The 60,948-nt window shown below is 32.9% G+C and overlaps 3 protein-coding genes and 1 pseudogene across 4 annotated transcripts; 2 read left to right on the forward strand and 2 right to left on the reverse strand.

The window, feature by feature from the left end:
* The first annotated feature begins 1,984 nt into the window (after positions 1-1,984).
* On the forward strand, positions 1,985-7,667 carry LOC107911417 (glutamine-dependent NAD(+) synthetase). Of its 2 annotated transcripts, XM_016839254.2 has the most exons (14): positions 1,985-2,118; positions 2,235-2,442; positions 2,804-3,109; positions 3,338-3,561; positions 3,748-3,851; positions 4,198-4,332; positions 4,429-4,597; positions 4,781-4,916; positions 5,436-5,574; positions 5,850-6,026; positions 6,200-6,367; positions 6,494-6,589; positions 7,001-7,129; positions 7,209-7,667. In XM_016839254.2, the coding sequence occupies exons 2-14, from the start codon at positions 2,249-2,251 to the stop codon at positions 7,422-7,424; spliced, it is 2,193 nt and encodes a 730-aa protein (XP_016694743.2). In that variant the 5' UTR covers positions 1,985-2,118; positions 2,235-2,248; the 3' UTR covers positions 7,425-7,667. The 2 variants fall into 2 exon arrangements, with proteins under 2 accessions (XP_016694743.2, XP_016694736.2); XM_016839247.2 differs by having other exon boundaries at positions 2,053-2,442.
* A 2,323-nt stretch (positions 7,668-9,990) lies between these two features.
* LOC107911406 (luminal-binding protein 5) lies at positions 9,991-13,537 on the reverse strand. The gene is made up of 8 exons (XM_016839238.2): positions 13,355-13,537; positions 12,473-12,740; positions 12,170-12,384; positions 11,833-12,075; positions 11,271-11,750; positions 11,026-11,180; positions 10,837-10,919; positions 9,991-10,757 (listed from the first exon to the last, which is right to left on the reverse strand). Exons 1-8 carry the CDS (start codon positions 13,410-13,412, stop codon positions 10,259-10,261), a joined length of 2,001 nt encoding a protein of 666 aa, XP_016694727.1. The 5' UTR covers positions 13,413-13,537; the 3' UTR covers positions 9,991-10,258.
* A 1,540-nt stretch (positions 13,538-15,077) lies between these two features.
* On the reverse strand, positions 15,078-18,091 carry LOC107911387 (renalase-like; annotated as a pseudogene).
* Positions 18,092-41,396: 23,305 nt separating this feature from the next.
* On the forward strand, positions 41,397-43,669 carry LOC107911375 (bidirectional sugar transporter SWEET7). The gene is made up of 5 exons (XM_016839220.2): positions 41,397-41,531; positions 41,641-41,677; positions 42,313-42,694; positions 43,043-43,162; positions 43,240-43,669. The coding sequence occupies exons 1-5, from the start codon at positions 41,483-41,485 to the stop codon at positions 43,426-43,428; spliced, it is 777 nt and encodes a 258-aa protein (XP_016694709.2). The 5' UTR covers positions 41,397-41,482; the 3' UTR covers positions 43,429-43,669.
* Positions 43,670-60,948: the final 17,279 nt, after the last annotated feature.

Genomic DNA, 60,948 nt, shown 5'->3' on the forward strand with positions numbered 1-60,948 from the left:
TGTACGATTGTTGAAATCGTAAAAAATAAAATCTATTTGAAAAATAATAATTAGTAGAAGTGATAGGTAGGATGGAATTCATAAAAAAAAACTGATAATAATTTTGTTTCTTTAATAAACAAGTAAAATAAATTTTAAAAAAAATTTAAAAAACTAAAATTAAAATTAAAATAAAATAAGAAAATCAATATGATAAACTTTAGCTAGAGATAAAGTTTCGATCCGTTTGATTTAAGGTTCTAATCATTTATGCAAAAACAATTTTTAATATTTTTTAATAAATTAGTTATAGTTTCCGACGATCGCCTAATAACTTAATCTCTTCCTATCTTCTCGATGATCAGGACAATTTTCGTTAATTACTTTTCATATTGACAAATAACCCTATAACAGTCGCTTAGGAGTTTAATCTATCAATAGCATTAAGAAAGAAAGTGACCCAATTTTAACCAATAAACACACAATCATGATTTGTTTAAGTTAGATCACATGCCCACACTACATAAATAATCATGCACGGGGTCAAAACTAGGGGGGCCCTCCCCTAAAATGGAAAATTTTCTATTTAGACCCTTTAAGTTTTCTAATAAATGTAAAATTACACTTTGGCCCCCTAAAAATGATAAAATTTTGATTTAATCCTTTAAAACTATAAAGATGCTATTAAAATGGTGAAATTGCATTTTTATTATCATAAAACTTATAATTTAATTTCGGCTCCTCTAAAAAAAATTCCTAATTTCACCCTTGATCATGCATTCGTCACAAATATTAAAAATCAGTCAATCAACTAGTTATCTAATTGACAAAGCAATCATTTTAAGCTATGAAATATCGGCCTAATATTTAACAAATCTGAACAATTTCGATTAATCTAGAAAACATGCAAATACTAAAGAGTAAAGAAAAGATTAGGAATCATTAGATCTCACAAACTTTAGAGATTCAAAATTTGGTTAACCTTCGACTAGAAAAGAAAGGTTAGAAACCCATAAAGAAATAGTAATGTTTATTTATAGAGCAAAAAATATATAACAGAGAAAACACAAAAGTTCCATTGAATACATAAAGTAGAAATATTTTAGGCTTTTTTAATGATTTTCGCGTTAAACTTTCAAGTCATTTTTTAGTGCCTTTCTAACGTTATTGGGCTTGAGTCTTGAGATAGCTTTAGCTAAATCTTTTAATTATCTTTGAATATGTATATTATGGGGTCCAAAATGAGGCCTGTAACTCAAGTTGTAGCCAAAATACTAATACTATTCTATGTTAAAAGTCCAAACCACAAAACCATGCCCAAAATAAAATTTAAGCTACTTTTTTTTCGGGTCTCTAAACTAATAATAAATCAAATATAGATAATATAATTAGTAACATAATTAAAAATAAAAAATATCATAAATAATTTAGAAATTACGCATGTTACTAATTTTTTAAACTAAAAATAATTGTCTTGAAATAATAAGATAAAACTATTATCTAGTGACTTTATAAACTTTTCTATAACTCAAATAATTTTATAATAAAAAATGAATTAGCGTTAAATTCAAAGCTGAAAAAATGTTTTTGAAGTGATTGAGCAAAATAATATATGTGTATAATATTTGTAAAAAATGTTTTTGAAGATTAAAAATAGTTAGAAATTCAAATCTAAAGTTGAATTGTTGAAATACTAAATTTCAATTCATTTAAAATCTTGAATTTTAAGTATTTTAAATTTTAAATAAATATATTTGAAAATATAAATCTAAATTTATGTTCCCAAATCCTGCAATAGGGAATTGGAAAGAAAAATAAGAATTTCTTTGAAAAAAAAAAGAAATTAAGAAAAATAAATAAATAAAATGCAGCAAAAAAAAAAGAGCGGGGATCCCATTGACACGCGTCAAACGACGTGTTTTCATAGACAGTTAGACACTTTGTCATTGTACGTGTCAAACTAAAAAAAGTCAAAACCAAAACAGCAGTTAAACCCGTCCAAGGATCCTGGAGCCTTGAACCCGTTAACCCGAATTCAAAGTCTCTGTCTTTCTTTCTTAAAAGTCCTGTATAAAACCGAATCTGAAGCGCCAAATACAAGGCCGCTAATTCTCTGTCCCATATCGAAACACCCACCTCGTATTTCCCGTCCGCCGCCCTTTCTTCTTCTTCTTCTTCTTCTTCTTCTTCTTCTTCTTTGCAAGTGATTTTGAGTGAACTGATTTTAATTTTTGGGTGTTTTAATTGTTTTGAAGAGATTCCCTCAAAGATGAGACTGTTGAAAGTCGCCACCTGTAATTTGAACCAATGGGCGATGGATTTTGATTGCAATTTGAAGCACATTAAGGATTCCATAACAAGGGCAAAAGAAGTTGGTGCTGTCATCAGGCTCGGACCCGAGCTTGAAATCACTGGCTATGGCTGTGAAGATCATTTCTTGGAACTCGATACAGTCAATCACGCGTAAGTTCCCTTTTTTTTATTCCCCTCTCCCCCCCCCCAAAAAAAAAAAGAGAGAGAGAGCGATTCTTGGAGCTTTGCTTTGCTTTGTGAGGTTATTAAAATTTGGGTTATCAGTCGTTTGTTGGTTATTAGAATTGAATTGTAGTGATTACTGGTTATTTCTTTATGGAATGCAGCGTATGGTTTTTGCTTCTTTTTTTTTTTTTGCTAAATTTACAGTATAAACTGAAACATTTGGTATTTTTATTTAGGAAAGTGCCTCTTTTTTTTTCTTTTTTTTTCTGGATAATGCTTGGTTGTTTGAATGACACAACTAGTATTTTGCTTCTCTGAAATGACAGTTGGGATTATTTGTTTGCAGGTGGGAGTGTTTGAAAGAAATACTTCTTGGTGATTGGACGGACGGCATATTGTGCAGCATAGGAATGCCTATCATTAGAGGATCAGAGCGTTATAATTGTCAAGTTTTGTGTTTTAACCGGAAAATTGTCATGATAAGACCAAAGATGTGGCTTGCAAATGATGGCAATTACAGGGAGCTTCGCTGGTTTACCACATGGAAGCAAAAGGACCAGCTTGTAGAATTTCAGCTCCCACCTGAAATTTCTGAGGCCTTATCACAGACCTCAGTGCCTTTTGGTTACGGATACATTCAGTTTTTAGACACGTAAGCTTAACACTGCTGGTCCTGCTATTATCAGTTCCCATTAAGTTTTATGCCTTAGCTCATAATGATTTCATAACCGGATATCGATCATCATAAGATCATGTCTTCTCTATGTAATGATGCAAATGTAACTTAACATGCAAATAGGTTACATCGCTCGTCATATGAAAGTTTGTCATGGGTTCTTGATGAAACACTAATATTTGAACCTATTTGATCCCTTGTTAGAGCTGTTGCGGCAGAAATTTGTGAAGAGCTTTTTACTCCTAATCCTCCCCATACCGAGCTTGCATTAAATGGGGTTGAAGTTTTCCTGAATGCCAGTGGGAGTCACCATCAATTGAGAAAGCTAGACCTTCGACTTCGTGCTTTTATAGGTGCTACTCATACTCGTGGAGGGGTTTACATGTACAGTAACCACCAGGGCTGTGATGGTGCACGGCTGTATTATGGTAAATAACATGCTTTATTTCCCACTTTATTTCATGGTAACTTTACTCTAGGTTCCAGCATAAATTTAACTAGCGATATGATTTAAGTAGTAATCTTGCTTTGGTTCTTCTGCACCAGTAGAAAATGTGTTGTCTTTCGTGCAAAAATATTGTTTGGTTTATTGAGCACTAATTTATTTATTTCAGATGGGTGTTCCTGTGTTGTTGTGAACGGAGAGGTTGTTGCTCAAGGCTCACAGTTCTCCTTGAAGGATGTTGAGGTTGTGGTTGCTCAAGTAGATTTAGATGCGGTATGTTATAACTTTGCACTCCAATATATTTTTGTTGGGTATTAAAAAAGTATTCTTACTTGAAGCTTGAATGCTATGAATGTATTACCTTTTGTTAAGGTTTTTTTGCATAAAAGAGAAGGGAAAAATGATGATCTCCTATAATGAGAATCTCTGCCACAAGAAGTCCAATAAATAAATAATATGAAGGCGATTATTGAAGACAAACTACTATTAATGCCTAATGGTCACAACAAGAAGATTCTATTTATACAAGTTGGTGGCAAGTTAGGGTTTGCCGCATTTTCCAATTCTTATGCATATGAAAAATTATACTGAAATTTTTGCATTTCTTTGTTAACTACAGGTTGCTAGTTTAAGAGGATCCATAAGTAGTTTTCAAGAACAAGCAAGTTGCAAAACCAAAGTCTCATCTGTAGCTGTACCTTACAATATTTGCAAACCTTTTAACCTGAAAATGTTACTTTCTAGTCCACAGAAGGTTCGTTCTTGCTCAGAAAACATTATTTTGAAAATAAAAAGCTTCTCTGTATTAGTGATTGTTTATTACCTAATTGCATTATGTTATGAATTGAAGATCATGTACCATTCTCCTGAGGAAGAAATAGCATTTGGTCCTGGCTGTTGGCTATGGGACTATTTAAGAAGAAGTGGAGCTTCTGGTTTTTTGCTTCCTCTTTCTGGTGGCGCAGACAGTTCCTCTGTAGCTGCTATAGTTGGATGCATGTGCCAACTTGTTGTCAAAGGTTAATTTATGATTTCATTGTATCCTGCTGCCAAGTAGCACTGCTTCTTTTCTGCTTTTTTATTGGAGTTTTGAACTTCAATTCGTCAAGAATCTTTTCCTGTCACTGAAACCCTTACTGACGAGTCTTCTGCATCATATTTTCTGTTAATAATTAATTTTGCGCATACATACTGTGTTTCAGAAATTGCAAACAGAGATGAACAAGTTAAAGCTGATGCAATACGGATCGGGAATTACGCTGATGGAAAGTTTCCAACTGACAGCAAGGAATTTGCTAAACGTATATTCTATACGGTCTACATGGGTTCTGAAAACAGGTCAGGTCACAGCATACATCCATTGCTCTTCTTTCTTCAAGCTGGTTGTGAGTCTTGACTTTCTTGAGCTGACTACTGAGAATACATATGGTACTAAGTATTAACACTACAGAGGGAGAACAGCATTACACTGTACAATAAAATTTCTTAATCCAGTATGAATCATTGCTATTAACTTCTATAGTTCTAGTAAGTCCCCTTTATGGTTGCTCTTGAAGAATTTTTTGCGCCGCTATCCCAATGTTCTTTCTTTAGATCAATTTATTGATTTTACTAGAAAGTTAAGGAGAACCCTTCCATCTACATGTTTGCTGTCAAGAAAAGTGTCTTAAAAAGGTTTCTCAAATTCTTTAGAGAATTGGATATATATTAGTTGGTAGTAAATATCACCTAAAGACCATTCTTTTTGGTTCAGGTTGATCTTTCTGTTTGAGGAAAATATTTTCTGTTTCAGATTGATTGTAGCTGTACATTCTAGAAATCTTACATTATAATTTTAAGAACGTCCTTTTGTTGCAGTTCCGAAGCCACAAAAACACGGGCTAAGGTATTAGCAGATGAGATTGGTTCATGGCATCTTGATGTTTGCATAGATGGTGTTGTTTCATCTCTGCTATCCTTGTTTCAGACTGTTACTGGAAAAAGACCACGTTATAAGGTTAGCTTTGCGATGACAAGTTATTTTCTAATTTCCTCCGGAGGGTCAACAGTCCCAGCAGATACCATAGCAGTTCAATGGCATCTTAGGGCAAAATGCTAATATATGCTGTCCATGAGTACCAAAATTAACGATAAGAGTATAAAGATTATTGCCATCATCAGCTCTTGGAAATGTCTTTTATTTCTCTTCTTGAAATATATTGTCAGAGAAAACTATTTAGTCAATCATTTTATATAGATGTGTGACTGAAATGATCATTTTCTGTTTTGCAGGTTGATGGGGGATCCAATGTTGAGAACTTGGGATTACAGAACATTCAAGCTCGAATTAGAATGGTGCTAGCTTTTATGTTAGCATCATTATTGCCCTGGGTTCACAACAAAAAAGGGTTTTATCTTGTTTTAGGTAGCTCCAATGTAGATGAAGCCTTACGGGGTTACCTTACTAAGGTCTATACTTTACCTCTTTCTTTTCTTTCTCCTCATAATTAGGTATATATAATTAATGTTTTATTCATATGATTCTATCCGACAGTTAGCTCAGCTAACAACTCTCTGCACTTGCAGGATATGCAACAACAAAAAAAAATCTGACTGGAATTTATTTTTAATATCTTTTACAGTACGACTGCAGTGCAGCAGATATAAACCCAATTGGTAGTATTAGCAAACAGGACCTTCGGACATTTTTGTGGTGGGCTGCCAATCATCTTGGTTACTCATCCTTGGCAGAAATCGAAGCTGCTCCACCCACCGCTGAACTGGAGCCCATTCGTTCCAACTACAGCCAGGTATTGTTCCCCTGGGCTTTCATAATTTTATTAAATTTCTTAAAAGCTTTTCTTTTCCGTTCGGTTTTTTATCATAAAATTTAATTAAAATACGGGCAATTTAATTCTACATTCTGCATGAAACAGCTGGATGAAGTGGACATGGGAATGACATATGAGGAGCTATCAGTCTATGGGAGGCTGCGGAAAATTTTCCGGTGTGGTCCAGTATCAATGTTCAAGGTTTGATCATTGAACTCCTAACGCTTATTTACTAGACTCTATCTACTAGATAGCATTCATTCAATGTTCTCTGGTCTGTAGATATCTTGATGGCCATGTATAATCCCTATGGGAGGGGACGTTTTCTCTTCAGATCTTATATTTGTGGACTCAACTTCCACTTGAATACTTTTATATCTCTAGAATATTATTTCAAATAATTGTGTTTACTTGAAAATGGCTAAATACCATAGTCCATGTATTTTCCGTGAGCTTGAAATTTCTAATTCCAGCTTGTGGAGTTAACTGCATGAAGAAAATCTAAAATCCGAGTGTTGGCATGGTTCGAAGAAACTACAAGTTGAAACATTCATAAATCAGTTGCTTTGTTGCAGATACTCAGTTTTTCGGGTACTGTCTTATTTGTTGCAGAACCTTTGCTATAAATGGGGTGCAACATTAACTCCATCAGAGGTGGCTGATAAAGTAAAACATTTCTTCAAATACTATTCCATCAACCGACACAAAATGACTGTATTGACACCTTCATATCATGCCGAGGTATGTAAACATTAAAAGGCGTCAATAATCTATGGTCCCGATTAAAAGCCTGGTAATCTTGGTGCATTCCGTGTTGCAGAGTTATTCGCCAGAGGATAATAGGTTCGATCTGCGTCAGTTCCTTTACAATGCAAGATGGCCATATCAGTTTCGGAAGATGGATGAACTGGTGCAAGAGATGAATGGTGACAGAGTTGCTTTTAAGGAAACAGGTGAGGATGGTGGTACAGCAGCAGGTGGTGGTGGGATGGGAGTTGTAGCAGCTGCCTCAGGCAACCCCAAAGCTGGATTTTAATCAAAACTATCGGGGAGTTGAGTAGGAATAACGATTGCTTCCAACTTTTATTTATGGTGTAGTAGCACAAATTTGTTTTCAGTTGTCCAGTTATTGGCGCAGTGAGCCCACCCCCAGCCCCAATCTGTATATCTTTTTTTTTAACTTAATTTAATAGATGTCGTGTACAATAATAATAAATTACTCGATAGAAAGTGGAAATTGAAGTGTTCAAAACACATAATAAGAAAGTTGATTTTCTTCCTTTGTTTTTAATTTATTACATATTATATTTTAGAGATATTCCTAAATTTTAATTATGGTTTCTTTATCAATAATTAAATGTTAATCTCTCCACATCAATTTTTAAAAAATAATAGTTAATCGTTGTTAATTTTCTCTATTTTTATTAAATTAAACTTTAATCGCAGAATATTTTTTAATTTTTAAAGTATTTACATAAACTTTTGATCATATGTATAACACCATAATCATTATAATTAATTGGCTAAGTTGCTGCAGTTCATGTATTCTAGCGACGACAAACTTGGATATGTATGAGATTAGCCAATGACACAATCTAATTTCTATCCTTTTATGTGTTTTAGATGTATGAAACCTTGTTACTTTTGTTTTACTTTTATTATATTACTTTTACATTTTTTATTTTTTAAACATTTTAAAAAAATGTTTTTAGTATTTATTATTTAAATTAAATTTTAATTTCTTTTAAGGAGTTGGATTTTTAATTTGTTTAAATGCAACTTTGTTTTCATTGGTTTTAGAATGTTGATTTTTTATTTGATACAAGTTTTTTAGAATACATTTAGATATATTCTAAAGTTTAACCAATTCTATTTTAAACTTAATTATAGTTTCTTTATCAATAATTGTTAAATTTAATTCAATATTACCCTATTTTGGATATTAACTTTAAAATTTAACAGTTACCAAATTAAAGTCATATTAAGTTTAACCATTATTAGTACATGCATAGAAATTAAATCCAACTTTAATATCAATTTTAAAATGTTTTTTTTTTATTTTTAGAATTAAATTTTAACATTCATTTGTTCTTCCATCCTTATTGAATCTTTTAAGATATATTGTATTAGAAGAATTTTTATAATTTTATATATCACTATCCCTTTGAATTAAACTCCCACAAATGTCAAGATTGATTTATATTGTTTCAAAATGTCAATTTAGGATACTTGACATATTTATTTTAATGCAATTAACACTTGCATTTATATTTTTAAATAAAAAATATTAATTAAATTTCTACAAAAATAATTTTAAAAAATTAAATTCTAAGAGTACGGACACTATTTATTTTTAACGGAATTATCAATTGCATTTATGCTTTTAAATAAAAAAAATGAGGTGGCCAAGAAGCGAGGACCTGATAGCTGTTAGCACACATTAAAGCATACCCAACCCGACCTTCTACTCCTCTTGCGAGACAGCACTCGTTGGGCATTAGTGTTTCTTTTTTTAACCACACGAGGGAAACACTAGAAAAAGTCCTCAACAGATGTTCACCCAAACCAAGGCGGGTTTAGGGTTGGAATGTATCGAGGCTACAACGGTCTCTTTCCACCCTTACGTTCTACAGCTTCCCTCCATTGTTTAAAACAAATTTGCATTTTATTTTCCTTCTCCATGTGGGATTCATATTTCCACTACCTTGTTCATGCGGCAAACAACCAATACTTGGTAACTCGTACACTGATATGATTAGAGCTTCTTTTATAGCGGTGAAAGGAATGTTTTCATGGGTCCAGCAATATTGGTGATGGTAATCAGGTCAGAAGTGTAGGATGGAGTATGAGAATGTTAATGAAGGAGATAGAGATGGTGAGGTGGAAAGAAAGAGGGGTTACGGCGACTCAAGCTCAGTTTCTTGAGAAGTCTTTGGGTTGAAAACAAACTTGAATCGGAGAGGAAGTCACAACTAACAAAAGAGCTTGGCCAACAACAGCCCTTGGTATTAAAAATAAGCGTGCTCCATTTAAGAACAAACAACTGGAAAAGGACTACGATTCTTTGAAAGCTAGCTCTGATGAACTCAAGGATGACTGACTGACTGACACAATATCCTTGAGAACCATAATTTGAAAAAGGAGGTAAACCTTTTCAAGCATTTGCTCCTAAATTCACTCCCGTGATGCTTCAGTTTTATGCAGCAGCCAAGCTGATTCTTAATGAAGATGATTAGGCCACCATTTCACCTAATTAAGGTCACAGGAAAACAATCCTTTCTTTCCCCCCTCTAAGGAAGCGCATTTCAATTCATTTAGTAACCCGAATCAAAAGTTTAATTAAAATAAAATAAATATTTTACTATTATTAATTCCTCTTTTGCTTTAGCTTCTCCAATGCAGCGGGGTTGCTCTTCAATCTCAATCAAGGCGATAATGCCTCAACCCCTTTGCGATATCTGGCAGCAAATCCAGAAGAGTAGCAAATGGCAGGCGAAGGAAAACAAACAAATTCCCCAAATATCATTTTCTTATGATAATTTTTAATCAACTTTTCTGATTTTCGGTCCTTCACAAGTTCGCAATTATTCGATGACACAAAATTTTAGAAAGAATGAGTTGTTTAACATAACATAAGCAAAAATATAAAGTAATGCAAACAAAACATCCCTTCAACTGTATCTTCTATCTTCACCAAAAATAAAATAAAATAAAGGGAAAAAAAACAAAAAAAAACAAGCAAAGAAGGGGGGGCAGGGGGGCAATATACCATGAGAAAAATTTACAAAATCCTCGTCTTAACTACCCTACGCTCTCCTCATCCTCACTCTTGCTTGTTCATCACCAACCCTCGATATTGCTAAGAGATTTTTAAAGTTCATCATGCGAATCCTCCTCTTCGGTTGATCCTCCAGCCCCTGGGGCTCCGCCAGATCTTTGGTAAACAGCCGTGATAATGGGGTTGCAGACAGCCTCAACCTCCTTGAGCTTCTCCTCGTAGTCTTCCTTCTCAGCATTCTGGTTGTCATCAAGCCACTCAAGGGCCTCCTTCACGGCTGCTTCAATTTTCTCCTTCTCATCGGATTCAAGCTTGTCAGCGAGCTTATCCTTGTCGCTAATCTGGCTTTTCAAGTTGTAGACGTAAGTCTCAATGCTGTTGCGAGCATCGATTCTTTCCTTCACCTTCTTATCCTCCTCTGCAAATTCTTCTGCCTCGCGAACCATTCTGTCTATCTCCTCCTGGCTCAGACGACCCTTATCATTGGTGATAGTGATCTTCTCTGTTTTATGTGTGCCCTTATCTTCTGCCTTCACGTTTAAAATCCCATTTGCATCAACTTCAAACGTAACTTCAATTTGAGGGGTTCCCCTGTGCAGTTGAGTTGTCACAACATTAAGTCGATACATTCAATATACAAGTGCAGAATTGACAAAGGGAGAGTGCAAACCTTGGAGCTGGAGGAATTCCAGTAAGATCAAAATTCCCAAGCAACCTACAATCCTTTGTGAGACTCCTTTCGCCTTCAAACACCTGACATCAGTCCAAAACAAATCCAAATAAGGTTCAAAGACTTCCAGTTCTTAGCATTGCCAGAAACATCCAATTCTCAAGTATTTTTAATAGTATTTGTAAATACCTGAATGGAGACGGTGGTCTGCTGGTCCTGATAAGTGGTGAAAACTTGAGACTTCTTGGTTGGGATAACAGTGTTTCTGGGAATCAACTTTGTCATGACCCCACCGACAGTTTCAATACCGAGACTAAGTGGAGCCACATCAAGGAGAAGAATGTCTGTGCATAAAACATTATACACAAATATCAGCCATAGTTTATTCCATTATAACACTTTCATGAGCTATAAGCACGGGAGATGAAATGTACCTTTGGTTTCATCACCACCCTCTCCACTCAAGATTCCTCCTTGCACTGCAGCACCATAAGCAACTGCTTCATCTGGGTTAACACCCTTGTTGGGCTCCTTTCCGTCAAAGTAGTCCTTAAGGAGTTGTTGAACCTTTGGAATTCTAGTGCTTCCACCGACAAGAACAATCTCATCAATTTGGCGCTTCTCCAAACCAGCATCTTCCATTGCCTTCTTTACAGGTCCCATTGTCTTTCGGAACAGATCATTGTTCAACTCCTCAAAACGGGCCCTGGTCAGTGGCTCAGAGAAATCAACACCTTCAAAAAGTGATTCAATCTCCACACGGACCTGGTGCTGGCTGCTAAGAGCTCTTTTGGCACGCTCAGCTTCCCTCCTAAGCTTCCCAAGTGCCCTGTTGTCCTTGCTGATATCCTTTCCATGCTTTTTCTTGATCAGTTTAATAAAGTACTCCATAACCCTCTGATCAAAATCCTCACCTGCAAGAAAAATGACCGTAAACAAAGATCCAGTGTTGAAAAAAAATTTATAATCCTATAAGAAAACAATAAAGATGCTTACCTCCCAAATGAGTGTCTCCATTTGTGGAAAGAACCTCAAATACACCATTATCAATAGTCAAGATACTGACATCAAATGTCCCACCACCAAGGTCAAAAACAAGAATGTTTTTCTCTCCACCCTTTTTGTCCAAACCATAGGCAATGGCAGCTGCAGTTGGTTCATTGATTATTCTTGCCACATTAAGCCCAGCAATAACCCCAGCATCCTTGGTGGCCTGCCTCTGGGCATCATTGAAGTAAGCTGCAAATAAAACAGAGATAATTTGAGCATAATCAAGGGTCCAACAGAAGTAACCATTTTGAGCTGAGAACATTGTTTCTTATGGTGCACTCACCAGGAACAGTGACCACTGCATCCTTGATTTTCTTCCCAAGGAAAGCTTCGGCTGTGTCCTTCATCTTACCCAGAATCATAGCACTAATCTCTTCAGGACTGAAAACCTTGGTCTCTCCATCCTTAATCTTTACTTGAATATAAGGTTTTCCATCCTTGTTGACAATCTTGTAGGGAACAAGTTTCATGTCCCTCTGGACCTCCTTATCTTGAAACCTGCAAAGAACAAAGCCCCCGCAGTAAGCATTATTTACCAACCAATCCCTACAATGTAAACCAAGAAACATGGGAGAATGAGATTTACTTTCTTCCAATAAGTCTTTTGACATCAAAGATGGTCCTCTCTGCGTTAACAGCTGCCTGATTCTTAGCAGCTTCACCTATCAGCCTCTCACTGTCTGTGAAACCCACCCATGATGGTGTGATACGGTTTCCTTGGTCATTGGCTATAATTTCCACGTGACCATTCTTGTATACACCAACACAAGAATACGTTGTACCAAGATCAATTCCAATTACGGTCCCCAATTTCGCGGCTTCCTCCTTTGCAATCGAGAGTGCAAAAAGACATCCTGTTTGAAAAGTTTACACGATGCTAACCATTATACAGTCCTTTTCCAATATCACTCTATGGTCATTTTTAAACTCAATCATTATGTTAGCCAAAGTTAAATCATTATGTTAGCCAAAGTTATTTAAAGTCACTATCCATTGAATTAGACATCAAATATCAGATTTGGTAAAGCGGCCACGTGGAAAGATCAAGATAGAACAGAATCCTAACGAAGTTCTAGAATATTTACGCTCATAACATTGCAACTTCCATATTAGAAATGCTTCACCACAAATGGAAAATTAAAATAAAATACGTGAAAACACATGATTTTGTTCGAATCAAACTAATTTCCGAGACATTCATTTCATAATCCAGAAATTTCTAGTTCTGAAATCAAAGGAGCAAAAACAAATGATATGAGATCGCCGAAACTCTCATTTGATGATGTAATGCATTACAATAATTCGTAGAACCTAAATCAGATCTAAGCATGCGCCGATTTGCGGGGAAAAACATTATCAAACAAAACTAGATCTAACACGTTTCGTCTCAAACAGTTAAAGAATCAAAGAACACGGAATCACATGAAATAAGCGGAATTAACAAATGAGGAACAGGCACGATACTCACCGGACAAGACTATCGCTAGAACCACCAAAGAGCCGCGCGCTCTGAATGAGCCAGCCATCACTCCACCTCAACACTTATCTGTGGAGAAGCCTCTTTGAGATTTTTTTTTTCCTCCCCTCTGAAAGTGGAATGGTTGTAGTGTTTAAAATGAAATGAGCATTTTTGAAAGAAAGAGTCGCGGGTCGAGCATTTTATATTTGTTGTGTCCCACGTTTGACGGAAGTTTCCCAGGTGAGTAGCAGGAGAGAACATGTCATAGTGTTGACGTGGGCCAATCAAGTTTGAAGGAAGGGAAGATTGACCCAATGAAATTAGATATTGGGTTGGGAAGATCCTGGCCGTTTATTTCCCAAATGTCCTCGTGTCCGCTTCCTTCTCGCTTGCTTTCTTCTATTCAAGCTATTAATAAAATAGGATGACAATTGACCAGTATTCCGGTAATTGATTCAAAACGCCCCAACATTCTACCGTTTTGGGCATTTCAAAATGCGAAGTAGAAACATTCATATTATATTTATTTATTAAAAATTTGTTGTAAAATTTACAACCAACCAAAAATATTATGTTTGAAAAAGTAAAAATACTATAATATAATAATATATATTTTAACTTTTAGAATCTTGATAGTTTTTTTTATGATCAATTTGTATCGAGTTTAATTTAATTTAATTTTTTTTAAAATGAAATTAATATAATATAATAATCGAAGAATATGAAGTTATTTAAAATTCCTTAAATTACTACTACTAAAATCAAAAGAATCATATTCTAAGCGATTGGTTTTTTTTATAATTATTATCATAATAAGTATATAATATTCAAACATTATAACGTGTACAACTCTCTTTTTTTCATTTTTGTACTAAGCAATAGCATCTAATGAGACCCATAAAAATATTAATACATTAAGAGTGCGTTTGGTTCGCTGTATTGGATTAGAGATGTATTGGATTAGAAGTGTATTGGATTAGAGGTGTATTGGATTAGAGGTGTAATAGCAAATCAACTGTTTGGTTGAATGTAATGGAATAGATGCGTAATAGTAATCTTGTGTTTGGTTGAATGAAATAGAGGTGTAATAGCATAGTGGAAAAAACTAAAATGACTAGAATACCCTTAGCATAAATTTATTTTGGTAAATGATTATTGTTATTGTTATTTAAATTTTAATAAGATTATTATTATCAATAATAAATATTTTAATCATATTTAAACATAATTATTATTAAACATATTTTAATTAAAATATATAATTTAATAAAATTCTTAATAAAAACATAATTTGATTTTGGAAATAAACAAAATACTCAATTTAATTTTATTATATTTTTTAAAATTTACTCACATTATAACATTAAGAACAACAAATGAGAGCGTATCCAGTAATTTTGGCAACAATCTCTTTAATTTTCGTAATGCTAAAATATTACCTTATTTTTTTTAAATTAAATCGATGAAAAGAAATTCATAGGTGCATTTTCATATAAATAATTGAATTATTCAAAATTACATGCATTTAGAGATAAATATTTTACCCAGCACTACGCTTGTTCGACTCGTAAAAGGCAAAAATTAGGATTCAAAATTAAATTATAATTTTTATGATAATAAAAATTACTTAGGACATCATGTTCTCAAAAACTCAAACCTTTATCAACATAGAATTGAATCAAATATCGTTTTCATCTTCCCAAGTTTCTATACATAAACTATGAACACGGAATTAAACAATACAAAAATGGTATTCTTCTTCCATTGACATTTGATATCAGCTTCAGAAAAGGCAAAAGACAAGAATAAAGAGATAAAACAAAAGATTAAATCAATCCTATATCCTTGACTGACATAATTTACCTTAAAAACTCTATACTTTAACCAATCCCACCTATATGATTTTTCTGTTTTCCTATACATAACTTAAAGCTTACTTGGAACCAAGTCATTGTATTGTATTTCATGTAATTTTTTGAAGCAGATCCTCATCTCCTCCATCTGCATTGAAGGAATAGATGTCGACCGGGGCCACCGTGCAACCCATGGCATTCTGCTTGGTTCTTTTATTACAAAAGGAGCCTCGGTGTTTGTCTAGATAGATTACAATCACGGTGATTGGAGCTTGGCGAACCTTGATATTCGATTTATAGCTGACGGATTGCATCAGAGCCATTGGTAAGGAATGTCAGCCGCCAAGAGCAAGAACATGTAGTTCAGTTCACTTGGTTCATATGGTCGTCCAGAAGGTCTAGATTCGAATCTCACTATTTGCAAAATCTTCCTAGGGCAAGAGAAAATCATACTGTGGGACTGTTGCAGGAATCTTTGAAGGTTGAAGATTGAGATTTTAAGTGGCAAGTTGAAATGCTGACATTTCATTGTGTTGTTTTAAGGATGACTCAACCCCTGCAAGTGCAAATTGTCCAATATCATGTCCTTCAATTGCCTCAAATTCCTTCTCTAAGCCAACAGCAAACTCTTCAGGACATGCTCCATCACTTTGTAAATAGTCTGCAATCTACATCATTAAATCCACAACATTTCTTCATTAATCTCTATGTCAAAAGCAAAGGATTCATGAAGGAAACCAAACAGCAAGGAAAATAAATAAATATATATATAGACATACAAATAGATGTTACATTTATATATATGCACTTTTAAGCAAGATCTCGAGTACTGTCCTATAACCTAAATGGTTGGCTTATTTAGCTTTTAAGCCATCCTTTGTATGCATACACTTTTTGTATTCCTACAAAAACAGCTTGTTTCTAACCTCCAAGCATACCTTGATTTGCCCCCAAACAAATACCGAAATATGTCATAACGTGAAATTGTTACCTATTATCTAGAACTTTATCTGCATGGTCAGCCCTATCTAGATCTTGACTGTAACAACAATAGTAAAATGACATTCACAGCTCATTCAGTGCATGCATAAAATTAAATCCTAACCCTATTACCATAAAATCATAAAATAACACTCCTAAGCAAATTTGAATTGAAAAAAATGGGACAGAAGAAAAAAACATAAGTATTGAGGCACAAAATTACCATTATGAGCAATAACAATTGCATCAAATTCCCCACGAGGTTTTCCATTCTCGCTCAAGTGCCACATCCCGTTAAATGGCTCGAGCTTACTTATCCAACAAGGTCTCACTACATTGACCATAGAAGTCTGCACCAAGCATCTAACTTACTCAGATATAACCACTGTTAAAATGTCAACCCAATTAAGCACTTGAGACAATAGGGTCCAATAATGAAAGGCACCACTCTAGACAATTAGTAATTTATTTGTTTCACAAAGTATAACCTTTCCATTCGACTAATAATAAAGCTTTAAAAAGATCAGAATAAGCAGCAAGAACGAAAATGAAGGTGATCACCTCAGAAAGCAAAGAGTCGGCTAAAGGGCGCATCCCATTGACACCTATAAACCTTGGTGGTGATGAAGGAAGAGGAACAAACCGGCCACCTAATTCAAGCTGACCAACTAAACCTTGCCATTCTCGAACCAAGCCTTTCTCCAACCAATAATCAACTAGCTTGGAAAACCGAGAATCACTGACAGTAAAAAACTGAGCAGCATGGTCAAATATAAGTTGTTGAGGATCAATGACTCTAGTTCCCATTCTTCCTCCCAAACCATGCATTCCCTTTTACGGCAAAAGACAACAAGAAACCACATCACTTGCAATTATCCAAACTACATTATGCAATGTTAATGCAAATGGTTGAACTTCTAAACTTGTCCTCCCATAACTAAACTATTGAGCATTAAAAAGAAGAACGGTACCGGAAAATCACATGAAAGGGTTGAATTATATTAGCTTAGGCATGCCAAATTCACAATTTAATTTCATTGAAGACTGGAGTTTCTCTTAACAGAAGAAGAATATTTGAGTGCAATGAATACACAAACAAAAAGAGGCCTTCTCTTCTTCTGTCATATGACAAGAAATTTAGAGACAACTATTCATCACAGAGATTAATTGCGCAACTCCAAAGTTAAATTTATGCATGAGTTCTAAAACATACTAACAAAATGAATTTCTTTCTATAAATTAAATGCATTGTTTTTATTCAAAAAAAATCCAATTGTCATATACTCATGTAGGGAAAAGAAAAACATTATTACAAGAAAAGAAACATTTTTTAATTCATTGATCAAAACACCCTAAAGAACAACAATAACCCAAATTAAAGCAGCACGAAAGGTAACCAAAGGAACCAACCGTGTCAAAAACAGTGGACTTAACACCTCTTTTCTCCAAGCTCAAAGCACAAAGAAGACCAGCCATTCCTCCACCAATAATCCCCACGTGAGGGTCAGCTGAAACACCAGCAGTGAACTTGACCTGCTCCTGAGTGAAGGTTATCTTGAGAATTGACCTCCTAGAAGTCCCATATGGTGTTCTTTTCCTATTCCTTGAAGTGGGTCTTTGTGGGTTTTTGGAGGGTTTTTGGGTTCTTGTGAACTGCAAATTATAGTTAGAGGTTTTGGGGGTTTAAAGGATTTCTGGGTTTTGAGAGGAAACAGAAATGAAGAAGAAAAACTGGGCAGAGCCGAAGGTGCCATTGTTTCTTTTTCTTTTTGGAGGGAGCGACAACTAGCAACAATCTGGGCAAAGAAATAAGGAAGGAAATCGGATGAAGGAACAGAAGAGAAACAAGGGGATGGGGGGAGGGCAAATCAGGGAGCTGATGCTCAATCAGTAGCTAATCTGGGCAAAGAGGGGGGAATAGAAATCGGTGGTTTTCACCGATTAAGAAGGTAATGGATTAGATGCGTATTACCAATACATCAAACCAAACGACGTCTTAGAGAGGTATTAGGTGGGGCCCACCGATTAGGGGTGTATTGGCTAAGCCAATACACCCAACCAAACAAGCTGTAAATGTTCATGTGCCTTATTAATATGGCGCCACTTGTTAAATATTGAAGCCCGCCACCTAAGTTTATTTCAGTTTTTTTTCTCTAAAACATTACTTTAATATATATATATACATGCACTATTTTTTTATCCCGTAACTTTATGTATCAATTTTAACATTTTATCTTTAATTTTTAAAAGATTGTTGAAAAAAAAGTGCATGTTTATTTTAAAAATGATTATAAATAAATTTTAATACTTATTATAATCCATTTAATGAGTAGGGGCGAAGTTAGAAAATTTTTTTAGGGGAGAAATTAAATTGTAATTTTTACGATAGTAAAAATATAATTTTACTATTTTAATATTCTATATCTTTATAATTATTAAAGGATTAAATTAAAATTTTATCATTTTTAGGGGGTAAAGTGTAATTTTACCTTTGCTATTTTAAAATTTTAAAAATTTCAAAGGGCATAAATGAAAAATTTTCTATTTTAAGGGGTGCCGGGGCCCTGCCAGCCCTTGGTTTCGCCCCCGTAATGAGTTAAAATGGAATTATTTGTTCCTTATATGTAGAGATGAGTGTTCAATCAAATCGAATCAAATATATTTATTCGAGTTAAATTACAAAAATATTTTAGGTCTTTGTAATCATTGTTACCCACTGTAATCAAATTTGTTATTAACTTTCATCCCCTTATAATTTATTTATTAATCTTTTATATACGGGTTAACTTCTTTGCTTGCTTAATTGCTTCAGTTATCTTCTGATCCTTGTCACTATGTATTTTGAAATTAAAAATATATATATTAAATGTAAAAAATGTAATTTTTTAATAAAAATTATCTTAAAGATAAAATGTGAAATTGATAGATATAAAATTTTAACATGAATATTTTATGCCATCATCAATAATTCAATTTTAGCAAAAATTTATAAAGATTCAATATTATAAAACAATTCAACAATATAAATAGTACAAAATGTGAAATTTAATTTAATAATATAAATAATAAATATAAAGAAAATTATTATTTAGGTTTATAATTTTTTTTGGATTATTTTAAATTTTTATTTGGGGTAAAGGGTGAGAAGTAAAAATTTAAGGCGAAAATAAAAAGTTTTGAAGGTTGAGTAAATTTTTTGGGGGGATTAAATGGGAAGAGTAAAATTTTGGGAGGGAAATATTCAAAAAAGAATGGAGGGGGGCTGGAATGGGTTTGGGGTAGAAGGGGGGTAGGATGGGAGCAAAAGTTATGGGGGGAAAGTGGGAGGGAGTAAAAATTTTGGGAGGAAAGTGAAGAAGTTTAGGAGTTTGGGGTAATAATGTAAATTATTATAGTTTAATATTCGGTTTATTCGAATTCGAAAATCATACTTGATTTAAACTCGAAATTCAAAAAAAAATTCGAGGTGGCTCGAATAACTCAATTAATTCAAATAAATCAATTCGTTTAACTCGAAATTCGAAATTTTTTAGATTTTTCGAGTCAAATCGAGTTTTACTCACGCCTACTTATATGAACAAATTAAGGTTGACAAAAGTTAAGGGTTAAGAAGACAAATTTTACACTAAATTGGAAAAAAAAACTAATTAGGGTTAAATTATAAGCTTGTAAAAATTTGGTGGATTACCTATGAAAATATCCCAAAAATATTAAAAATTTAACGTTAAATTTTAAACAAATAAGAGTTAAATTAAAACAATTTTAGAACTTAATCTTACCATAAAATACTCTCGTACCATCTGTAGAGCCCAATTTTAACTCGGGCCCAACAAAGAAAATCAGAAATAATAAACCAAAGTTCATTTACAAAATATATTAGACCCAAAAAAATTACAAGCCCAGTGGCCCACGACATAATCTAATCCAGAAACCCTAGGGTTTCCAACTCCCTCTTCAGCCACCACCGCCATCACCCACGCCAGCACCTCCGTACCCCCGCCACGTCAATCTCCTTACACGGTTGGCCTTGCATCAAAACCGTACCTGCAGACGAACAACAAAGAAAATAGGAAAAAAAATAAAAGAGAAAAGCTTGTAATTTCGGCTATAAAAAGCCACAAAAACCGAATGTAATTTTTTACACACACACGAAATCAATCCAGAGCAATCAAAAACAAAAGAAAAAGAAAATTTAAAAGGTGGCCTTTTATTTTTATTTTTTTTTCACTTCGTTTTACTTATTTATTTTTTAAAAAAGAATAAACGAAAACAGTAAAAGGGGGCGAGATCTTACCTTTTTTTTTATTTTGTACCGTCATGGAGGGAGTTGAGGCAGCCATCTCCAATGAAAGATGGCATTTTTGAGTCGGGAAAGTCGAAAAGCCAAAAAAAAAGCCTTTTTCGATTTTTCGACCACCGTAGACGGCAGCACCGTCACCGGCGGCCGCCACGGTGGTTCGGCGACCAGACATTGATCGGAGTTTAAAAAGGGGGAGAGAGTTTGAGAGAAAGCTTTTGATTTTTTTTCAATGAAGGAAGAATGAAGTTTTAGCAAAAAAAAATAACATTTATAGCTTACCCGAAACGGCGCTGTTTTGGGCCAAAGAATAAACACAAAAACGATGCCATTTTACTAATGGCAAGTCCGACCCGACCCGACCCGACCCGATTTGTGGAGGATCCGAGTGTTTTTAAGGCCAAATGGGCTATTTGCGCTGCGAGTCCTTCCGCATTTTCTGTTTTCCTAAATCCAGTTTTTTATTTATTTTAATTCATGCCTTTGAATTTTATTTTAGTTTCAATATGGTCCATTTGAATGGCGCCGTTTTGGAGGAGAGGGAAAAATCTCCCATTTGGTCCCTCCCTATTATTCGCGCGTCTCAATTCGGACCTTTACCTCATTCTATTTTTGATTTCTCCCCAAAGATTTTGTTTCATTTTCAATTTAGTCCTTGTTGCATTTATTTTATTATAATTTAATCCCAAAACTTATTTTTTATTTTCAATCCGATCCTGAGTCTATGTGATTTCGAAATTTTCATTATTTTAAACTATTTCACACATTGTTTTTAATTTATTTATTTAGTTTCAATTTTTAATTAAATGTTAATGATGTTTATTTATTTACTTACTATTTATTTTATTTTATTTTTACATTCGATCTTTTTATTCTCTTTCATGCCTTTTTATTTATTTATTCATTATTCCAAAATTTAGATGTTATTACTATTATTACTTTTGTGATCTTTTTATATTACCATTATTGTTGTAGTTGTTATTATTCATGTTGTTAGTTATTTTATTTAGTTAGTTTGATTGTTCATATTAGCATTAAAAGTTAGCATGTCATGTGGTAATTGTGAATTGTTTTATTAGTGTATTTATATTCCTGCCATTTATTAGCGCGACAATTTTATTCACAAATCATTGTTTTAAAGAAAAATACGAAAAATACATTTCATTTAATTAATACACTTGTTATTATTCAAAAGTTCTCAAAATAAGGCAATGTTCTGTATTTAGAAATTCGAGAAAGTCGTGCCCTAACTTACTGGGTTTCGATCTTTCTCATTGGGTCTAAATAACCGAATATCCTTCTAAAATTAAAATATATAAGATTTAAAATAAAAAATAAAAGGCAAACTTATTCTTGATGGTTCAAAATGTCATGTCCTAACTTACGGATGTGACATTTTGTCATCTCGAGACGAGAGAGTCTTTAATATTGGTTTCGATTTATTCAATTAAATTTCTTTTTAAAAGAAAAATAACATTAATAAAAAAAAGGGATCGCATTTTAAATTCTTTTCGAATTTTCAATTTTCGACATTAAGACATTAATTAATCAATTAGGTACCAATTTTGGGCGTTACGAGGGTGCTAATCCTTCCTCGTACGTAACCGACTCCCGAACCCGCTTTTCTGAATTTCGTAGATCAAAATTGTTATTTTAATAAATTAAATCATTACGAGGTGATGCGATCACACATCAATAAAAAGGATCGGTGGCGACTCTCTTTTTTAAAAAAAAATGGTTTCGACACCATCCTTTGTATTATATATATGGAAGATGGTGAAATGCAAAATATGATTAATGAAAGAAAGAAAACATAGTGATGCATTAATGTTGTAAAGGTGAGATAAAATGTAAGAGGAATTAGTTTAGAGTGGTAAGGAAGAGAGATGAAATAGATTATTAGGCAGTTGAAAATTTAAAATTCTAATTCAACCCACCGGGGATTATTGCATCACTAAGGTGTTTTTATATAATTAACTTGAAATAAAATAATTAAGGATAAACAATTGTGCTTACACGCAATTAATAGTAGTATAGCATATTTTTCAAAATATTTAAAAGGTACAGTCTTGCATTCTTTTGGGATTCAAAGAAGCAAATCATTGTGCAACTACTTAAACTCATTCATAACTTCGTTTCTCTTTTTGTAAATAATCAAAATTTTCGATTTTTCCACACTCCAGCAATCTTGAAATTCTCAACAATTTCTAATAATAATGGTATTTTTATGCAATGACGATGTTTTAGCTCTTCAAGTCTTTAAATAAATTTCATAATTTTTTTTTAAGAGAAACTTCTTTGAAAATAAAGAATATGGGTAAGTAATAGATTTAGATGTTAAAGTCAATCTTCTAAAACATAATCATTACTAAACCATGTTATCAAACAAAAACATATTGTAGACACCCGTTTTTTATCCGAGTTCGATTGGGCCCATTTAAATTTTTGTTCTTTCTTGGGTCGTTCGAAGCCCACTCGATTTTGGATTTGTGACCCTTCTTTTCTTTTCTTTTTTTCTTCTTCTTTTCTTTTTGGGCCTGTCAAAGGCCCAAATTATTATTATTATTTCATTATTTTTGGTCTTAAGAAAAAAAGGTAAAAAAAAAAACACAACTATTACAAGTATTGTAATACCCCGAAAATTATTGCAGTAAGAAAGTAAGATATTATCCTTGATATAGTAAAATAAGGAAATAAAGTGACAAAAAGGAAAATTTTGAGTTATGTTAACATTGGGAAGTATATTATGACATATTAATGCAAGAAATGATTAAATCGCAAAAGTGAGAAAAGTTTTGTTGCCCAAGAGTAAATACTCAAAGTTTGAGGGGTTAAAGTGTCAATATGAAAAAGTTGAAGGACCAATAGTGCTAATATTTTAAGGGTGGAATAATCTAGAAATTAAGGAAAATGGATGAATTAGGACTAAATTAAATAAGTAAAGAATTATGATGGACTAAATCACAATTTTATCAAACTAAGTGATGACTCAAGGATGAAATTTTAAAAGATCATAAATGGCAAAATGGTCAATTAGAAGAGAGAGAAATCTAGAATATAATGATGATGTTAGAGATATTTTAGATTAATTAAGTAAACATTAGTTTATTAATAATTTAATTTAATTTTTAAATGATATTTATTATTATAAATTAAAGAAAGACAAGTGTATGGTGATAATAGTATACAAATGTAATAATATATATGTATACATTTGTAATACAAATATTTATTTAAGTAATAGATATTTGCTAAAAATGAATTATAATGTATAATACATTTGTAATACAAATATTTATTTAAGTAATAGATATTTGCTAAAAATGAATTATAATGTATAATTATAAATAGGTAAATAAGATAAAAGGAAATGAGAAAGGAAAGAAAAAAAGGAACAGAGAGCAAACGAAAATAGGAAGGAAAGAAAAGGGAAAGAAGGATAAAGGGAAAATTAGAGATTTCAAGCTTAAAGTTTAATTGGTAAGTTAAATTAAGTCATTTTCTTGTAATTTTTGAGTTTTTAGAATCCTAGAGATAAATACTACTTGATTTATATTGAAAATTTGGAAGTTAGTAGATTATTAGATGTAATATTTCAATATATTTTTTTAAGTTTGATATTATTGAAAAAATATGGAAATGATGTTATAGTAGAGTTTTCTTATATAAGGTTTTATGTTCTTGATATATTAGTGAAGAGAAATATTATAGAAAAAGGGAATTAGGGAGTTATAAACTTGGTAATCAACATCTTGCACTAAAATAGTTTTTGGACAGCAGCAGTAGGCTAACTTTGAAAAATCACCATAAATTGTGAAAATCGAATTAGAGGATGAACAAAATATGGAATTAAAGTTATTGAGTCTAGTTTCTCATAGAAGAAATGGTGTAAGCAATGGAATTTTAAATTATGAGACATAATAAATTTGGTGAGACAAGGTCAGAATGATTTCGTTTTTCCCTGTTTTAAATTTGGAAAATCATTAAAAATTGTATAAAAATAATTATGGGTTATAATTTATATTTTTAAAATTATTAATGAGTCTATTTTCAATAAAAACAAACAAGAACATCATCTGAATCCCGTATGAGGAGATAATTAATTTTCAGTGAAGAAGGGTCAAAACTATCAGACAGCAGAACAGGGATGACTTTAAAGAATAAACTGTACTTATTGGCTAAACCATAAATTTTAAAAATTTTATGGTAAGAAAATATGTGAGTCTAGTTTCAGAGAAAATTATCAGATCTTAATTCGGAGTTCCGTAGCTCAAGATATAAATAATTTATTGACTATAACTCACTTAGACAGCTTTGATACGAACATAAGTAAATAGTAGAATTATAGATAATATTACATATAAGCATGTTATATGCCGTAAGGATGTGGAATGAAGAGGAGGAGGAGGAAAATATACGAATATTTTGCTAGCATGGGTTTGCATTAAAAATCGTTAATTTGCATGATCTGGACTCAGGGACTAAATTGAAAAAAAGTAAAATTTTAGGGGTAATTTTGTAAAAATGTCAAAAATGACCAAATTGCATGAAATGAATTGTTTTATTATTTAAATTAATAAATTGAATAAAATATTAATTTAGATCAAGATCGGGTAAAAAATCAAGGGAAATGGAAAATCACCAAAATGCCTCTATATCTTGGTTAAAATTCTTTATCCTCCTACTAAATTTAATTAAATACTTATATTAAAATTTTTAAAACTAGGGATGAGTGTTCGATCGATTCGAGTGAAAAAAGTTCGAGTTAATCGAGTTGAGAGTTATATTTTATCATCCTAACTTGATTTGATTTTTTTCAAATCGAGTCAAGTGAAATAAAATTCGAGTCAAGTCGAATTGAATTGAGTGGAATTGTTCGAGTTAAATTTAAAAAACTAAATATGTCAAATTAAAATATTGTTACAATATAGCTAATTTAATGTTAGAGCACATAAATTTGAAACCATATATATTTGAAAAAGTACAATAATAAAAAAATAAGATATTTTAGTATGATACACTTGAATCACTAGTTAACTTATTTATTCCCAAAATTAATATTTTAGAAAATTTTTAAATTTTTTAATGTATTTTTTGTTGAGAGAGTGACCAACTTGCTCATTTTCAAAATTGATAGGGACCAAAATTGTAACGGCCTATTTTTAGTGAAATTGGAACAGTAGTTTTGGGACTACAAATTCGAGGTCATAAAATTTATTTTAATATTATTTTATGGTCTACAACATGATAGTATTATTTCATAAAAATTGCGTTAAGAAATTTTATCGTTTGTATGCTCAATTTTTGAAAAAAGGACTAAATCGCATAAAGTGAAAAAATTCTGTTCTATTAGCTAAAAGTGTTAAATAGCTATAGAACTTTAAAGTGGAGGTCCTTATATGGTAATTAGACCATTAAATGAGTTAGTGGATGTGCATGGCTTGGTAATTGAGTATTTTTTATTGTTGGGTAAAAATGGTAATTAGGTAATTAAAAGTAAAGTAAATAAAACAAAACAAATGGCCATCTTCCTCATGCAATTTCCACCGAAAATTTCAGCAACTTAGAGCCATTGGAGAGCTTAAAATTTCAGCAACATAAACCCCTTGTATGTAAGTGAATTTGATGTTTGTTTTTGTTGATTTTTATGTTTTTGGAATCGTTGTTGCTTAACCTAGCTAATTATGGGATTAATTTGCAAAATGGTTGAAAGTCTAGGATTTTTCCATGAGATAATTCTTGTTTTTCTTGAAGTTTAATGGAAGAAAATGAATCCTTATTAATTAAACAACTTTTTTTTAAGTGAGTTTTAATGAAATTACCAATTAGGGGTTAATTTGAAAAATGTGTGTTAAATGTGTGAATTTATGTGTATGGGCTGCTATGAGCACATAGGATATTCAACTAGGCTTGGGTGTAGTGAAATTTCATGAATTTCATTTTACGAGCCTAGGGACTAAATTGTAAAGAAGTCAAATGTTTAGGGGCAAAATGATAATTTTGTCATAACATGAAATTTGGATTGAATTGATTAGAAATATGATTAAATGAGTTAAATTTGATTATATAGATCAAGAAAAGCAACATTCGGAACTAAATCGGGGAAAAGATAAAGTCGTGGACTAAACGATAAAGTCGTGGACTAAACGGTCGTATTCTCCGTTTGAGTTTGAGGTAAGTTCGTGTAAATACATTGCATAATTATATGTTTTGATTGAAATATATATGTATGTGATTAGTTTAATTATTATGTATAATTATCGAGCACATAACCGACGATGTACGAAGAATACCGAGCCCCGTTTGAACCTTAGGAATTCGTAGGATACAAATGACATATCATTAGGGTTACCGTTTTGGTTGAGGTCCTGAATGTGTTGCGGACTCACCATAGCTCGTATGAGCTTATCGATTTGCACCTCGTAGGAGCTTACCGATATTTAGCTCGGAGGAGCTTACCGTTTATCGTTCGTATTAGCCTACATGTACAGGAATTGACAAATTACAGTTTAGTACACCTCGTGTGTACTACCCGCGTATCCAATGAGATTCTAAGTGGTTCAACGGGCATAGTGTTATTACGAGATTATATAAGTTCGATACGAACTAGTACAGGTATTTACATAGAGATGGTTTTTATATATATGATATACGGTAAAGATGTTACATGTACATGAAATTTTAATAATTGTTGAATTCATACATGGTTCTCGATTTTTATGTGCATACATGGCTAACTTGGTGAATGGTTTTTGAATTGAATGAGAAATGTACATGAAATGTTTGATTGATTGAACTATAAGTCCGGTAATACTCCGTAGCCCTGTTTCGATGTCAGATACGGGTTAGGGGTGTTAAAAAAATGGTATTTACATCAATATATTATTTGAATTATTCGAGTTATTTGAGTTATTCGGACGATATTTAGTTGATTGAAAATGAAAATTAAACTATGAAATGAAAATGAAATGACATTTAATGATACTTAACATATGGATGATTACATGACTTTGTTTAAGTTTTGAAATTCCTTATGGTTCTAGAACATAATTTTAAGTTTTGAAATTCTTTATGATTCTAGAACATAATTAATGCATTTGATAGATGATGTTGCCTGTGTATAGATAAGTCATAATGTTCCAAAGGGTAGTTAAGCTGGTTGTCAAATAGATTAGTTAACCATGCCTTAATTATCAATGTATGTTTTAGTTTCCATTTGAACATTTTAAGGATTCTAAATGTTTACCTTAGTTGTTTACTTCCTTGAAAATTTGCACATTATGGAACTGTCGAGTCGGATCAGAGGAGAAACACAGACTATTCAAACACAATAGTTATATGTTTATTTTGAATTTAGACTATATGCCATGAACATAAGAGTCCTTCGTAAGCCTATGGTTAATTTGAAGTAGATGGTATTATGTGTTTGAGTGATGCTTAATGTTGGATGTATCACTTAATATATAAATTGGTAGTACACATTTTGGTTAAGTTCCATGATGTATAAATGATGAATTTTTCTTTTAAATGGTTTGTTAAGCTAGCAATTGGCCTTTTTAATTGGTTAAGCTAAATAAGGCTTAATGAAATGTAAGAAAAGTAATAAGTATGTCATATAATTTAGTATTTGTTTTGACTTCATTATATCAACCTCTTGAATTGGTGATTTTCATTTGCTAAAATAGATGGAATGGTTATGTATATAGCTAAATGTGATTAATTAGCTGGAAGATTGAATGATTGATTGATTAGTTTATACATAAGTTTGTTGTTAACTGGTTTAGTTAAGTGACCTTATTTTTACTGAAGATTGGATGAATTGGAATTACTAAAATTAGGTATCAAATATGCATTCTGGCAAAAATAGGGGCAATGTCACGACAAGGGGTCTTTGACGTCGCGATGTCGTTTGATAGTGAATGACGTCACGACGTGAGTATGCATGTCATCGTAACATGAATCACTACTATGATGTCACCGTGACAAAGAAGCTTGAGGTCGTGACTTCGGCCCGAAACTCTTAAATTTTACATTTTGGTCCTGATTCATACCCGGGTTAGAAAAGGAGCTTTCGTAAGCTCATGTGGGACCCTGAAATGATTGTGTATCATGTTGTGAATACTTTTTAATGTTGAATTACATGTTTAAATGGTCGAAAAAGATATGTTAGCATGTAGTTGCTCCGAAAACGATCATAGCACTCAATGACTCGAACCTGATGATCAAGTTGGACAAAGAGTGTTACACAAATCTTAGTAAAACTTCTACCTTTCTCAACCTGTATAACCTTGTTAAGCCAAGGAGCTTCAAACACTCGCTTTATGATTAGGTAATATTTATATATGTTTTCAAAGACTCGAAATTATTTTTAATCATATAAAAGTTTTCTTAACTCTACCAATTTGATTTAAATAACATTAAAATGTTGTGAAACATTTATTTTTAGAAAAAAATTTCTGGCTTAAGTTTGAAAGTCTCCGATAGCATCTCCAATTCGTACTATATGTTAGGATAGGTGAGAGTTGTTGCATTCTCTATTTTGCCTTCGCAAATCTATTGGAACTAAAAGTCTTGTGTTGTACCTTCCAAACCAAAGAAAAATTCATTGGAACAATTCTTGAGGGAAAGCAAACACATTTACCCTGATAGTTTAAACCCATATTCGATGACATTTCCTTCATGATGAAAGCATTCTAGGACCTTATCTTGATTTTGTTCCTTTTGTTATTGGTATTGAAAAAAAAATAGTGGTTAAATTAAAGTATATTAACGTCAAACTAGACTGATTTGATCCGAAGGCTCGTCTGAAAAGTGGAAGAGTTTGAATAAATATATAAACTTGAAAAATGGGCTTGGAGAAAAAAATAAGGCCCGTAAGTTTTTTCGGCCCCGGCCCAAATTTGAAAAATAAAACTGCTACTATATTTTTATTGTTTTGCCACTGTGTTTTCATTGTTTTGCTATCATCTTGCTATTATATTACTACTATTTTGTTGTAATTATTTGAATATTATATAACTTTTATTTTATTATTAATTTTGCTACTAAATTTAGAGGTATTTGCTTGCTGAGTTGCACTTATCTTAATGTTTTGTAAGTATATATATATCTTTAAAAAAATTCATTTGTTGGGAAACATTTATTTTAATGTTTATAGTGTATTTAATGTATTATATTTTTTAAAATTTATTTTTATATAAAAAAATTTAATACGGGCGGGTTGGACTCAGGTTTTAGTATTTTTATTTGGAATTGGACAAAATTTTAAGCCCATTCTTCATGTCAAGTCAAACCTAAACCTAGAAAACGGACCCAAATTTTTTACTTAACCCGATACAATCCAATCGATGAACAACTCTACATGAAATGATATCGTGGGTTAATCATACTACTTTTAACAAATAGATTCAAGACTCCTCTTGAAGCAAGGCGATGCCTTCAAGTCTCGAAAGTCTCCATTCAAGTATTTTAGCAAATCAATTCATCCATTCACTGCTCTTCTCCATTGTGGTTGCAAAATCACACAAAAGACCACCCCTGAGAGAAGTAACAAGTGTTACGAAAGCCTTTAAACTGTAGATCTTTTAATAAAAAATTTAAAATATTTGAAGTAAAATTTTCTTAAATGGTTCAGATTTGTATGTTATTCGATATTTATAATAATTTTAAAATCCATATATGATACATATAATATAAGATTAAACTTTTAAGGAGAATTTTATTCTCCATTTGCCTGAAATCTGATAGTATTAAAAGCCATATAATAATGGGCATCACAATATTTCCATTACTTGTACTAATAAATTAGGTTATCACAAATCCACCATTCCAAATCTTTATTATAAAAATATTTAATTGAAATGGTAATGTCTTGACTTAAATCTCATCATTTCTATATAAATATTTACACTTTAATTTATATTAAGGGATAATTAAAACTCTTGCCAAACACCCGTTCGACACAGATTTAAAATCGAAAAATATATCATGATTCTCCATTTATATACATGGTTATCAAAATATAAATTTTTATTATTTCAAAATGAAAGAGTATTTAACAATTTAGTGCAATATGATTGATGGTATCACTTTTAATATAAATATTTTTTAAAATTAAGATGAATGTATTATGCTCGTGACTATTGAAGAATAACGCAAAATGAAGTCGAATGCAGGCAGCCACGTTCAGGATTCTGATTCATAATTAAACTTTAAATAATTAATGACACTCAAATTTTGTCTTCTTCCCCCTTATACCAAATCATGATAATTTTATTCTAAATTCTGCACTCATAAATATATACCCACACCACATCAATCTTTATCATGGACACCAATTCACTTGTTTATTTGCAAGCCACCTTCAATAAATTTCACAGTTTTTCATTGTTAAAACCAATTAATTTCAAGAATTTGCACTTTTAATGAGCTTAGGCTACAAATTTCATAAGGGTGTTGACTCTAAAATCTAAACAATTTCTTGTTTTTTTTTTTGCTTTTTTTATATAAATAATATAAAAAATTTAATTAATTATGAAAATGAGTTGGGTACAAATTGTTTATGAAAATGAATTATTTTCGACAGTATTCGTCGGTGTTGCCTGACACATCAACGACACAATCCTCATTTTTCAAGTAATCATGGCTCAATCATATGTTTTTTTTTTTAAAAAAAATTTGGTGCTATCAATGTATCAGGCGATACTAGTATGTATTTTTTCAAAATATCCGTGAAAATACGGGTATAATGGCAGAAAAAAATATTTTTAATGGTGTCTTCAGTGTGTCAGGTGACAACAGTCAAATTTTAAAAAAACCATAGTAAAAAACAAAAAAAATTTGAGACAAAAAAAATATTTTTAATAGGTGTCGTCAGGTGGTACCGGTACAATTTCTTTTTTAAAAAGAAGGTTGTCGGGGGAAAAAAAGGAAATCAGAAAATTTTTAATTTATTAGTGGTACCGCCGATGTGTCAGGTGACACTAGTGGTCTTGTGACGTTGTTAGGCGGCACCACCCACTATATATATCCCATCCCCAACCAAAAATCTGTTTCTGGTGTAGTTTTGAGTTTTTATTTCAGTAGAAGTTTTTACTGTCTGTTGAAGTAAAGAAAAAAAGAAGAAGAAAGATTTTTGTTTAGTATAAGAGGAGAAAACAGAAAAGAAAAGAAATATTTATGTTTTAGACGGCAAAAATCAAGTTGAAGTATGTAAGGTTAGTTTGTAATTATTTGTATGTAATTATATTTTTTTCAGCAGGATCTATTTTTTATATTTAATTTATTTTATAGATTTAGAATCGAAGATGAATACTCAATTCTTCATTTACGTTCATTTCGAGGAAGTAATTTTACAGTTGTATTTTTGAATCTTGTCAGCAAATAGGAATGAGGTTTAATAAGAATGTAAAAGTTTATATGAAACAAAAGATTAGTGCAAAAATTTATCGACGTTGTAGGAGGAGGATGTCAAGACTATTCTACAAATTTCTAGTTTTGTCAAATCCATGGAAATATACTGAGATGAAACTTGTAGATTATGAAGATGTGGAGATAATGATTGCACTTTATTGCTCGACTAGAAACGTGAATGCTGAACAAGTTGAGTTGGTTGCTGAGTTAGCATATGTGCAGCCCGTTCAAGATGTCACTCCATTAAGTCAACAATATGGAGTTCAAGACCCGTGTACGAAGGTTCCGAGAGCGTCTGTTGATAGGTGATCATTTATACACGAGTTTGGCTTCGATCTGAATGTTGGATGGGCAGAATAGTGCGGTGGTGGAACAACAAGGTGGTAGAACTCGATCCCAATTGTACCACTCAACAGTTGAAAAGTTTAACACGGGTGTGTTAATGCACCACACAAGTGAATGGTTGTAAGACAATGGAGGAATGACATCCCTAATGTCCGACGATGTATATGACATCCAAACGAACTGCACAATTAATAACATGGTTATAATGACATAAGTTAAATAACATAAATAAAGTAATTATATGTCATACCTCAAATTTGGTGGATCCGAGAAGAAGGCAAATAGACGTGAAGGCTACCTATTTTGGCGCACTATGGTAGCATAGTCCACCATTTTATAGGTTTCTAGCAAACTAAAATTGGCGCATAAAGTCTTCGTTCATAGTAGTATCTAAGGATTTCATTTAGGGGTATTATTCAATTGAATAAAGAATACTACAAATGAAAGGTACATCTCAAAGTTTTGGCTGAACATGAAGCATCTACTAAGTATATGAGAAAACTGTAAGGGACTAAACTGTCTCTAAAACCACACCACACGCGAATCATTGCCAAGGTGTAATACTTCCTGTTTGTATGAACACTATTCTAGTTGGTTCTCGTAATGGGATTAGTTAAGGGTCGATTGGAATAATTTGACTCTCTTCTTGACTAACCTATCTTTAAACTTCTACTTCACCAGATTTTCCTCTACTTGCCCCAGGATTTTAGTAGGAAAACAAATGATAATTTCAATAAATTTGGCCATTTATCAAGATCCACTATGAGAAGCTGAGTATATGCATATATATAATAAGAAAAGAATAAGGAGATGGTTTTTCTTTTTTCTGTTGCACCCTCTGATTCTTCTTCTTAGATCTAAACATTATTTTCCTCTTCGTTAACTTGGAAGTTAAGGTTTTTGGGTTAATCAGTGGACAACCTGCTAGTAAGTCTGATAACTCTACATGTTATGATTTTGAAAGAGTAAGGGTGTTAAGAAGCATATAAATACTAGGGTATATATAAGAGGCCCTGCATTGGGGTTGTCTATAATCGATATATTAGTAAATCGATTATAAATGAGATTTTAGTGGAAGTTCCATGCTCTTTTAAGCAATTGTTGTTGATGGTTTGGAAAGGACAATTGGATTTGGAACTCTGAGCTATAGTATATGTGAATTCCAAGTAAGTCTTTGTCCTGACTCTACCATGTTAGTTTATAATGGTAGATCAAATGTTAATGTCTTCTTAGATAGCTGGTGAGTGTATGTGTGTGAATTATCATAAAGAATCTGCATAATTACAAATGAGATATATGAGTTGTTGCATGATTAAGATGATGTATGTATGCTTATGAAATTAGGTATGAAAGAATATGAGTTCGTCAGAAGTGTGAACGAATCTGGGTAAGTGGATTTTGTGTTAAGTGAGTAACATGAACATTTGTGATGCCTCCAGTAAGGCAGGTACATTACTAACCTAACCGGTAGATCGCAATATAAAAATGTGTGTAAGACCATGCAGTAGAGACACATGTCATCATATGATAATGAGGATACTCATGGTGTAACCTCTAGTGAGATGTAAACCGGAGTGGCAGAACACGACATGAATATGTATAAGACCATGTAGCTGAGACCCATGGTATTATATGACAATGAAAATACTCATGGTGATGCCTTCAGCGAGAATCAAACTGGACTAGTAGATCAAGACATGAAGATATGTATAAAACTATGTGGGAGAAACCCATGACACTCTCTAAGATAGTCCGCCAGGACAATAAACACATAATGTTCTGTTAAACCTTTTTGGAAAATTTTGCAAAACCTTTGTGGCGCATTCTGTAAAGTCTTTGTAGCATATTCTGTAACACCCTTGAGGCAAGATCTGGATATCCGCCTTTGTGGTGAAATCAAGGTAAGTTTAGAGACTTCTTCACTGGATAACTCTATGGTAGAGATCTGAGTAAGTTTGGAAACATTTTATTTCGATAGCTTTATGATGAAATTGAATATGACTTAAAGGCATTTCTTGAAAGAGTTCTCAACAGTGTTTCTGAAGGGTGAATCCGCCATAGTAGGCTGTCAGTACAGGCAATCTGGGGTAATCATAATTATGAGTGGCCTAAGAGTTTGTCAGATCTGAATTTGCTTACGTTACATAAGGAAGTAATATGAATTATCTGGTATCTGTCAAATCTGAGTGTTTCACACCATATATAAAAATGTTATCTAAAGTATAAGTTGTCCATCAAATAAAAGTGTTCTCATATATGTAACATGGTTGTCTGGGATTCCTTGGGATGACTTAAAAGATTTCATCCATCAAAATAAGTTATGATCTGGATTGATTTAAGACATGATTTTATTGATAATCTGATAGTTATTAATTCAATATGAGAATCTACCAAATGTAGGGTCCGTATAAAGTTCATCTTAAAAGATCAGTTACTATAAGTATCCACCAAGAATAGTATCTTTGAGTACCCCATCCTGTGAACTGTATTCAACATCCGACTGAGTGAGAATATGTCGAAGGTAGGTTCTATATGAATATCCTTTTGAGAAGTGTATTCATTTTTCGAAAAGGAATGATATTTATATTGTGTGGTGAAGCCTGGAATCTACTCAAGGAGTGAACTGTGTGTAAGATGGTTAAGTATGGAAGTTGACATATATGTATACGTCTGATATTAAGAGTACCCACCAAAGACAGAGAGGAAAATCAAAAGTTTTCAAGATGAAGAATTCAACAAGAAATGCTTCAAGGTAATTTGGGTTAAAACTCACTAAGTTCATATGAACTTACAAATGTTCATTTATGTTACAGGTTCGTTTCAAGAGTGAGTACGCTAGGAGGGACCAAGCCAGAATTGTGCCAAGGTGGCAATTTGAGTTGCGATATTATGCATACAGAGGGCATCATAGGAGTATTACACTTAGTATACTACACCATGAAGAGTCTGTTTTTAACAAAGTTTTAGTTGTAACATCATATGCTGTTTTGAAAGTCTGATGTAATTTTTAGACATTTTCTATTACAAATCTTAGGTTTAAGAATAGTTGAAAAATAAATAAACGTATGTTTAGAATGTTTTGCGTCAGTTGCAAAAATTATGCTAAGTGTTTGTGTGTCATAACATCTGATATCCGGATTCGATAATTCGAGTTGGGTAGAGGGTGTTACATTACATTACATGAATATAATTTTATTTTGAAAAAAATTACCTCCTCCCCGACATATGCCTCAATCATTTGTCGGTATACAGCGAGGGTTTCGGACTTCCCGATACCAAGACAAGTAAACCATCTGAAAATAAAGAAAACTTGTTAAAACATGTTTTCATAAAAAGAAAAATTATTAATCGAAGTTTTAATTGTTTTTTTTACCTATTTACAAATGGGAACACATGTGGTTGGTGACTTACTGATGCCAAAAATGATATCCTGTATAGTGCACAAGATTGTAGCAGATCAGACACCCGCCTATATCTTGTGTATCATGCTTTGTCGCCTGACAAAGCTCACGATACAACGTTGCTAATACTGCTGAGTCCCAACTATAAGAACAGACAACTTGCAAATCATCCAATAGAGGCAAGTACATCATGTGGACTTTATTATTATTTGTGTCTGACATAAGTACCCTCTACCAGTTGCAGTATATATGCCCGAGCAACGCACATCTTCTCCCACTTAGTGGCACTAGCCGACAAGGTTTCGAAATTTTCCTTTAAACAATAAAATTTCAAACTTGTAAACCTACCTTTACCATCACCGCCGCAAGTTTGAACACTTTACTTGAACCTGTGACCACATAACCGTCAACTAGGAGCTTGAGTTGCAATGCGACATCTTCTAGGGTGACGATGCACTCCGCGCATAACAAATGAAATGTGTGGGTCCTCGGGCACCGCCGCTCAACCAAGGCAAATATTAAGTTGGCCCTCTATTCAAACATCTGAATCAATGTTGTTATTCCAAGTCCAGTGACATCCAAATATGGCAAAATGCGTTCGTCTTGCCAGTAGCTTGGACCATGGGCACGTGCCCTTAACACGCGGTACTCACCCTATCCATATTAAATTATGACATTAGTTAAATATTACAATTAAATAAAATATGACATGCAACTCTATAAATATCCTCATGAACAACAAATAACAAATTTTTTTACCGGTCGTTAATGTGTGATTGGTTGCTCTGACCAGAGAATCCATTTCGATATCTGCATAAATAAAATTGAATAAACATATCATTTTAAATAATTAATCACCAACTTATTAATCACAACATAAAAATATTAATCACCAACTAAACAAAAAAAATTAAAATAATCGATATGGTCATATACACATAATAAAAATATTCTTGAATATGAAATCTCTATTTATTAAAAATTCTATAAATATTAACATAATTAATCTAGTACTATAGAAATTACAAACATAAAAAAGAAAACGTATGTTTTTTTTCTACACAAAAATCCAACTCAAATTAATTTTTTTACGAATAAAAATATAATCTTTAAACATTACATCTTAATATTAAGAAAAAATATTAATAATCTATCCTTAAAACTATCATAATCTACCCCTAAACCTACAACACATAACAAACTTTTCATAAACAATCTTAGATCTTAAAATTGAATTTTAATAAGTATTTAATAAACAAACATATAATATACAAAATATCATTAAAAAACATACCTTAAATTTATCACTTTCTCCCTACTACTTCTACACAAATAATTCCTCCCTTAAACATTAACACAAAACAACCCACAAAATTTTTTTAACCCCCGGGGGGAAAGGGGACCATTGCCTCCCTTATAGAGGAGATGAAACCGAAGGAAGAAAGGGAGAAAAAAAAAAGGGTGATTGGTGCCTTAGTACAATCGAGGCGTGATCGAGTGATCACATCGGTGGTAGGTGTTAGGCCGGTGCCGCCTGATTGTCGCTGATGTGACCACTTGGTCACGTCTCGGTTGTATCGAGGCACTAATCATCATTTTTTTAAATCAGTCATTTTTTAATTAATGGTTTTTTTAAATTTATCGTTGCCACCCGACACACCATTAGATTGTTTTTTTTTTCAATTGATATAGCCATAATTTTACAAGTATTTTGGAAAATTATATACTGGTGGGTGCTGCTTGATACAATAGTGGTACCAAATTAAAAAAAAAACAGATGATTGCCTAAAAAGGGTGGAGTCAGGCAACACCGACGGATACTACTAACATTAAGAACAATCCATTTTCGTAAATAACTTGTTCTCAACTCATTTTCTTAATTAATTAATTTTTTAATAATAAAAAATCGATTTTTTATATAAAATTTCTTCTGATGCAACTTTAATTCATTTTAAAGTCACATGGAGAGAAGAGGCCAAAAAAGAAAAAAAGAATGCAAGGTGAGATAAAAAGAGAAAAAATATATGATGGGAAAGCTCGCAAAGATCATAATATTGAGTACCCCCTCTACTCTACCCTAGTTTAGAAGAAATAGGTTAGGCTTTGGATAATTAATTACATATTCAAGAAGAAGCTAAGATTGAGGCGGCGTTCTTCTTCCACTTAAAACGTTTCAAATTTTAGAGTTATGATTCCATGCTGGTCAATTCCAGAATACGACCTTAATTTTAAATTTTATGTTATGAAAAAAACAAACATAAAAGTTAATTTTTCTTTTTAGAGAAGTAGTAATTTCATTAATTCAAAATGATAATAGCAGCTGGTTAGATATTTGTGTTTTTTTAGATTATCCGAATTTATAAATTTATCTCAAAATTAAAATTTGTAGATTATCTTAGTAGTAATATCTAAATCTAAATTGGAATTAAATATCATTATCCAACAAATATCTAAATTTACAAAATTCTAAATTTAACACATTCACACAAGCGACTTCCACTTTGTCAATGTCGAGACCTCGAACCATGGCCACTTCTTGTTATCTCAATCCTTCATGTCATTGCGCCAAACAACCTCATGTAGGGGCGGAGCCAAAATTTTTTTTAAGCGGGCTAGAATAAAGTTGTATATTTTTATAATAGCAAAAGTAAAATTTTACCATTTTCATAGCCTATATCTTTATAATTTTTAAAGAATTAAATCATTTTTTTCTCATTCTTGGGGAAGTCAAAGTGTAGTTTTACCATTTTCTAATTTAAAATTTTTTAAATTGTAAAAGAACTAAAGGTGAAATTTTTCATTTTTGGGGAGGTCGGGTCCTTGCCAATCCCCCTTGGCTCCGCCCCTGGCCTCATGTCACAATTTGACTCCCTTTCTTGTGAACCTTCAACCTTTGTACACCTTAACCTAAAACACTCCAAAACTCTAGAATAACATAAAAATACTCCAATTACCTAAAATACAATTTAATTCTAGAACAACTCGATTTCACTCAAAAGGAAGCTAAAATGAGCATGGAAAAACCTTAAATGTATATGTCCATTTACCTCCTATCACTAGGTATTGTAATTTATCATTGATCTTACTAAGCCCCGTGCTTAATACACCGTTATCTTTGCATGTAGGTTTATTTTGCTTTTGGAAGCTCGACTCACCTCGTGGATCATCATAGCAAAATTAAAAGAGTATGAAATCCTTGTATTTTTATTTGTAATTCCTAGTGACATGTATTAGGAAGTCATATAGGTTTCATTTACTCTTAAACTTGATAGTTAATCCCATTTTGAAGCATAAGCACAAGATTTCCGATTAATCATCGTAGGATATGAGTCTCTTACTGATAGTAATTTGGGAACAATATAATGATTTTACTACACCCATTTATATAGTTTTTGCATGAGTGTTTAAGTTAATAGCCTTACATGAATTGCTTTGAATTTGAAGTGTTTTTGGGTTGACTAGTAGGCATCGTATTTCTTTGCATCTATCACATTGTGACTTCACTTTTTGTTTCGACCCTACACATTATTTTGCTCACATTGCATTGTTTTAAATCGTTTTGATCTTTCAAGTCCCGTTTTGGGTTTTGATCAATCTCGAATCAATTTTAAATGATTTTAAATTAATTTTAAAGCTTTCAATTTGTCTAAAACTTAATTTAATTATCATACATTAACTCTTAAACAAATTAAAAAAAATTTAAACGTACATGTTCTGGCAGCATATCTTTTATCCGTACTGATTGTTGGGACAAGTAAAGAGTATTATATAGAGATAATAATTAAAACTGTTTTTTCATACTCGGCTGTCAAGTTTATCATGTGTTTAAGAAAAGTAACAAAGCTGTGAATTGATTATCTAAGCGAACTAAAAACAATGTTTACCTAGATAATTGACTTAGCATTTCTAGACAAACTTACGATTTATTGCCTTATTGTAACTTTTGTGATTAATGGAATGAAATGAATATTTACAAATAAATAAATAAAAATCCAAACTTCTCCAATGAAAAATTTTATAAATTTCATAACAATGACTCCACCTACACCCGACCACAGAGACCTCTACGGTTATATCTATTTTTCCTTTTTTCTTTTCTTTAGACTTGTTTCAATCACCACATTTATATGTAAAAAGAAAAAAGAAGAAGAAGAAAGAGGGACATTATCAGAATTGGATTCGTTCATTCCGGCCCTAAACGACCACACTTGTTGGAGATGAAAGAATAAGTCGATATGCAAAGTCAAGGCTCACCATTGATGTTGGGAGAGCCATTCGATGCTTCTTTTCTTGACAAGGAGACACCTGTTCTTGTCAATGCTGTAATCTCACCGTTATTCTAACAGACAAGAGTCCATCATAACTATAGTTCAACATCTCATTGCTCCAATATATTTTTAAGAACCAAACCTAAGTGATCAGTTGAATCTCCCTTTCCCCCCTCCCTACCACCTTTTTTTCTGAATAAATTCCCCTAATCAAAACAAAAACGTGCACAGTACTGAAAAGAATAAAAAAAAAAAGGACGACAAGGGCCTAACATCTCATCTGGTTAGCTTGTGAAACATGACAAGTGTTGATGCAATCTAAAAAAGTCATGTCACTTTTTGCCCTTTTGGTGATATCCCTTGTTCACGTTTGAACAACATCACCATGAAGCATTTGGCCTTTCATGTTCATTTATTGTCTTTGTCACGATAACATAGACGCTATGGTCAGATTTTTTTCAACCTTAATGCGCGAAAATATCCTTATTGTGAATGTTAGATGATGCAAACTAACTGATCATATTCTTACCATGTCCCACCTCTATTCACAGACACCGCAACCAGAGGCGAACATAGGGGTGCTGGCATGGGTCTCGGTCTCTCTAAAATGAAAAATTACTATTTAAATCTTTTAAAAATTTTTAAAATTTTAAATTAGAAGAGAAAAAATTATACTTTAGTTTCCCTAAAATTATAAAAAATTTAATTTAATATTTTATAATTTATAAATAAAATAAAATCTCATTCTACCCCTAAAAATAATTCTAACTCCACATATATCATCAGCAAATAGCAAACACTGTGCTTGCTGTTCTGGTTATACCACTTTTATGTATTCCACATTAATTGTAACAGTAGCGGTGTTTAAAGTTGCAAAATTTGGACAAATTAATTCATATCATTGAATTATGTATATTTGGATATCTTACCATATATGCACGAGGTAATTAATTATTACCCTGCATCAGAGTGATAAATGCATTTCCATCATTATGAGAAATCATTTCCTTAATCTTGGCTTTTTAACTCTATTGGGGTTGTTCAAATGATCCAGACATGGAAGCTATTTGAGCCATTCACACTATTGAAACCCAATCAAAATTTTGTTATTTTATAAAATTAAAATAAATTTTAATTAATTGATTAATATTTTTTTAATTTATATAATCATTCTTTATTCACTTTACTTGGTTTTCATCATTTCTACGATTTAAATTAATTTTTAGTTAGTGGATTGAATCATGAGTCAAATCACAAAATCTAGTGCGGAAATGAACCTTGCATTATGAATAATATAGCAATGAATTTAAATTTAAGGAAAGCCATTTACTAAGTTGAATGGTTTTGAGAATCTTAAATGCAGTGGGAACACCACATCAACCCCAACTGAAATTAATCAAAAAGCAAGAGAGAGAGAGAGAGAGCACTTTAGAATTTTGATGATTTCGCATTCATGAGGCAACTTATACCAGCCCCAACACCCTCGATCTTTGTGTATATATACTCTCCCAAAGCATACACATTTTATTCTAACGTAGGTTACAGTCTCTCTCCACTCTTTTTCTCTGCAACTCACAGTCATGGTTTCTCACCTGGTCAACACTATACGAAATGTAGTAGGGATCACAGGTATTTTAGCTTATACACCGAATCTATGATACTTTCTTCCTGTTACAACATGAGATTCTATTTTCATATCACTACATAACTAATATGGGTTATTCTGGGTTTTTTGCAGGGAACGTTATCGCACTCTTCCTGTTCTTGTCTCCAGTGTAAGCTCTTCTTAGGCTTTTATCATAATCTTTTCATAGCACAGTGTTATTTTTTTTTTTTAAATTTCGATAAAACTAATACGAAAAGACAAACATCCCTTGTTTGTCCGTGGAAACTGAAAAGATATTTTAGCCATAGCAGTGACTGGGTTTGATTTATATAAAAATTATAATCAATGCTCTTTTCCTTTTTTAATTTTCCTAATGAAAATTGATTTGTAAAAAAAAGATTGGAGTGATAACTTTTTTACAAATTACAAAAATAAATTTCTTTTTCAAAAAGATTTATTCTTATTAATCATTAATAATCACAAAAGTAACAAAAATTCCTTCCAACTTCTGTGTATTTCAAATTTAATTTGATAGCTATTCATATTGTTCAATCTCCTTCTGTATTGATAATAATATTTATGCGAATTAAGTTAAAAATTAAAAGAAACTAATTTAAAAATAAAACAAATGATTCCATGTGCTAAAATAAAGTTTTGAATGAATCAAATACATTAAATCAAAAGTTATAATACTTTAATTAATCGAACAGGCACATGTATTAAGCAGTGGTCCTTGTTTATTGACGTTAGTTACAATGGATTAAATGGGTAATCTTTTTTGCCTAATCATATTTATTATTGCAGGCCAACTTTTATTCGAATTTGGAAGAAAGGATCAGTGGAGCAGTTCTCCCCAGTACCATACCTAGCAACCTTAATCAATTGCATTGTTTGGGTCATTTACGGCCTGCCAATGGTGCATCCCAACAGCATCCTTGTTATAACCATCAATGCTGCAGGGACCGCCATCGAGGTCGTCTTCCTCACCCTCTTCCTCATCTTCTGTCATGACAAGAAAAAGCGACTCAAAGTGCTACTTATCATCATGGTCGAGCTCATTTTCATGGCCGCTCTCGCCACTCTGATCCTCACTGTCCTTCACACCACTCAACGCCGATCCATAATCGTTGGAATTATAGCAATTTTGTTCAATGTCATGATGTATGCTGCGCCTTTATCCGTCATGGTTAGTATCATACATGCACATGCATTTTTTTTACTAATGAATTTAGGTGGAACATAGGTCCCTAACAGACTAGACGCATTCATGGATCTATAGTTACTCATGATTTAAAATAATAAAACATATTTTTAGGATTGGATAAGCTTGACTGCTTAGTCCATGAACATTTCTAAATGATACTGAAATAATTTGCATTTATTTCCGTGGGTTGGACACTCTTATTGTAAGTATATAATTAGTAGAATTTTGTTATTGGTTTAGCATATATTCCTCAATCCAACAGCCTTAGCTGTATTCTCTCTCTCTCTATATAGATATACACACACACAATAATGAATCATGATGGTGCAGAAACTGGTGATTACGACGAAAAGTGTGGAGTATATGCCATTTTTCCTCTCACTGGCTTCCTTTGCCAACGGTGTTGCTTGGACTACTTATGCTTTCCTCCCTTTTGACCCCTTCATTGCTGTAAGTTATACCTAATGTTTTTACCTCTTTTTCTTTTTGGCTCCTTATTCGTATATATGTAAGTATTTATATTTCAGGTTCCAAATGGAGTGGGCACAATATTTAGTTTAGCCCAGCTATTGTTATACGCCACATATTACAAGTCCACAAAGAGAATAATAGCAGCAAGGAAAGAGGCGAAGATGGAGATGCATCTCTCGTTGTCGGACGTGGCCGTCGCCAACGGCGATGTTGATCCCAAGAAGACCGCTGGAGCAACACCTTAACCTTGAGAGACCCAAACAATGCATCCATTTCCAATATATATAATTATGTCCAACTATATCTATCTATCTATATATGTCTGTATTATTTATAAATATAGGCTAATTAGTGGGTGCGAGTTTGTTTTAGTTATCAACATATATCCCTTTCGACTTCTCAATCCATGTTTGACTTTTTATAAAAATGTATGGGCTATTGAGAACAAAGTTGTCTTCAGTTAATGGATTGATTATGTTGAAGAAAGATATACACCCTCATCTGCATCTGTGCCTGTCAATGCTGTAGTCTCACCGTTACTCTAACAGATAAGAGTCCATCATACCAACATCTCATTGCTCCAATATATTTGGTTGTGATTTTTAAGAACCAAACCTAAGTGATCAGTTGAATCTCCCTTTCCCTCCTCCCCACCACCTTTTTTTCTGAATAAATTCCCCTAATCAAAACAAAAGTGCACAGTACTGAAAAGAACATAAATAAATGACTAAGAAAAAAAAGAGGACGACAAGGGCCTAACCTTTCATCTGGTTAGCTCTGCGAAACATGACAAGTGTTGATAAAATCTAAAAAGTCATGCAACTCTTTTCCCTTTTCGTCAAATCCCTTGTTAACGTTTGAATTGTTGGTAATATAGTGCAAACAAATTCATTAACAGCATTTAATAAACTCAACCTCTCAGTTTTATAATTTAGTGAATTTATCAATTCTCTATCAATAGAACTACCCAAACTCTAGGATATGAATTCATCAAGAGTAAGAAATTCAACCTCACACATTAGTGAAATCATTAAGTTCGTCTCACTAGGATCACCCAAACTCTAGGCTATGAACTCTTTAAAAGCAAGGAACTCATCCTTATGCATATATAGTATGTATCATATTGATAGGTAAATATGTACATTATGAATCTTTCTATGGTTTCATTTGACCACATTGAACTTAGAAAACTAAGTTGGGTATCCAACATGAATTCCTCAACCAGTGAGCTTAAGACACATCCCTCTTGACGAATCAAGAACCATTTTCCTACATAACCCATTAGTTAGTGGATTAGTTAGGTTCTTCTCAGATTTTACGTACTCCATGACGAGTACTCCATTTTTTATTAAGTGTCTCACATATTCATCTTTTATTCGTATATGCCTTTTCTTGCCATTGTAAGCTTGGTTTTGAGCAACACAAATGCTAGCTTGTGAATCATATAATAAGGACACATGAGGTGCAAGTTCCCCCATAAAGGAATCTTTGCAAGTAGATTCCTGCGCCACTCAGCCTTTTACCCGACTCAGTCAAGAGTTATAAACACTAATTTCATCGTGGAGTGAGCGATAATGTCTATTTAGTAGACTTCCAAGAAATAGTTGCTCTATCTAAAATAAAAACATACCTACTAGCAGAGCTAACTTTATTAGTTACCGAGTTTACATCATATTGGAAATCATCCATATTTATAGAAAGTCAAAGATATGGGTATCAAATAAAGTCAAAGATATGTGTATCAAATATTGGAAAGTCAAAGATATGGGTATCGAGATATTGGCATAAGAAATCTGAGATATTTGCAATATTTGGTCCCTAATTGTAAAGTGACTTTGCAAGTTGATCCCTGAACCTCAACTATAAATAGGCATAACCATCTCTCATTCTGTATCTCATATTTGCCATTCTCTACTTAAGGCATTGTTCTCTCTCTCTCTCTCTCTTTGTAAATTCTCACTTGTATTTTGGAGTGAAATATATTTGGTAGTGCCCGAGGACGTAGGCAAAATTTGCTGAACCGCGTTAAATTCTTGTGTTCTTTATTGTATTATTCTGCATGAATTGTGAATGTGATTGTAGTGATTTATTGTGCTATTAAATTACGATTAAGGAATATTCTGGCTAGGAAAGACTTAGTACTTAAGCGATCCTTGTGATCTACCTCTCTTTCTTGGGAATTGAACTTAGTGTGATTTTTTAGTACAATAATTTTACTCTTTTACATGCTTCTGCACAACACATCACAATATCTCTTTAAGAATGCAGGGTATCCGAAAAATTCCAACTTCCAAGTTATTATACTTTAATTTCATTTTAAATCATTTGGGGAAAGTTTAACCTTGATAGCATAGTAACTTGCAAACTATGACACTTTCCCCCACATACTATGTCAATGCCTTCATCAACGTGAAGCCACACTTTTAGTAAAATTGTTACGTCGAGTTGACACTTCAGTCTCAAAGTCCATCTTGGGCCTTCAAGGCCTAAGGTTATGATCTGTTCAATGCATATCGAACATAGACTTGAACTTTTTCTCATCTCAATCGTTAATGTAGTATTGTCTATGTCCATTCCTCCATCGAACACTTAGACTCAATGCCACAACATATAATCATCAAGTTACAACCTTGAGAAACCCTTAATGGTATGACCCTTTGTCGACTGAATATTATCATGCCTTTGACACTTAAAAATGCATCCCTCTGGATGTGGCACCAAATGCACTCTTACGACCCTAACACTAAATTTCTCAACATGGGAATTTTAGACACATTGGCCATCCCCAACTTAGGCTCTCACGGTCCCTCAATGGCCACCCTATTGGTTCTAGCCATCTTAGCCAACCACAACACATATGGCATCATCGAACTAGGTCAATCTCAATATCAATTTTGGACTTTAATGCTCATCCACACAAACTCTTCATGCCGCTTCTTTCTCTGCACAATCTGTAACACCCTTAACCCAACCTATTATGTTGGATCTAGATCTTGGGCATTACCAAACGAATACATACAAAAACTTAATGTACTTAAATAAGTTACAATTATTTACACATTCTTAGTTAAAGATTTCAAACCAAATTACCTAAGTATATACAATAAGAAATACAACTACCACACATGGTAATTAAATTACAACGATATCTAAATTGAAATCCTAAACTATTGTAGATACACCAAAGTATGGATTTTTATTTAACAATTCAGACTTCGAACCTCTCACTAGACTCATTCTGTATACATAATAACCCAATACACCACTTCTTTGCATAGTTCTGGCATCGTCCCTCTTAGCACAGCCCCACATTAACTCGTTTGTAACATAGCACACACAGATAAGTTCATAAGACCTAGTGAGGAAAACATCATTTACTTGAGTCATGTTTGCACATTGTAACTGATAATTTATATAAATGATTCCATCGTTCTTAACCTTAAACTTTGTCACTTGCGAATGCTTCATCAAGTTGTATCCCTTTATACACATCAGTTACTATAATTCACTCTAAAACTATTTCATTCTCATTCGGTGTCTTCGAAACATCACTTACATAGATGATAGGTACTTCCTTCGAATATACCAAGTTCACATCCTTATTCAGCATACATTTTAAATATTAACCTATTACTTTTCTACATCCTTTCAATATGTTATTTTCGACCATGTTTTAGTCCTATGAAATGCCTTACCATATACTCCATAGATATATTTCGTCACTATTGATTTAATTGATTACGTTTAGGAGCCATACAAAAATCGCCACAAGGGAAACTCATTGGAATACGCTATGAAGGTCTTATTGTGGTGCGCCACAAAGAACATCCTTTAAAGTTCTTCATTAAGAGTCCTATTAAGACATGCCACAAGGGCATTCCATCTAGAGTACACCACAAAAGCTCCTACAAGATTCACCACAAAGGCTATCCCTTCATAATTTGCCAATAAGGTTATTCTCTCAGAGTTCACCACAAAGTTTATTCTTTTAGAGTTCGTCACAAAGGTTATTCTTTCAAAGTTTGTCACAAAGGCTATTCTTTTAGAGCTCACCACAAAGGCTATTCTTTCCTAATGTGTTTACGATATAGATTTGCCTAAACTCACATTTTGTGAAGGTTGCCCATCATCGTCCTAGGACACGTAGAGAACCCCATTGGGTAATCATTCCCTTTAGTTCCTTTTTAGAAGGTGTCATTATCATGGCTTAATATACATGTAATTTTACCGGTCTAAGCTAAACCTTTAAAATGACAACAAATTACCAGTCTAGGCTAAATTTGTGTCGCATGTATTTTCAAGTTCACAACAAATGATAGAACTCGGTTTCAAAACATATTTACTTGCGAACACTTTATACATCGAAACAAACTAAGCCCATTCTTCTTAATCCATAATAAGCAACCTATATAACACATATCTCATAACATACATTTCAAACATTTAAGTACAACCATGCTTCACCTTACATTACTCATGCATCATTCAACACATGCTTAAACTCATCAAGCTCTGTACTAGATTTACACATTATTCTCAACAACATTCGCTCAATCATAGATATCTTTTAGGAATCAGTTACCTTACCTATTATACCTTTCATGAAAGCGGCATCACCTTTTGATTTGTTCCACAGACATCAAGGTATGAACAGTACTATGCAAGAGCCAGTTTAGACACGTACCTGACAACCACAGATAGTAGTTTGAATCTCGATCCAACATCCAACAAGGAACTGCAACACTACTTGGCATAGAGTGATCACTGATAAAGATCTAGAATTTTATCTTTTTCTTAAAGGAGAAAGAAATATTGTTTGGTTCATTAAGATTCTAATAGCAACACTTTTAAAAAAGGAAGAATCAGAATATAAAGTAAAAGTGAAGTAAATTTCATCTCGAGAGTCTTCTCCCTCATTAGACAAAAACTCTCTATCCCCTTTACAGTAGAATTTGATGAGTGACAATAATTACCTAACCTAAATATTTTAATTTTCCCAAAAATCTAAAGCAGGTGAAAAGAATCCAATAAAGGTCTTCGTTACTGTCTAACCAGACAAGGGGAGGATCTAATCAATCCTATTGATTTCCAGAACTAACTAAAACGGTGCTCGTATAATCGAACGTACTATACCTTGGTAGGGACTCAATTATGGTGTGACCTTAAAGGCAATTAAGCCTTCTACAACATTCTCATGCACTTGGTATGCTCCTTTATGTCTAATCCAAAACTCTAAGGCGTATTTTTCTTGTACGTATTCCTTCTTCACAAAAATATCCTGTTAAATAAATCCTTAGCTATTACCAACATGCGAATACTTTAGTGCTAAAACTCTAACTTGCCAACAAGTCAGCCTGGTGACGGATTACTATCACAATGCTTAAACAAGTTGCACACATACCTTACTCATCCAAAAATATTTGGGCGGATACCAATTTGCTACACTGACCATATTAAGACTATGTGCCATAATTTATAATCCGCTAGAACCGGGGTGTTACAGCTCTCCTCCCATTAATAAAATTTCATTCTCGCAAGTTGTACCATGAAGAACCTGACGAATTACTAATAATTAACGACTACGCCAAATGCGATTGGGTGCCTTCAACCCTCGATGTGTATTGCATTAAATTTTTAAATGTTACATACTTAACCCAAATGACAGTTGTCAAAGTTTAATTGGAGAACTTGAACAGTTTCCACTAAGTAAAGTTCACGCGCAAGTTTATTTATATAAAACATGTACACAACACTTCCTCAATCACTTTAACGAAATCGATCAAAACACTAACTTTTTCTTACCCATCCTTTCAAGCTTCTTCTTCCGCAACATATTTTTCTCAAGGTGACTCTTTTTCTTTTTTCCATTTCCATTTACTGCATTAACATCCTAAAAGAAAATGGTCCGCACAATGAGAGGAAAAGGTCGGCGACAGGCCAAACAAAATATCACTTCGACGACTCCTGTTCCATTTGGGCCCCAAGGTCTCGAGAATACTTCACAAAGTGTAGAGTCCTCATCAATCACTTGTAGCACCACCCACGATAAGATGAATCGATATTTACAAGTTCGGGGTATATAAAGCCCAAATTTCGCTTATATCTTCTAGTAACCTGAACAATGTCATTTAAGTGATAACACTAAAGGTTTCATTTTACCCCTGATTCTATTAAAAGTCGATTTCCATTTGCCACTAAATCCCTTCTTCCGTGTTATTTTAAATGAATATGGTATCACACCAGGTCAGTTATCAACTTTATCCTAATAGACTCTAGTGGCTTACTATATTGACTATTGTATGCATAATGAACCACCACTGCTAAGGGTTTTTAATAAATTTTATTAGTTGAAAGTGATCAAACAAGGCATTTATGTTGGCAATGCTAATTTTAGTGCACGTTCAGGATATAAGCCTATTATTCAGAATAATATCTCAAACCTTCATCAATAGAAAGACAAGTTTATAAGAGTTATTTGTAGGCTCGAGTTTGGATTCAGTTTCCCAACAAGATGGTCCCTTCTTAAAAAGAGTACCTATACGCAGTGTCCGCTAGTGAATTTCAAGCTTACTAAGATACAATATAAACGGTTAAATAAGGGGCGCGTACTTGACTTGGTGGAACTTATTTAAGTTAGAAACGTATTACAATACTGCCTGTAGAAATTTAACCCTAATGGTTAGCGATCAAATGATTTCATCAAGTGGTTGGACGGACTTAAAATGTCATATTCTTTTGAAGCTTGACCGTACAATTCGGGTGGTAACATAGCACATGTTTTATTAGGGCACAAAAGGGAGCCACATTTATATTTTTATAGCATTTGTGGTCTTTCCTCACGCAATTAGAATCTTTAGCAAATCATGATACAAATTCTACTTCAGATCAAACTAATTCTACTGTTGATGGTGCAGGGACTTCATCACACTCCCAGCCTCAGGACATGGACATTTCTTTGATTCTTAAGTGAGCTCATTAAAGAAAAAATATTGCTGCTCCACCAAGTAAGACATCAACAAAGAGAAAAAAGAAAAAGGCCAGATCAGATGAGAGTACTCAAGAATCCGAAAGTAGTGAATGCTCTCCATTAGTAAAGCATATAAGCTAAATAAGGAGCCTGTTGTTGTAATTACCCACTCATCTCTAATTTTCGCTCTCCCCAAGACTCCATTAATAAATGAAGATTCCACCCCTCAAACAGGTTCTCCCATACATGTTTTTTTATTCTTCATTGTCAGAGAATCTTACAAAGACAATTTCTCCAATCTAGTCAATTGTCCTCCTACTCAAACACAAGATGCTCCCTTCATTGGTTCAAGAGGAAACTTTCTTTTGCGTAATCTATTGGAGTCAGTGTCAATTTTCACATCTCTCAGCTTCATATTTTAACAACAACTAAGTTTACTACCTCTACAGTTAATGGAAGGTTTCTCCTATTACTTTGCATCCAATTTCAATAAGTGACCTCTATCATTCATGGCTCAAGTTTCAAAAATCTTGTTTATCGAACATGGTCTTTGGAGTGGGGCTCTTAAGGATGCGGTAGACATTATAACAACAAGCTGACAAGTTTAAAAAAGGCAGTGAAGACTCCTTAGTCGAATTATGCCAGAAATATTAAGAATCTAACAACTTAATTGGGAGATTGGATACTCGAGTTATAACTCTGAAAGGTAAATATAAAGATGCTTAGACTGAATGTGAGCAATATAAGGAGAAGGTCAATCACTTAAACGATGAAAAGTCTATCTTAGAGGAGAAACTCAAGGCTCATGAGGAAAGTCACAAGGCAAAGTTGGAGAGTCTACGCCAATCTCATGAAGAAACTTTTAGAAAGTTTTAAGAGGATATTCAAAAGAATCTTATTGAGGCTTTGCCAGAATGGAGATCAAATTTGATTCTACATGCCCAAATGGTTGCATGTCCTCTTAATTTTAGAAGGGTAAACTTCAACTACCTGAAGGACATTCCTATTGAGTCACTTAACTTTGACATTTATCATCCAGAGGATGAAGAATAGGAAACATTTTTAAGGGATTTGAACCAAGCAAATGAATATATATGTAACACCCATAACCCTTATTCGTCGTCGAAATAGGGTTACGAAGTATTATCAAACTTTACGAATTATATAAGAACATTTCACAACATTTAATATACATATCAAGAACCAATCATAAAACACTCATATTAACCTTTATATGGGACCTCGAGGCCCAAAATATGTGTTGGAAATAAATCAGGACCAAACTGAACGCTTAGAGAATTTTTCCCAAAATTCTAAATTTTTTCCTAGGTGCAGAAGACACAATGTAACACCCTCTAACCCATATTCGTCGCCGGAATAGGGTTACGAACCATTACCAGAATATACAGATCAAGTAAATAGATATTTCATTTTATACAGTATTCATGTCAAAAATCAAACATAAATTCCCTTATATGAACCCTCGAGGTCCAAAACATGCATTAGAAACGAGTCGAGACTAAACTGGATACTCAGAGAATTTTTCGAAAAATCTCAAAATTTTTCCTAGGTGTAGGGGTCACACGCCGGTGTGGTCAGGCCTTGTGGTTCACACAGCCAAGGGACATACCCGTGTCTTAGGCCGTGTAACTCTCTAACTTGGGTCACACGGTCAAGCTAATGCCCGTGTGCTAGGCCGTGTGTAAATACCTGGGCATTCTGTTTTGAAATTTTAAAGATGCAGGGGACATACGGTCAGGTCACACACCTATGTGCTAGGTCGTGTGTCACACACGGCTGAGGCACACGCCCGTGTCTCTGCCCGTGTGGAAAAAATACACTATTTTCCAAGCCATATTTCTCACCCCATTTTGTCATCCTGCTATACCAACACCTTAACACATTCACAAGCTATTATAGGTCATTTAACCCAACTCAAAATAAAGTCCTATACATGATATAATACCTCATATAATCAAGTATACACACTTACTTAAATTACCAAGTTAACATATATACATATTTTTTCAAATATGCTAACTTAATTCAATCATCAATATGTCAATATAATTTCTATTAATCAAACATTTCAAACACATATCAAACATATCCATCACAAGTCATACCAATCAGTAGTTACAATTAAAGCATTTATATGTCGATATTGGCCAATTAACCTATACATGCCATTATAACCATAATTGATTTACCATAGACATATATATACCAAAATGGGCTGATGGATAGTGTGAGTGATCTCTGCCAAGCTTTCAATCCAACGAGCCTCCGAACTACTCTAGAATAGGGGAAAATAAAATAGAGTAAGCAAGAAATGCTTAGTAAGTTCGTATAACATGGTAATTAACTTACCACTTATTTAAATTCAATTTAAACATACAAGGCACATTCAATCAACTTGATCACGAGCCCTAACACAAATCCTTATCACTCTTGTTAGTCATATATTTCATACAAATATCAAGAAACATGTATGGGCCCAACAATAATTAGATTTCCATGTACATATACTATCCACATAATGTATTCATATAACATATACAAATCATATTCTTGTATTTCAAATACATTTTCATAATGATTCATCTCGAGTTTAAATTATTTCATATCGAAACTTTTCCCATTAAACCATTTGAAATATCAATGTCACGCTGGTAGTACACTCAAGGTGTACAATTCTATAATCATGGTTGAACATATTCATCAAACAAATTCCATGTTCATATATCATAATCTCATATTTCCATATATCACGTATCATCATTTTCATGTATTTCAGACAGATACGTGTAATAATTAATTTCATGTTCATATTTTCTCATGTCAGGATTTTTGCCCCTTGAATCATTGAAAGCATCGATGGATACACAGGTAGTACACTCGAAGTGTACAAATCAGAAATTCGTCAATTCATATTCAAGAGTGCTCTTTAAAGCACATAATCGGGAAATCCTCTCTCAAGGCATATAACAAGAAGCTCACAAAAATTCATTAATCGGAAAGCTCACAAAGAGCCTATCAGGAAGCTTATCCGGACTATTTAACAGGAAGCTCATAAAAGTTATAATCATGAAGTTCAAAAAGAACTTTTAATTAGGAAACGAAGAGCCTTTAATTGGGAAGCTCACGAAGAGCCTTATAACGAGAGTTTCGGATAACCATATATCAGCAAGTTCAAGTAAGCCATATCAGGACGCTCATAAATAGCTGCATTTGTGTCTGCAATATATGCAGGATCACAACCGATCATATAACAGGGCGCTCACAAAAAGCTGCGGTAGTTCGTAACACATGCAAGATCACTACCAATCTAGATGCTCGTAAGAACCATATAACGGGAAGCTCGATAGAGCTTATAACGGGACACTCATAGGAGCTGTGGTGTGCCCGCAACACAAGCAGGACCATAACTAATCAGGAAATCCTATATCCTTCGAATTCCATTATTCAAACGAGATTTAATATTTATCGGGCTTTGTCGGATATGTAATCAATTTCATATATTTAGCATTTATACAATTCACTTACACAACATTCAATTCAAGCATATTAATATACATAATTTAGTTACACAAACTTACCTCGACAAATGTTCGTGTACGTAAAATCTACTAATCTCACGTTTTCTCTTTTCCTCGTTCTAATTCCGAATTTGGTCTATCCAAAACTATATGAATGAATTTAACATTATTTCATGTTCATTTCAATTCAATTCACATCTTTGGAAAATTTATCGTTTTGCCCCTAAACTTTTAATTAATGACGATTTCGTCCCTAGGCTTGAAAAATAAAATTCATGTAATTTAATCCATATTCCAAGCCTAGTCGATTTTTACATGTAAAATTTACAGCCCATGTATTTCATAAAATTTAGAACTTTTCCATAAATTTTACATCTTTTCAATTCAATCCCTAAATCATAATTTCTTCAAAATGTCCTTTACAAAAGTTATTTATCTATCAACAACCTATCATTTTCTACCATAAAACTTCATAATTCATCTATATTCATCCATGGTAAAATCCTAGTACCTTGATAACTTTACAAATTAATCCCCAAGATAGCTAGATTAAGCTACTACGACCTCGGAAATATAAAAATCATTAAAAACAAGCAAGAACACTTACCTAATCAAACAAAATAAATTGTCTTGAGCTTAGGTTTCTATGGATAGGGTTTCCATGCTTTTAATTTGGGAAACATGATATAAATGATGATATTTTTATTTTTTATCATTTATCATCTTTTATTATTTTACTTTCCAATTTCATCATTTTCTTTATTTTATTTCCAAGGATGAATCATCATCCTTAATCACTAAGCATTTTTAATGATCTATTTACCATATAAGGACCTCCAATTTAAATTTCTATAGCTATTTAATCCCTTTAGCTATTAGAACTCAACTTTTGCACTTTGTGCAATTTGGTCCTTCATCAATTAAACATGTAATCGGTGAAATTTCTTTACGAAATTTTTATACGACATTACTATCATAATATAGACCATAAAATAATATAAAAATAATTTTTTTTCGAAATTAGATTTGTGGTTCCAAAACCACTGTTCCGATTTTACCGAAAATGGGCTGTTACAACTCTCCTCCCTTAAGAATTTTCGTCCTCGAAAATCTTACCAGTAAAGAGGTTCAGATATTAATTTCTCATTGTTTCCTTCGGTTCTCAGGTAGCTTCTTTTATATCATGTCATTACCAGAAAACTTTTACTAAAGCTAACTTTTTATTTCTCAGTTCTTTCATTTCGAGTGCCAGAATTTTGATCGGTTCTTCATTATAAGTCATGTCAGATTGAATTTTAATATATATTGGAGAAATAACATGTGACAAATTTGATCGATACCGTCGTAACATAACATATGAAAAACATTATGAAGTCTGTCAAATTCAGGCAGTAATGCTAATTGATACGCAACAAGTCCGATCCTTTCAATAATTTCATACTGCCTAATATATCGAAGACTCAATTTGCCTTTACAACCAAACTAGAAAATTTTCTTCCAAGGAGAAACTTTTAAGAATATCTTGTCGTTAATTTGAAACTCTATTTCTTTTCGTTTTAAATCCACATAGAATTTCTGAAGATCAGATACTGCTTTTAAACTGTCTCGGATCACTTTCACCTTTCTTCAATTTTACGAATCAGATAAACTCCATGTATCTTTTCTCACTGAGTTCAGTCTAATACAATGGAGTTCTACATTTACGACCATACAGAGCCTCGTACGGTGCCATTTTATACTTAACTGATAACTGTTATTGTATGCAAATTCAACTAACGACAATTATTTCTTTTCCAATTGCCTTCGAATTCTAAAACATAGCACCGATGTATATCTTCAAAAATCTGAATCACACGTTCAAATTGACCATCCATCTGAGCATGAAATGCAGTACTAAGATGTAGCCGCTTACCCAGAGCTTCTTGTAATTTGTTCCAAAATCAAGATATGAACCGTGAATCTCTATTAGAAATAATAAAAACAGGCACATCATGTAATCGGACAATCTCAGAAACATATAATTCAGACAATCTATTAAGTGAGAAATCCATTCATACTAGGAATAAATATGCAAACTTTGTCAAACAATTGATGATTACCCAATAGCATCTTTCTTTTTCAGAGATTGGGGTAATCCCTATACAAAATCCATAGTAACTTTATCCCATTTCCATTTCAGTATTGTCACTGTTTGTAACAGTCTCGAAGGTATCTGTACCTGATGTTCAGCTTTAACTTACTAACATATCAAACATTTCAATACAATTTTAGAAATACCACATTTCATTCCGGACTACCAGTACATATGTTTTAAATCGTTATGCATTTTATTATTCCCCGGATGAACAAACATAGTACCACTGTAAGCATTCATGTAAAATTTTCTGTACAAGCTCTGAATCATTCGGTACACATGCTATACCTCGGAATAACAGACAATTATCAGGTCCTATTTGAAATTCTAAGTCAGAAGTTAATTCACACTGTACTCGTTTAACTTGTAACTCATTATCACTTTTCTGAGCTTCACAGATCTATTGTAGAAACATCAGTTTAGCTTTAAGCTTAGCTAAAATTGAGCCATTATCGGACAATTACAATCGGGTATCCATGGCTCGCAAGGCAAACAGAGACTTTCTACTCAGAGTATCTACAATCACATTCGCTTTTCTCGAGTGATATTCAATTGTCAAATCATAATATTCCAACAGTTTAAGTCATCTACATTGTCTCAAATTCAAATTTTTTGCGACATCAAATAATCTATACTTTTATAACCAATAAATATATGGTATTATTCACCAAACAGATAATGTCGACAAATTTTCAATGCAAATGCAATAGTTGTCAAATCTAAATCATGTATCGGATAATTCTTTTCATATGGTTTTTAATTGTCTAGAAGTATAGGATATTACTTTGGCTTACTGCATCAAAACATAGTCTAACCATTCAATAATGCATCACTGTAAATCACAAATTCCTTACCCGATTCAGGCTGAACCAAAACTGGTGCTTCAGTCAATAAAGCTTTCATCTAGTCAAAAATTTACTGACATTTACTAGACCATTCAAATCTTACATCTTCCTGTAATAACTATATCACTGACGTGGCTATCATAGAAAACCCTTTCACGAAAATTGAAAAGAAATTATATAATAAAGCTATTTCAATTATTAACACCGAAGCTTTGAATTATTCTGAAGCCACGATCATCAGATAGATTAAAAACCATAGTGCCATAATAGGACCGATAGTTCAACAATATAGATGGAACAATACCTCAACATCAATAGTACTCTTCAAATAGAAGACGAAAACCGAAAGTAGTCCCAATAACAACCAGAGTAGTAATACAACTTCTATAATCTGAAATCCATATTACTGAACTCCCATGATCGAGTCAGGATTCATAACAGTAATAAATGTAATTACCTTCGGCCAATGAATATCTTTCATAGATAAACCATGTTTGCTAGATAAGATTAGACCATAAGAATGACAAGAAAACTGAGATAATGAAATCCAAAATGTGAAGCTATACTGAACTTTCGAGAATAAAAACAACATTGAATAATAAAAAGATCGATTATATCCCAGAGAAAATCCAGAAGAGTAATATTGCACATACGCACTAGAAATAGCTATGATAGAGACAATATAAATTGCATATTTTCAATTCAGAGCTTCAACCAGTAGAAGTAGAAAATAGCATCATATGAATCTTATCATCAAGTCTTCTCTAAAACATAATTGGCTAGAAAACAAAAGAAAAATAGAGCAATACCGCTCATTAATCAACCAGACTTACAATAACTCTGTCTATTGTTATAATTAGCTAGTATTTCTATATGATAAGTATCGCATCTGATCATGAAAAATTACATATGTCTCTGAGAATAACAGAACATATAGAATACCCAGAGGAGATCGCTGTAAAATACTCAACTATAACAGCTGCTTTAAGATATCTTTGTAATTTTAACACTATCTCATTAACTACTACAATCATCAATAATTCACATTATTCCAATCACTAAAGAAATCAATTCAGAAGAAATTTTGGTTAACCCGTTCTTTAAATACCATACTATACCTGAATAAATCGATTACTCGTGAATAACTTCTTCCTTAATAACAACATTGTATATCTCGAATAATCTTCAAAATAATTTGATATCTCTTCTAAAACTCTCTTTACTTGCTAACCCATTCTCAATTCTAACCACATTATTAATCATTTAACCACTGAACTCTTCGGTGTCACACTTGTGAACTTAATCAATATAAATCTTGTAAATTTCATTGTATAAGACTATACTAGTGAGGGGGTGGAGGTTGTAAAGCCTCAAAATTTGACTTTCATACATACACATGTATAACATGACATTTATCGTCAACATGTTCATTACAAACATTTATTCATACCTTTATGAGTCTCTACTCATCATAAGCAACATGTTTAATCAGATACTTGAGTATCGCTTTTAACATTATCGGAATTAGCTCGATTGGAAAGCATCTTTATCTATTAGTAAACTAGTTCTCATCAGAGTAGTGAGATCTCACACTATCACAGGTTATATAATGGCAAGTATTTCTAGACTTCACATATGGTACGTTCAGCCTGAGAACCGAGTAAACCGTAGCTCTGATACCAATAAATCTAACACCCTCAACCCGTATCCGTTGTCAAAACAGGGTTACGAAGTATTACCAGAATATACAGATAAAGTAAATAGATATTTATTTTATACAGTATTCATGTCAAAAATAAACATAAAGTCCCTTATATGAACCCTCGTGGTCCAAAACATGCATTAGAAATGAATCGGGACTAAACTAGATACTTAGAGAATTTTTTACAAAATCTCAATTTTTTTAGGTGCAGGGGTCACACGCTTGTGTGGTCAGGCCGTGTGGTTCACACGGCCAAAGGACACGCCCGTGTCTCAGGCCGTGTAACTCTTTGACTTGTGTCACACAGTCAAGCCATACGTCCGTGTGCTAGGCCGTGTATAAATACCTAGTCATTTTGTTTTAAAATTTTAAAGATGTAGGGGACACACGGCTAGGTCACACACTCATGTGATAGGCCGTGTGTCACACATGGCTAAGACAAACGCCTGTGTCTCTGCCCGTGTGGACAAAAATAGGCTATTTTCCAAGCCATATTCCTCACATCATTTTTGTCATCCTCCTACACCAACACTTTAACACATTCACAGGCTATTATAGGTCATTTAACCCAACTCAAAATCAAGTCCTATATATGATATAGTACCTCATATAATCAAGTATACACACTTACTTAAATTACCAAGTTAACATATATGCATATTTTATCAAATATGCTAACTTAATTCAATCATCAATATGCCAGTATAATTTCTATCAATCAACCATTTCAAACACATACCAAACATATCCATCACAAGTCATTCCAATGGCTACTTACAATTAAAGCATTTATATGCCGATATTGGCCAATTGACCTATACATGTCATTATAACCATAATTGATTTACCATATATATATACACCAAAATGGGATGTCGAAAATTTGGACATTAAACCATTTGAAATATCAATGTCACACGGGTAGTACACTCGAGGTGTACAATTCTATAATCATGGATGAACATATTCATCAAACAAATTCCATGTTCATATATCATCATCTCATATTTCCATATGTCATGTATCATCATTTTCATGTATTTTAGGCAGATACATGTAATAATTAATTTCATATCCATATTTTCTCATGTTAGGACTTTTGCCCCTTGAATCATTGAAAACATCGATGGATACACATGTAGTACACTCGAAGTGTACAAATAAAAAATCCGTCAATTTATATTCAAGAGTGCTTTTTAAAGCACATAATCAAAAAATCCTCTCTCAAGCCATATAACAGGAAGCTCACAAAAAGCTATTAATCGGAAAGCTCACAAAGAGCCTATCAGGAAGCTTATCCGGGAAATTTAATAGGAAGCTCATAAGAGTCATAATCATGAAGTTCAAAAAGAACTTTTAATCAGGAAGCTCACGAAGAGCCTTTAATCGGGAAGCTCACGAAGAACCTTATAACAGGAGCTTCGGGTAGCCATATATCGGGAAGTTCAAGCGAGCCATATCAAAACGCTCACAAAGAGCTGCGTTTGTGTGCGATATATGCAGGATCACAACCGATCAATCATATAACAAGACACTCACAAATAGCTGCGTAGTCCGCAACACATGCAAGATCAGCATCGATCTGGATGCTCGTAGGAATCCTATAATGGGAAGCTTGAGAGGGCTTATAACGGGATGCTCGTAGAAGCTGTGGTGTGTCCGCAACACATGCAGGACCACAACCAATCGAGAAATCCTGTATCCATCAAATTTCATTATTCAAACGGGATTTAATATTTATCGGGCTTTTTCAGATATGTAATCAATTTCATATATTTAACATTTATAAAATTCACATACACAACATTCAATTCAAACATATTAATATACATAATTTAGTTACACGAACTTACCTCGACAAATGTCCGTGTACGTAAAATCTACTAATCTGACATTTTTTCTTTTCTTCGTTCTAACTCTGAATTTGGTCTATCCAAATCTATATGAATGAATTTAACATTAATTCATGTTAATTTAAATTCAATTCACATCTTTGAAAAATTTATCGTTTTGCCCCTAAACTTTTAATTAATGACAATTTCATCCCTAGGCTTGAAAAATGAATTCATGCAATTTAATCCTTATTCCAAGCCTAGCCGATTTTTACATGTAAAATTTACAGTCCATGTTTCTCATAAAATTCAAAATTTTTCCATAAATTTACATATTTTCAATTCAGTCCCTAAATCATAATTTCATCAAAATTTCTTTTACAAAAGTTGTTTATCTATCAACAACCTATCATTTTCTAACATAACACTTCATAATTCATCTATGTTCATCTATGGTAAAACCCTAGTACCTTGATAACTTTGCAAATTAATCCTCAAGATAGCTAGATTAAGCTATTACGATCTCGAAAATATAAAAAAACATTAAAAACGAGCAAGAACACTTACCTAATCAAGCAAAATAAGTTGGGTTAAGCTTAGGTTTACATGGATAGGGTTTCCATGCTTTTAATTTTGGAAAGATGATATAAATGATGATATTTTTATTTTTTTATCATTTATAATATTTTATTATTTCACTTTCCAATTTCATCCTTTTCTTTATTTTATTTTCCATGGATGAATCA

Source organism: Gossypium hirsutum, chromosome D08, assembly GCF_007990345.1.
Source record: "Gossypium hirsutum isolate 1008001.06 chromosome D08, Gossypium_hirsutum_v2.1, whole genome shotgun sequence".
NCBI classification, from domain to species: Eukaryota; Viridiplantae; Streptophyta; class Magnoliopsida; order Malvales; family Malvaceae; genus Gossypium; species Gossypium hirsutum.

Excerpts from the sequence above, each read along its gene's own strand:
- LOC107911417 (XM_016839254.2), top strand. The coding sequence starts at position 2,249 with ATGAGACTGTTGAAAGTCGCCACCTGTAATTTGAACCAATGGGCGATG. Across the intron at positions 4,598-4,780 it reads GTGCCAACTTGTTGTCAAAG|AAATTGCAAACAGAGATGAA; the intron begins GTTAATTTATGA and ends ACTGTGTTTCAG. Across the intron at positions 6,027-6,199 it reads TACGGGGTTACCTTACTAAG|TACGACTGCAGTGCAGCAGA; the intron begins GTCTATACTTTA and ends TATCTTTTACAG.
- LOC107911406 (XM_016839238.2), bottom strand. The coding sequence starts at position 13,412 with ATGGCTGGCTCATTCAGAGCGCGCGGCTCTTTGGTGGTTCTAGCGATA. Across the intron at positions 12,385-12,472 it reads AAAAGACTTATTGGAAGAAA|GTTTCAAGATAAGGAGGTCC; the intron begins GTAAATCTCATT and ends TGTTCTTTGCAG. Across the intron at positions 10,758-10,836 it reads GGAATTCCTCCAGCTCCAAG|GGGAACCCCTCAAATTGAAG; the intron begins GTTTGCACTCTC and ends TCAACTGCACAG.
- LOC107911375 (XM_016839220.2), top strand. The coding sequence starts at position 41,483 with ATGGTTTCTCACCTGGTCAACACTATACGAAATGTAGTAGGGATCACA. Across the intron at positions 41,532-41,640 it reads AAATGTAGTAGGGATCACAG|GGAACGTTATCGCACTCTTC; the intron begins GTATTTTAGCTT and ends GGTTTTTTGCAG. Across the intron at positions 41,678-42,312 it reads TTCCTGTTCTTGTCTCCAGT|GCCAACTTTTATTCGAATTT; the intron begins GTAAGCTCTTCT and ends TTATTATTGCAG.